Genomic DNA, 72,089 nt, shown 5'->3' with positions numbered 1-72,089 from the left:
TGAGTCTTTTCATAATTAATGAACAAGATGTTCCGTAAAAAGTGTGTAACTATTAAAGAACCTTTTATTTTTCATTGTGAACTATTTTTTTTTACTAAAACAAAAGTTTATTTTTTTAAATTTGATGCTATTGATATGACGAATAATAAATATGGCGACCAAAATTCAAATCCAAAAGTTATCATATTGATCTAAAAATGATTTGTTATGCTAAACATTTGTGTTTATAAGAAATTGGAGAAAAATGTTAAGCTTGACTATTGAACTTAGGCTTTTTTCTTTACCACATATTTCTAAATAATTTACTAAAATGTAATTTCTAAACGCTGCTTGTCCATAAAACTACGTGTAATTTTTTGTATACCTGAATTGATTTATACGCAAAGGATGATTTAACAGTTGTCGAAATATATTTTTAAACAAATTGTAATTTAACGAATTTCATTGAAAGTGAAAGAAAACAAACTTGTGACAACTGTCGATGGCCAGATCATTACTGTTATTGTGTATTTAATGTAAGCTGTTATTGAAATTCGCTAGATATACAATTCACAAATATCCTTTAAAGAATAACGATCATGGATCTGTACACAGTGCAGAAGCTAGTAAACATTATTCGCATGTTAGACAAACGTTGTCAGAAAACAATCGCAAGTAGTTTGTAATGTTTTTAAGAAGAACAAGGAGTAATTAAATCATCTTTAATCTTCAGTTCACGTTCCAATGTGACTTTAGCATACATACAACTAGTATTGGTAAAAGTTTAATTTAATTTGTCGTGCATATTACTGTACATACGTTTTCGTGTTTAGAATAAAATAAATGACATGTATCACAAAATGTATGTACGGTCAAACTGTATTTTGGCTATTTTTAAAGAGACGTACTGTATTATTTAAATAAACTAACTTAGTTTTTATCGTTATTACAACAAATAAAAACCATTTAGTGGAAAAAATATTTTAACAATGAAAAATTCTAAAAATTAAAGTAACGCACAGGAAAATATGGAATTATGTGTATTAAAAACATAGTTACCAAGAAGAACTTACCATGAGTTACCAGGCGCACGGAGAGTTACCTAGTAGGGGCGCAACTGCCCACACGGCTGTCAGCGGACCCTGGACATGCGCCGGGCCTGACCGATTGTTTAGTATCGATATAACCATCGATGGCATTGGCAGTTGTTTGTCAATATCGAGGAAGTTTCGCCCTATAATATGGCAACACTATTGATACAATCTATATTTCTAATGTAATTACTACATAACACTAAATTAATGTATTTATAACTGAACAATATTTCTTCAAAGTGAAATACTCCTTCACGAATAGGCGTACTTCACAAGCATATCTTTCCTCCAAAACGAATCTTTAAAGTAGTCTAATGATACTAGTGGGAAATAGGATGGGGTTTTTTTTAAGTATTCGTCCATAAAAATAAAGGTTACCTAAATTTAAAACGTCGATATTAGAACATAATACAAGAAATACAGAAAACCGAATAAAATATAAAGGTGCCAACGTTTTTTAAACGTACCGATTTTTTAAAGAATACTCAACATTTATACAATCAAATTCTTATTTAGTTAAAAAATAATAAAATTTAAACAGCACCTATTCACTTTTACTTACAACATAATTAAATGTATTTGCCGCCAAGATTAATATTTACACATTTATATGAGCTACACTGATTGAGAGTAACGATTTAGGACATTGCCATTAATTAATTAAAATTTATGTGAACTGTTGGCAGCGATTTTAGAACAGAATACAGTTCGTTCTTTTTTACGTGGTGTTGTAAAACATCCATGGTAACGGTTTTTGAACTTTGAATATCGATAATAAATGAATCGGTTGTTCATATCGATATTTAAAAACATGGGTATTCGATACTAAACTGCACTTGCTGTATCGATATCTTACCATCCGGTCCACACTTCATTGTTGTATCACCGCGTTGGCCGTGACCGCTATGTCTTCGCGAGAGAAAGCGATATAGGACAAGACGCACTCAGACTACCGCCGCCGACCAAACAGGGTGTCGCAACCGTAACCGTACAGCGCAAACACTCGCTTTGAACTGACGATGTCTCACGCATGTAAAGCCTATTTAGAACGAATATACAGACAATTTAAATAACGGCACAAGGTGGTGATATGTTATTTATTTATTATTAATAAATAATGTTATTTATTAATATAAACACACACACACACACACACAATTCTTATTTGTTGTGTTTCTTGTTCTTTTGTTATATTTTTATTTTGCTTCCTGAAGATGTGTGTATAAAATCCCACGAAATATATAGAAGTATTATATATTTATTAATGCAATAATATATATATATATATATATATATATATATATATATTGATCTTAAAATTAATAAATAAGAATATGTTACTAAACGATTTCTATATTTCTGTTTTCTTTAGGAAATTAAACAAAGTTATGTAAATAGGGCTATACAAATATTAAAACATATACATTAGCACAGAAAATCTAAATAAAAAATTAATCAGGTAGAATTTGGTAACATATGACTTGATTTTATAAATTCACTTTGTTGACTGTCATCTTAAATTTAATCCACTTGAAAATTCCGATTGGCTGACGAACTGGTAGGCCACTTCCATGGTCCTTACGTGGTTCGTACATTAATTTTTGTCCATTTTCTTTCACTGAATATGCTTCTTCAAAATTTACATAATGCATCAAGCCATGTTCCACTAGAAATTGCTCTGTCTTTGTATGCATGTTTATATGTTTATGCATACCTGTGCCCTGTCATCCTTGTTCTCAAAGAATTCATTGTTGAGCCCATGTAATCTTTAGGGCATAATTTGCATTGAGTTTGGTAAATGACATTTTTTTATTCACAGGACGAATCTTGAAATATTCTGTACGATTTTTGTGTAGTAATACTTGTACAAGTTTTGGAAGTGGAGCACATGTTGCACACTAAACTTGTATATTCTAACTAAAATACTATGTTTTTTACTATTTGACCTATTTATCTATGTTATAATGATATGAAATGAAAAATGCCTTTATTAAAGAGGCGGAGTCATTAGGGCGGAAAAGCCCTCTCTACCACAACCTCAACTTATATAATAGATGTGAACTATAAATTCGTTTTTAGTTGTTACCTTTTTAGACTTTATATTTAAATTAAGTTCACTAATTTCTTTCTCCAACAGTTATTTTTAGTTTCAATAATATTAACGAAGTTTTACACGGGGCTTTTCCATTTCGTTGCTGCCGACAAATGCTGCTTTTTGAAGTTACTAAATTTCCTCCTTGTTCTAATGGATAAATCCACGGCTAGATAAATAGGTCAGCAGTTATTTGTCGAGTGAGGTCACAGAAAGTTAGTGTTTAGAAAATTAGCCTGAAAACTTCAAAGCCGACTCCGAGTTTATTCCCTCAAGAACAATGTTAAACTTCGAGACGCTCTTTTATTTTTTGTCTTATTATTGTGTGTGTTGTTTTTATTTTTAAAATCTTATTAATACGCTTCTAAAAGTTTTTAATTTGTCTTTTGAAGTTTGTAGATAAACGCTGAAATAAGAAATGGTACTTTTTCTGACTAAGCAATAAACAAATTTTAAAATGAGAAATCGTACGGTTAAAAAATTAAGCCGTAAAGTATATGAGGTCATTATCCTCCAAGGACTAATAACAAAATGGCCGTGAGTACATCCGGCTCTTAAAACCATGTTCAAAATGAACAATCAAAAATAAGGTACTGGGGAGAATAGTTCCAGTAGATCATAGAATACAGCCATATATTTTGAGGTTGAATGGTAGAGAGGGATAAATAGCCCAACTCCGCCTCTTAAATAAAGGCATATTTCATTTCATTTCATATATAATATGTCTGAGAAAATTCAGCTCAGAAAATTAGCTGCTATATCTGAATATGTATGTATGTAACTTCCAAAAATTTATACATATGTGAAGTAAACTAGTAATCAAACATAAATTTTGGAGGCGTTGTAAATCTAACCCAACCATGCACTAAAAATATACGTTACTAAATGCTAACTTGTCGAATCAATCGTGCTGTACATGGTCTGGTGACACAGATCTAGAATTTAATGAGGAATTCCACGCACCTTGAGCTTGTATGGTTAGTAAGAGATCTGAAGACATGTTTTTTTTTTTTTTTTTTTTTTTTTTTTTTTTTTTTTTTTTTTTGACGTGACAACGTCTTACATTAGGTTGCGGCTCGGAGTCGCTCATGAAAAAGTGTAACGCCCGGTAACGTTACGATGCCCGTCCAGTGGGTCCGCCGCACGGGATAAAGCAGATAACTATGTTTATTCGTGAAAATGTGGAGTGCTTAGATTCGTCATTTACAACAACTACCTACAACAATAAAGGTAAATAATTGTACACTGATATTTCATTATCGTAAACTATGATTGATTGATTAATTGTTAGATTGACACAAAAGTTGAGAAACTGAGTTTATAGGTTATGTCATACTATTGACAAATGTTGATAGTGTTAAGTAAATTATTAGTTTAAATCACTCTGCAATCAATCGTAATTCAGTCGATTGAGAAGAAACAGCGCGTATTGCTAGTCAAACATTTAAAATAACAAATTATAACCTCTAACCTGTCATAACAGTGCGACCAAACAAACGAACTAAACCGACCAATCACCACGCGCGGAGTTAGAATTTAACTGTGTTTAGTAAGAATTTCAAATTCCAACTTTAGTAAATGTTTTATTCAACTTTTATTACCATTTACAATAACAAATTTTAATTAATTTCAAATTATGTACAATGTTTTAGTAAACAAAATATATTTCTATAGTTAAAATTTGTGCAATTCTTATTTTAATTCAATTCCTTGTTCCTATTGTGCAATTTAATAATATTCATATCAATAAATATTCTACCGAGAAAAAGACGTTGTCACGTAAAATCTTCGCCCGTAAAACCGACTTTACAGGCAACCATAATTTTTTTTTTTATTTATTTATTTTTTTTTTTAATTCGGTCTACTATAGATGTCCATGAAGTTAATCAAAGATGAAAATAATTATCATCAGCGCCTGATTCAAAAGTACAATTTCGATGCCAGTAAAGTGGTCTCATCGCAAATTATCTTACGGCGGGGAATAAATTTGGGTTCAACATTTAAATTATTAGGGATATTACTACCAGGGGCTTCTGAGATGGGAATAAAAATAACACCAGAGCTGCAAGTGCTGCACGGTTTTCAGGTAGCTTATTCCACAAATTAGTCCACTAGTATAAATCGAGTGAATTTAAAGTTTTTCAACTGTTGCTATATATAATTTCTTTTTAGTTGATGTTCCTCCTTTCGACGTTTAAGTAACTGGTAATGTAACATCAAAACTCCAAATTAGCATATTTATTTATGGCTGTTACTCATCGCTAAAACCTGTTCGAACATTATTGACAGTTTTCCACTCGTTCTCAAACCGTAATATTCCTTTCTCACTATTCATCGATAAATGACGAATAAATGACCTTCAATGGGAAATTTTCTACGTCAGTAGCATTTTAACCAGTATACTAAACATTGTAATAAGAAAATGGCCTAAACCCAATTTCAAATTTGTTTACCTGTTTGGTAATCGAACTTATGAGCTATCGATTAGAAAGAATTATGAAAAACTTATTACAATAGGAATAAACAGTGGTTGGGGGATGGATTGTTGCAATAAAAATACAGCTTTAAAAACGACGTTGGGCTCACCGACCACAAGGTTTAGGTAGATTTCTGTTGCAGTCCATATGACTGGTACCATAAAACTTACGTCACTGAACCATTTGGGGCTAGTTCCTGGCTTTTGGGAGTTCTCAGCCTCTAGGACCTCCCGGCTTCTGGGATCCCCCACCTCTGAGAGTCCCCGTCCTCTGGGAGTCCCCATCATCTGGGAGCCCCCGTCATCTGGGAGCCCCCGTCCATCTGGGAGCCCCCGTCCTCTGGGAGCCCCCGTCATCTGGGAGCCCCCGTCCTCTGGGAGCCCCCGTCCTCTGGGAGCCCCCGTCCTCTGGGAGCCCCCGTCCTCTGGGAGCCCCCGTCCTCTGAGAGTCCCCGTCCTCTGAGAGTCCCCGTCCTCTGGGAGTCCCCGTCATCTGGGAGCCCCCGTCCTCCCGTCCCTCTGGGAGCCCCCGTTCTCTGGGAGCCCCCGTCATCTGGGAGCCCCCGTCATATGGGAGCCTCCTTGTATTAGGAGGATGGCCCTTGGGTAGTGTAACAGAAATTTAGGTAAATATGCTTATAATTTTAAAGGGATTTATTGTTACAAGATAATGCCGTAAACCACACTCCAAAAGCTTTATTCATTATAAAATGGCGGTTATTAAAATAAGACCAATATTGAACCTTCAATGTCCGTTATAAAATTTAAACATTTTCTATCTGCAATTATTTATATTATACGTATGTTATAATACGTAACATACTTTATTTTATATATATATATATATATATACATATAACGTTAAGTTGTGTTATCAATGTTGGTATTGAATAAAAAAATATTTAAACTAGCTTTCTAACTAATATGTTAAAACATAAAATAAAGTATGTTACGTATTATAACATACGTATTATACTTAATAACCTTTGGGATGTCCAAATAATTGAAGATAAAAAATGTTTAAATTTTATAACGGACGTTCAAGGTTCAATATTGGTCTTATTTTAATAGCCGCCATTTTATAATGAATAAAGCTTTTGGAGTGTGGTTTACGGCCATTATCTTGTAACAATAAATACCTTTAAAATTATACGCATATTGACCTAAATTTCTGGTACACTACCCAAGGGCCACCCTCCTAATACAAGCATATGATAGTTATTGCGTAAAAAAGTAACCATATAACATCGAGCAAAGTTTCAAAGAGTCTGCAAAAATATTTCAGCTACAAAAAGATTGTGAATTAAGAAAATTCAACAAATTATTTGTAACATAACGCAATTCATATACTTTATGAAAGAGAAACGCAAGAAAACTTAAATAATATTTGTGAATAACTTAGAAAATTTTCCAATATAAGGGTATAGCTCCTAAAAAGATGGTTAACTAAAAATATGGGGTGAGATTTAGATCAATGTAAGAAAATAAGCAAGTGTTTGTTTTGTATTTAATTTTGAAGCACCTATCAAATGGAAAATATTTAACCTGTGGGTGTTTACAATGTGCCGAAATGCATATTATCTATACGTGCGTAATTTCAAGCGTCAGCTGCATGAGTAGCGTTAGCCGGGCATTCAATATTGATGAACGTAGAACCAATGCAAATAAGATATTATGAGTTTTGAACCGATCCGGACTGTGGAGAAAACAGCTGTTGGTGTTACGAATACTTTCTCTCGGAATATAGATGAGAAGCAGGACCTCCTATACCTGAGCTACTGTCGTTGGCCGGGTCTGGGCTGGGAGGCGTTGGCCGGCCTTGGAAGAGTGTTGGTGGGCGCGTAGCGTGGGTCCTAAGGCATTCCATTGAGTGTTGCGAAGTTGCTGGTCCACTGCTTGTCTGTCCATACCTTAGCTCATTGAGGCAAGGGAATGAATGGATGGCCAAAATGCTTCTCCAGCTAACGAAGAATGTCCACACCTTCGTTAAAAAAAAATACCAAACCTTCTTTGTTTGGCGTTTATTTTGACGATGGATTGTGAAGGAAATAGGATTTTTTTCGGCAACGATGGCAAGTGTCCGGAAAAAATCCTGTTTTCTTCATACCAAACCTGGATGTAAACATTCCTCAACGTTTTATTTTCTAATTAGTTTGTTAGCCATTAAAATTCAACCAACCACAAAGTAATCATTTTATTTTCAAAATTCGTGGTTTTTAAGACCTACTATAGTGTTTAATTTTGGTTTTACTGGGTTTACACGTTCCAGATCTCATTTTCAAAATTTCCTCTGGTTAAATTGATTGGTTTTTTTAATAATTTACGAACATTCTATTCTTGTGTACACTGTGCTGTGTTGTTGTGGTTTAAAACTTGTTACATGTGTTTAAATTACTTTGTCTTCAAAGCATATCAAAGCATATATTTTTATTGTATTTCGTAAATAAAGTCTAATTTACTGTTATTATGTTTATTAGTTATTTTTGATCATTAATAGAAGTAATGTATTGATTATTATATAAACCCTTTCTTAATTATGTTTTAAAATCTGTATTATTAAGATTAATTTATCTAATTAATATCAAAATCAAAACAACCCATTTTTAATTAGTGTTATTTTGATCCCTGATCAGTAAAATTATGTCCTCGATGTATATGTAGGACTTAATGTTTCATGTTCCACAATAAATGTTATAATTAAATTTCACAGCACATATATGGCCTGAACTGATTCAACACTTAGTCGTGAGTAAGTTCAAATATATCGAAACACAGGTTTTATCGTAATTGACAAATACATAGTAAAGCACGAAGGTTACTTTCTTATCTAGTCACGCACGTCTCGAATTTCCTCGGATGATAATAAATCACAGGTTTTTATCTGTAATTGACAAATACATAGTAAAGCACGAAGTATTTTCTTATCTATCACGCACGTCGAATTTCTCGGATGAATAAAAAAATCACAGGTTTTATCTGTAATTGACAAATACATAGTAAAGCACGAAGTACTTTCTGGGGGGGTGGGGGGGGGGGGGGGTGGGGGGGGGGGGGGGTGGGGGGGGGGGGGGGTGGGGGGGGGGGGGGGTGGGGGGGGGGGGGGGTGGGGGGGGGGGAAAAACCGCACAAACTTACCTACAAAAACAGGGATGCCGAAACTCAACATTTAATAACCGTTCAGTATTACATGTAGGGAAAACTATCACAGTAAATTACACAACCAAGGCAAAAACTTGAAAATCTTATAATACAACGTTTAGCTGTAACAACTCCCCCTGATTTTGGGCTAATTTTTTTTCCTCACCGTCCTCTACAAGTGGACATAATGATCCGGTTTTGGCAAGACACATTGTTCAGAGATTTGTCTTTTATAGATTTAAAAATTGCATGAGTCTCTTCATCACACTAACAGACATTATTATCATTAGGTTTAAAGTAAAATGCTTATATTTTCTTGGGATTGTTTGTATATAACAATAAATAGACAACTTTATTATGTTACAGATTGTTGTCCAAATTTATAATTCTAAAGATTGTTCCTACACTATAACTCACTAGGATATCTCAAGAACAAATTTAAATTATTGACTTGATTTTTTGCATGAAACTGGATTTCTACATGGGCACTATTGAGATAATTTCGATGATGATTCCTGTTCCTCTATGGGGTTTGGCAGTGTCATCAAAGCCTTTCATTCAGAGTGTGACACAAACACACACACACACACATCATCTTTCATTCATCTGTATTGTCTGTTTTTTCTGATTGTTTGTTTGCCTATACCTCAAGAAAAAATGTCATTACAGGCTTGAAACTTTACATGAAAATTTATTGTGCATGACCATAAGTGGGATTTGGCTTAGCATCATGGAAGCCTACCACTTACTAGTATCACTTTCTCCTTTCTCTGCCGGGAAAATGTTAAGCTTTCATTTCTGTGTGATTGTACGTTTGTCTGTCGCAGTACACCTCATGCATGACGTGAACTATAAACTTGAAATCTGGCATGCAACCTCAGTGAAGGTACATATTTATACTGTTTGCGAGTTATATATTTGTATCTAAAGCCTCCATATTGGAAATAATATCCATGTTCAGACTGTAAAGTATGTTGACTTTGACCTAAGAATTAAAAACTCCATTAATTACCCTATACAGTACATTGTTCTGTAATTTAAATTAAAAAGTAATTATAAACTGGAAGTCATACAAAAGATAACAACACCAAACAAATTGAATCACACAATTCATAAACACAAACACAAGCACATTTCAATCTACAACCTTAATCTTAATTCAAATATCTCATTTCAGTAACTGGTTTTTAAATTTATAATATAATCGTTTTGCAATCTTTTTCAAGGTATTAAATTTGACGTACCTTTTATTAGCACATTATGGGACTTGATGTCTCCATGCAGTAATTCCTTTTCTTCATGTAGGTATTGTAACCCTTTTGCTATTCCTGCAATTACAGTAAGAATTTTTATCAGGTTGAAACCGAGTTTCTCCATTTTCTGCAGACTCCTCGATTAGATTGCCAAGCGATTCATTGCATACCTCCATCGCCAAAACCTATGATGACAAAAATGGATTATGTTCAGTCAGTTTACCAGACCTGTCCTGACAATATAATTCACAAGTTATATTAATTTTTCCATAAGTTTAAAATAGTTTAAACTTGGTGACAATATATAATATCAGCATTGAATTAACATTTGTTCGAAAGGACATAAAATTTATTCACTTTCTAATTCAATACTATCATACATTTTCCAGAGATGAATTACCATGGAACACTGTACTTGTAGCACTTCATGTCGTGTTCCAATGAGAGGAGAGTGTGATATATTTTAGTCTGGGAGACAAGAGCCAATTTATATTGAACTTTAACACAATCTAGTTTTTTATGAAATTGATAGAGGAATATCTCTTGAGAAAGGAATCGATGGTCAGCTCTACTACAGAAGATGTGTAAAAGCAAAATGTGTGCTCTATACAAACTTATCTTCTTCTAAGGGGCAGCCTATTACCATGCATCTAACCTTCGAGGGACTTTTCCGGAAGTAGACCATGAGACTGACCACTTTATGATTTAAGCAGTTCTATAATTCACAAAAAAATCAACCGATCACATCCTCCTGAGGAAATTACCACCTTTGTCCAGACCACCAAAGAAGGGGTAGCACTCCCTTACTATTGCAGGACAGTCAAAGAGCAGGTGTTCAGAAGTTTCCTCCTACCCATCATGCATTCTACAGAGCTAATCTTTCCGCAGAAATGTTTACTTGTGAAGATGTTTCCTCAGGTGACCTTGTCCCGTAATTAGATACACAACCCGTGAAGACTGATCTATTTAAGGAGAGTAGGTCAGACGTCACCTTGGGGAAACCTCTTCCAGCAGCAGAGCTCGAATGGTTTAACGGATGGCTTTAAGACAAAAAGTGGCACAGGTGCCGGAATTGTGGGAGTGACACCATGAAGGGAGCTGGTGGTCCTATGGGTCCTTATCCAAACAGTCTTTCAAGCAGAAGTCACAGCCATTATGGAATGTGCTTATGAGAATCTTTGTCTGCAGCGTAGGAGTAAGAAGATTAGCATTTTCATACATAGCCAGACAGTATTGAAGGCTTAGAACTCTTGTTTGTTCAACTCCAAATTTGTCTGGGATTGCTATCAAGTCATTTCTTCCCTTGGCAGAATCAACAATGTGACTGTTTTTGTTGGGTTCTTAGTCATGAGGGGATGTCTGGGAACGAAAGAGCTAATGCCCTGGCTGACTTAAACTCAGTGTCCAACACGACAGGACCTCAAAAATTCTGTGGTATCTCTAGGTGTGAATCCTTTGGGGCTGTCGAAATGGGTTCACACTGAACATGAGAGAAGGTGGAGGCTGCATCGGGTCTGAAAATGAGCAGAATGGTAATACAGTCGCCTTCCCCTAGGGTGGCATCTCAACTTTGCTCCTTAAGTAGATCGGTGTATTCTCGGGTCATGTGTCTAGTCTAATTATGGGACATGGTCACCTGAAGAGGCATCTTCACAGAGTTGGCATTCTTCAGGAGGATCCGCTCTGTACAATGTGTCACAAACAGGAAGAAACTACTGAACACCTGTTCCTGAATTGTCCTGCCATCTTGAAACGTGATAAGGTAATACAATATTATTTTTCTCTTAATTTTAGACAGCAAGAAAAAATAATTGTACCACATTTTAGTTCTATATACAGGGTTGTCCCATGAAGAAACGGAGAAACTGTAAGAAACTGTCAGGACTTGTTCTTACGGTGAAAATAACGAAAAAAAGTTCATATACACATAGGTCCCAGAAACGCTTAGTTAGCGAGCTATACAAGGTGAAAGATTTCGCCCAGATTTCAGTGCCACCATTAAAAGGGAGCCCTATTAAAATTATTTTGGGCGTTACCCAGTACGTAAAATTTAATGTATATTATGCAAATTGAACTGAAAAATTGAATAAAATTGGTACCAGACCTCTAGCTGCAGTAATTTTTAAGATATCTGAAAGAAATACGCAAAATTCGGTGTCCAAAAACAAGTTTCATTTAAGTTTCAAGTAGATTAACTTTGTTTAAATGTGTAACAAACACGTAAAATTCTTTAACAAAACTTGTAAAGAATTAATTTCTTAAGATAATGATGTAAAATAAGCCAATAAAAATTATACGTAAACTTTAAGAAAATCAATTTTTAATTAAATAAACAACGTACGAAGAATAGACAAAATCGGTTACACTTTTTTTTCTTACCGAATGTACATCCTAATATTTGGAGAAAACATTGTTAATTATTGAAAATAATCATGTATAGATTTTATTTATAGAAATATTCTTCTATTTTCTCTAATGAATTACATACTAGTAAAAAAACTTTAGTGTCATAAAATCTGAAACTTAACAATAATTGCAAATTAATTTACGTTATTCTACAACTTTTGAAACAAAAAATATTATTTTCATAGGTTGGCAGTACTAACAGCTGTCAACAATCACAATTACGAACTCTTTTTTTGAATATTTTATATTGAAGTGTCCATACAGATAAGTTAATGTGTAAATATTGATACAGTATAAAAGTTAATATGCCGTTTCAATTTTCTAATGAAGAATATGCCGACATAATGTTCTGTTACGGATATGCTAATGGAAATGCGGAATGCTCGACGGTGAATATCAGGAAAGATTTCCTGCAAGGCGGATTCCGAATGCGAAAACCTTTTCTTCAGTGTTTCAGTTTTTAAGAACGAATGGATCATTTCGCCAACAATTTCGTTTTCGGTTGAACGGCAGGCACATCATCGCGTTTAACGATTGAACTTCAAGTGATTCAACATATTCATCGTAGCCCGGGTACTAGTACGAGGCGAATAGCGTATCGCAACTGGTTTATCGAGAAACAAAGTGTGGCGCATCTTGCGTAAAGAGAGACTTCATCCTTTTCACCTACAAAAAGTACAACATTTGCTGCCGACAGATTACCCTTTTACGGTTAAACTTTTCTCATTGGCTCCTAGACAATGCTGATAGGGTGAATTCAATTTTATTTACTGATGAAGCAACTTTCACGAGAAACAGGTCCTTCAATTGTAGAAATAGTAATTTATGGAGCGAAGAAAATCCACATGGTACCGTAGAAAACCTTTTTCCATCACAGATTTCACATTAACGTTTGGTGTGCCGTTATTGATGACAAAATTCTAGGACCATTTGTTTTTGAAGGAAAACATTACAGGAAATATGTAAGAACAAATTCTGAAAAAATGATTTACCCGGCTCTTTTGGAAGATATCCCTTTACAAAAAAGATTAAAAATGATTTTCCAACACGATGGTGCAACTCCTCATTTTTCTTTAGTAGCTAGAAATCATTTGAATGCTTAATTTTCTTGAACTGGATTGGGCGTGGTGGACCAATCAACTGGCCACCACGATCGCCTAACTTATCGCCTCTTGACTATTCTTATGGGGACATATCAAAGCTATGGTGCATAAACGTAAAGTTGATAACCAAGGAAGAATTACTCGTTAGAATTCGCAACGCATTTTGACAGTATAAGAAACAAACCAGACATAATTCGCAGAGCCACCACAAATATTTTACGTCGAGCAGAGTGCTGTGTGCATTATGAAGGAGGGGAATTTCTAACAGTTAATAAACTAAGGTTAGTTTATTTTGTTAGCATTTATTTTTTTTGCAATAGTAAGTGAAAATAAAAGTTTATAAAAACGTACGTTTCAGCAAGAAAAAAAGTGTAACTGATTTTGTCTATTCTTTCGTTACGTTGTTTATTTAATTAAAAATTTATTTTCTTAACGTTAACGTACAATTTTTACTGGCTTATTTTACATCATTATCTTAAGAAATTAATTCTTTACAAGTTTTTGTTAAAGAATTTTACGTGTTTGTTACACATTTAACAAAGTTAATCTACTTGAAACCTAAATGAAACTTGTTTTTGGACACCGAATTTTGCGTATTTCTTCAGATATCTTAAAAAATTACTGCAGCTAGAGGTCTGGTACCAATTTTATTCAATTTTTCAAGTTCAATTTGCATAATATACATTAAATTTTACGTCCTGGGTAACGCCCAAAATAATTTAATAGGGCTCCCTTTTAACGGTGGCACTGAGAATCTGGGCGAAATCTTTCACCCTGTATAGCTCGCTAACTAAGCGTTTCTGGACCTATGTGTATATGAACTTTTTTCATTATTTTCACCGTAAGAACAAGTCTGACAGTTTCTCCGTTTCTTCATGGGACACCCTGTATTTATTGGTTTCTGAAATAAAAAATAAATATTAAAAACACAAACATAGACAGAAAACAAAAAAAGATAGACCATTGGTTGCATTCAGTTTTTACCTCCTCTTAGTCCATGAAACAATATACTAAAGTTTGTGAAGAAAGTTTTGTTACACTTGTACTTACACCCTTACTCGACCAATGTTGTGATACATACAATTTTTTTTCTTAATCCTAGTAATAATAATTTTTTATTACTATTAAAATAGTGATTTTTCTATAATCTTTTTCAATGTACACAAAAGCACTACTTAATGTAAATGAAAAAAGTACTAATGTTCATTGTAAATAAAGAAATAACTTGAATTGCCTCCAAACTTATTTATCTAAAAAATTATAATTAACACACAGATATTTTATGAAAATAATAAACCATAAAAATAACGGGTCTAAAATCGGCTGTCACAAGACTACAAGGACAGAAAGATTGAAACAGACAGACCAGAGCGGTGGGGAGAGCGTGCAAGTAATGATGGCATGTGCGATAGGAGACCCATTAAAAACATAGTCAACAGGTGCCAAGCTGCGTATGTTTATGATACCCAGTGCTATATTTGTTTACAGAAGAAAGATAAAGCCTTCTTATCACTCATAATCGTGAAGGACGATACTGAAAGATACTGGATTTCAATATTAATGCCATAGTTTACCATTATTAAACACTAATGCATTGAACTAATCTAAAATAAATTTCATGGAAAACCGCATCAATGACGTGGAGGTCAAGTTTGGAATGTGAGGAAATTTTAGTCAATGACGTTTTTAAAGCTTAAATTGTTAATAGAGAAAGCAAAACTAATTAATTTCAGATTTTAAATTGGCCAAATTGAGCGTACCTGTCTGCCATCGTCAGTTTTGGAAAATCCTCTGAAGCCAACAATATTGGGATGTTTCAACTCCTGCAGTATCTTTGCCTCACTCACTAGCCTGTCCTGGAATTGTGATGCCTCGTGTTGACGGTTGACTTTCTTTAGAGCCCATGGAGATCGGACTGTGTGATTGTGTGGGGATCGGTCCAGATGATAAACGCTAACACCTGTAGACATGTATTACATACTCTAGTTATATTTATCTTGTTCTCAATAAAAATATTAGAATGAGTTCCTCAGTCTATTTAATACTACAATCTCACTGTAGACATGTATTACATAGTCTAGTTATATTTGTCTTGTTTCTCAATAAAAAATATTAGAATGAGTTCCTCAGTCTATTTAATACTACAATCTCACTGTAGAACATGTATTACATAGTCTAGTTTATATATGTCTTGTTCTCAATAAAAATATTAGAATGAGTTCCTCAGTCTATTTAATACTACAATCTCAGTATATGTACAGAAATTTCTATACAATAAAATTTAATCTGGGTTATCTGGAAGGTTAACGGCCAGAGTAGCCAATCAAAGCTTTAACGTTATTAACATATTTTGCTCGACCTTCAGAACAAAAATATATGTGGTTTTAGGCAATGCAAGTCACAAATAAATATGTTATTTTAATAATTACAATATAAATGTCAATTTGTGATTATATTTGTATACTGGGCTTCTTGTTATCTATGATTTTCAGCATTATTTGCTCCTGATAGTTTATCTGAGTGTTCAATGGTCAGAACAGCTTAGTACAGCATCACCAAATGTATGAGCTACACCAGAGCAAGAAGAGCCAGCAGAAGGCCAAATCACCTTTGATTGCTGATGGAGCAGCAGCAGAAATGGCATCAATTCCACAGCCGAAAGGAAGAAGGGTGGCAAAGGTCCAGAGACCCTCCTGATCAAGCCTCTAGAAGGAAAGACTATCGCTCAGGTGGAGAGATCCGAGCAAAGACTAAACCTGAGATACAGGAACTGAGATGCAATCTGTGAGAAAAATAAGGTCAGGAGATGTCTTTTTTGAGCTAGGCACAAATTCAAAAAGAAAAGCGCAGTTTTGTGATGTGCTGAAGGGTGTGGTCAGTTCAACTACAGATTTTGAGCCTCAAGCTGCTCCTGAAGCAGGTGACATTTATTGTTGCACTGAAGCCGAGGATGTTAAGGCAGCAATTGAAAAGGAGGTTAGCATAAGCGCAGAAGAAGTCAGAGTAAGCTTATCTAGACCGAACTCGTAAAAGGAACAGCTTGCAATAGTTGAGCTTAGTGAGGGCGCTGCCATTCATCTAGTGGACTATTGTCGTTTCAGGATTGCTTGGATGTACTGCTGAGTGCGACGCTGTGTAACCGTTGTTTGCTGCGATCACCAGTATATCACAATCTGCTTGCTGTTCGGGTGAAACAATGATCTCTTGAGGCCTTCTGTAAGCTCATCATCCGCTGATTGGAACATGAAAAAATTAATAAAGAACTGCTTTCAGAAGTACTCAAGACAGGTAAGAATTAGGTACTAGATGAGACAGGCACAGCCGAAGACTTGGAGGAAGCAACCATGGCTTTATTACGGAGGGCCTGTGAAGCTTCCATGCCCAAGAAGTTGATGCCACGAGGGAAATAAGCCGTATACTGGTGGACAGATGAGATCGCAGATCTACGGAGACAATGCTTTTAATTCAGCAAGATGGACTAACATTTCAGGATGCTGGGATGATGAATCCCGTGGATGCTGGAAGAAAAAGTTGATCGGTAACATCACAGAGTGAATGGAGAGACAACATAGGGAGGTGGGCTTCTTCCTTACTCACTTCTTGTTGGGCCACAGTTATTTTGGATGGGGAAACAGGAGTTCTCCGCTTGTGATTTTAGAGATTCACCTCAGGATGACGTGGTACATTCCTTCTTTAGATGCAGGCGCTGGGCAAAAGAGAGCTGATAACGCAGTTCAGGAAGATCTTCAACAACAGACTATCATTTGAGCTATGCTCCGAGGACAGGAATACTAGAATATGGTGGCCAAATACGTGGAGAAAATCCTAACCTTGAGCTAAAAAGGTCACTCTAGATCGTGAACTACTATAGGAAAAAAGAAAATCAGATGAGAGCTTGACTAAGGCTCAAACAAAAAACCTAGCCCGAAGTATTTGGAGGCTGGTCCAAGAAGAGGATGGGGTGATTTTTAGTGGTTATACCTTCAGGAATACACCTGTCAGAGAGCCCCACACTTGTTCGTTTGGTTACAGTTTCCGTAATTCTTCTAAAGGAAGAACAGAAGTTAAAACAGCAAACATGAATAATGATAAATAATAGAGTCATTGTATATTTGCTATCAACTGGGCATAAAACCGCACCTGAAAATTAAAAAGAAAAATCATGAAAAATGGAGTTACCAAGGATTTTTCGGGACTCATATTGGTATTGATTATACGCAAGCCACAATTGTTGGGAGAGTTTTATCACCAGGAACTTAAAAACCTACATTGTTAGAAAGAACTAACTTTATTGGACTTACTGGGAAAATTACACGTCATTATGACGATTGGTTCTTGTCACATACCTCCCAAAAGGAAGCAATGTCAACGAGAAGGAGGTCACTCTGTCACTATCCACAGGTAGACTTTTTAATAAGTGGGCTACTCTCGTTATATACGGTTGTTGGTATAGAACGGTTTGTTTTTATTGGAAGGAATAATTCAATATTACAATTTATTTAACTTACCATATAATTTCAACTTATTAGTTACAGTAATTTTTAATGTAAACAATAAACAGCAATAAGTTATTTTGAAACCCACGGGGAGAATTCTTTCCTCCATTTTACAAAGGCGGTTACTCACTGCTGTTGTTTTCGGCGGTTTGTGGAACTGCTGAAATTGTAGACTGGTGGGCCTCATGGTGTGCTTCCGGGGTGCGCAAAAAGCCCTTGAGGCTTAAGTGCATGGCAGTAGGCTGCCCCAAGGCCCCAAGGGAAAAAAAAGCTTAGATTAGGTTATCACAAATATGTTACTTGTAGTGTACCAATGTTAAAGATAATCTTTAAGAGCTGTCACTTCATCTGGGCTTGAATTTGGGTTCTATTATCTCGTAAGGATTTTTTTTTACACCAGAAGTAATGGGTTGGACAATCTGGCACTTAAACTGAGGTCAAGGAAGTACTGATTAGAAATACCCCTGGCCAATGAATGTAGGCTTCGGTAGCGCCTATAGTACTACTCCTTACTTCTGACAAAAAAAGAAAAAAAAACCTTTTGAGATCTGTTTTTCCCCAGATTTGATCTAAATTCATGCTCAGATCGCATGAGCACTTTTTATAATACTTACGTATTTGCCCACTTCATAGTCTATAACCTAATACGTAACAAATACAGTAGATAGGGACAGAGTAATCGACATTAGTGCCATCCCGCACTTGACGAAAAAAAAACACCCCTGGAGATAATACATAAATTCAAGGGTAGGGTACGATAAGCGGACCCGGTTTTTTATATTGAAATTGGCAAACGATATTACTTAATCATAACCATCGATATAATCAATCGATACTGATTAATTATTTGTAACGTTTAATTAAATAATCGGTACTTTGGGATTATACCGACCACACCAGTATGAAGAACACAAAAATATAAATTTATAGAAATAGACATGATAGAACGAAAAAAACAACTCTTTAATTACAAAATTACAAACTTACAAGCATTTCCAGGTATTGTGATCGGTATTTTTGTAGCTGTTATCTTATCTTTCTCGAGAATCCCGATAATACGGCAGGCCGCGCGGCATCACATGATTTGCACTGTACATAATTGCCTTTCCATTACAATTCAATTTATATTTCTGATCAGCCCCTCTAGAATTTGATATTTTACTGATAGGTACTATCTCGAGGGATGTTTTTTTCTTTCCTTGACATCAGCGCGGGGCACCCGAAGCCCGCGCTGATGGCCGGAGGCACTCGCATTTTGGGTGGCGGAATGTGATCAAGAATAAAAACAAGTGTTGAGTGTTTTTTCAATAAAGAGTTTAGTTTTAGTTTGGTAATGTTTGTTTTTGTTGAATTTTTGTGTTTGGAGAAATGTAGAGGTAAAAACACGGAAGTACAACAAAGCGACGAACCAGCTGAACGGGCAGCGAGACTCTGCAATCACGTTATCTACTAGACCGCTCGACTTTGACCTCTGTCTGAGGATGGGGAGGGGTTTGCGATAAGACAATTCCTGTTTTATATTGACGAAATATTGTTCTACGCTAATCTAGTAATCAGTAGAAGCAAAATGTCAAATAACGATTCATGTCTGGGTGTGGTCGGTTAATCCCAAAGTACCAAAATAATCTATCAATAGCTGTAAACACTTTCAAATAATACTCTTAATGTAATATTTCAATTTTATATAAGTAACTTGATTATTAAAAATGGCAGTCAATTTTAGAAAACTACGCGACATTGCTTTGGAAGATGATAAGACATGTTTTTCATGACTTCAACATATTGGACTCGTGCAGAAAAACCCATTATGTGAAATTTGTGGGAAAGAAACAACTGTAACTGTGAGAGGAGCAAATATGGTTGTCTTCAGTTTTCCTAATTTTGGTTATAATTATTTGTGTGATCACTGTAAATATTAGATTCATATTTTAATGATTTGATGATGACATATTTACATGATTGTTATTGAGAACTATAGATACTTTATATCGATTGATAGTCTAGGATTTGAGATGCGAATATCAGGTATCGATGATTACATTCTTCGATATAAAAAACCGGGTCCGCTTATCGTACCCTAGCCTACCCAAATTCAACCTAAGATCACGTGAGCACTTGTTAATTTTTTACATTTATAATACATACGTATGTACTTATCCATTTGTAACCTATAATCTAATAACAAATGTAGATAGGGACAGAGTGGTCACCTTGTCATTAACACCGCTTTTGGGAGGTATAAAACAAGAACCAATAACTAGTCATAACTACATGTAAATTTCACAGTAAGTCAAATAAAGTCAACTCTTTCTAATAATGTAGTTTTTAAGCCCCCAGATACGAAAAACTGTTTAAAAAAAAAGGGTATCAATTTACAATATCGTGACCATGGAAAGGTATGTTCATTTTTTTTTCCTGAAAACTACAAGTTTTCCTGAAAACAATAGTGAAGAAAAAATTCGTCGGCAATGAAAATTAAAGGAGTTACGATTTTTTGAAATCCTCTGAAAACTCTGTTTTTGATAGTACCTCTGGCAATTTTACTGAAATTATGACGTTAATCCTGTCAACGATGCCTGCCCGCTGCGCAGTGCTGCGCACTGCTTGCTCTTTTAGAAAAAAAATTAACTCGAGCTTGCAAAATTCGAATCCCAGATCACGTGATGCCCCTGACCCTTAACCCTCCAAGTGTTGTTCGACCAAAATTTTGTCGGTTATTTTCCATCTTTAATGCAATAATGCCCGAAAGGCATCAATATAATACAATGATATACTTTCCCCCCAGTTTATATGCACCTGTGATAATAATACTTGGCTATAAATGCCCCAATCCATGAAAAAAAGTCCATTTTTTCATGGTCACGGTATTGTAAATAAATACCAAAAAAAAGAAAGGTCTCCAGAAGACACCAAAGTACCCATATATATTTTGTTTTCATTTAATTCATTCTATAATAATTTTTATAGCCTATCTACTTAGGTCTAACTTTACCTGTGCCATAACCTATCCTCTTCAATAAAGGGGTCGGTGGTGGCACAAAATCACTAGGCAGATTGTTTTCTTTGGTATCTGAAGTCTGGCAATCCATTAGACTAACAAGATTCAGATTGTAAGCTTAGGTTGATCAAGGAAACAGTTACTCAATTTCCTGGTCAATGTATAAAATAGTAACTGCTTTATTTAAAATAGAAATTTGTGGCTAAGCTTTACAGATTAAACTGGACTTATTATAACAAACTAGTTACGAAATAACACTACAAAAATAACACTTTCTGGGTACTTCACCCTCGTTCACACCAACCACCGTGAAGTTAGCGTCACTTTATCGTCCGTCTGTATTCCGTGCAACAAATTTTGCAGTCAACAATCTGAAGGCGCTAACAAACATTCAAAATCTGAAATAATAGTATAAAACTAATTATTAAAAAACGATCTTTCACAAAATCTACACAGTTAATCGTATTTATTACTTACCACAAAGAATTCCCGTTTAATATACTTTAATTATACTTTAATATACCAACGTCAAAAAGGTGGTGTCGGCCGTCAGAGGTTCTATCGTCCTAAAATTAAATGCACCGTTAGACGGGCGTTCTCGTATAAAAGTAACTCCTGAGACTTAACCAAACAAGTGCCCGCAATGAAACTTTGTACACAGATGCTCTATAAGCTGAACTTTAATATACCAACGTCAAAAAGGTGGTGTCGGCCGTCAGAGGTCCTATCGTCTAAATAAAATGCACCGTTAGAAGGGGCGTTCTCGTATAAAAGTCGCTCCTGAGACTAAACCAAACAAGTGCCCGCAATGAAACTTTGTACACAGATGCTCTATAAGCTGAACTTTAATATACCAACGTCAAATAGGTGGTGTCGGCCGTCAGAGGTCCTATCGTCAAAATTAAATGCACGGTTAGACGGCGTTCTCGTATAAAAGTCACTCCTGAGACTTAACCAAACAAGTGCCCGCAATGAAACTTTGTACACAGATGCTCTGTAAGCTGAACTTTAATATACCAACGTCAAAAAGGTGGTGTCGGCCGTCAGAGGTCCCTAACGTCTAAAATTAAATGCACCGTTAGACGGGCGTTCTCGTATAAAAGTCACTCCTGAGACTTAACCAAACAAGTGCCCGCAATGAAACTTTGTACACAGATGCTCTGTAAGCTGAACTTTAATATACCAAACGTCAAAAAGGTGGTGTCGGCCGTCAGAGGTCCTATCGTCGAAATTAAATGCACCGTTAGACGGGGCGTTCTCGTATAAAAGTCGCTCCTGAGACTAAACCAAACAAGTGCCCGCAATGAAACTTTGTACACAGATGCTCTGTAAGCTGAACTTTAATATACCAACGTCAAATAGGTGGTGTCGGCCGTCAGAGGTCCTATCGTCAAAATTAAAATGCACCGTTAGACGGGGGCGTTCTCGTATAAAAGTCACTCCTGAGACTTAACCAAACAAGTGCCCGCAATGAAACTTTGTACACAGATGCTTCTGTAAGCTGAACTTTAATATACCAACGTCAAATAGGTGGTGTCGCGTCAGAGGTCCTATCGTCAAAATTAAATGCACGGTTAGACGGGCGTTCTCGTATAAAAGTCACTCCTGAGACTTAACCAAACAAGTGCCCGCAATGAAACTTTTGTACACAGATGCTCTGTAAGCTGAACTTTAATATACCAACGTCAAAAAAGGTGGTGTCGGCCGTCAGAGGTCCTATCGTCTAAATTAAATGCACCGTTAGAAGGGGCGTTCTCGTATAAAAGTCGCTCCTGAGACTAAACCAAACAAGTGCCCGCAATGAAACTTTGTACACAGATGCTCTATAAGCTGAACTTTAATATACCAACGTCAAATAGGTGGTGTCGGCCGTCAGAGGTCCTATCGTCAAAATTAAATGCACGGTTAGACGGGCGTTTCTCGTATAAAAGTCACTCCTGAGACTTAACCAAACAAGTGCCCGCAATGAAACTTTGTACACAGATGCTCTGTAAGCTGAACTTTAATATACCAACGTCAAAAAGGTGTGTGTCGGCCGTCAGAGGTCCTATCGTCGAAATTAAATGCACCGTTAGACGGGCGTTCTCGTATAAAAGTCACTCCTGAGACTTAACCAAACAAGTGCCCGCAATGAAACTTTGTACACAGATGCTCTATAAGCTGAACTTTAATATACCAACGTCAAATAGGTGGTGTCGACCGTCAGAGGTCCTATCGTCAAAATTAAATGCACGGTTAGACGGGCGTTCTCGTATAAAAGTCAACTCCTGAGACTAAACCAAACAAGTGCCCGCAATGAAACTTTGTACACAGATGCTCTGTAAGCTAAACTTTAATATACCAACGTCAAAAAGGTGGTGTCGGCCGTCAGAGGTCCTATCGTCGAAATTAAATGCACCGTTAGACGGGGCGTTCTCGTATAAAAGTCGCTCCTGAGACTAAACCAAACAAGTGCCCGCAATGAAACTTTGTACACAGATGCTCTGTAAGCTGAACTTTAATATACCAACGTCAAATAGGTGGTGTCGGCCGTCAGAGGTTCCTATCGTCAAAATTAAATGCACGGTTAGACGGGCGTTTCTCGTATAAAAGTCACTCCTGAAACTTAACCAAACAAGTGCCCGCAATGAAACTTTGTACACAGATGCTCTGTAAGCTGAACTTTAATATACCAACGTCAAATAGGTGGTGTCGGCCGTCAGAGGTCCTATCGTCAAAATTAAATGCACGGTTAGACGGGCGTTCTCGTATAAAAGTCACTCCTGAGACTTAACCAAACAAGTGCCCGCAATGAAACTTTGTACACAGATGCTCTGTAAGCTGAACTTTAATGTACCAACGTCAAATAGATGGTGTCGGCCGTCAGAGGTCCTATCGTCAAAATTAAATGCACCGTTAGACGGGGCGTTCTCGTATAAAAGTCACTCCTGAGACTTAACCAAACAAGTGCCCGCAATGAAACTTTGTACACAGATGCTCTGTAAGCTGAACTTTAATATACCAACGTCAAATAGGTGGTGTCGGCCGTCAGAGGTCTATCGTCTAAATTAAATGCACCGTTAGACAGATGTCTCGTATAAAAGTATTAGATTTTCAAGTATCAAGGTTACGCAAAGAAAAGTGCTTAACGGTTTGGTGGAGGATTGAGTAGCTGCCAATATCGTTATGCCCAGTATATTGATAGACAGAAGCCAATGAATTGAAGAGATCCAAATAGAACTTGCAACAACCACTGTTTGAAAAAGTTGTTAGGTCCCACAAAAATAATGAGATGTTTCCTGAAGTTGTTGGTAGTGAAACTAGTAGCTACCATTAGTTTATATATTAATTGTAATTATTATAAAGAACCCTAACCCTACAACTAACTACCTCATGCGCCATACTTAACCCCGAAATATACTATACTCTACTTCCACCACCTCATCTCTTTCGAAAAGAATCCTTCTACAACCAGAACCTGCTTAGACGATGGTAATGACCACACGAAGGACGTGTCGCTGTCGTGAGCAACATGTTCTCCTCTTCCTGACAAGATGATTTACTGAAGTGGTAAAGGGATACAATTGTCCCTCAGATTGATATTTAGATTAAAAAACGTATATTTAGATTGTTTATAAGAATACTCTTTACAGGTGAAGTAAAACATTAATAACAAAAAGTAATTTTTAGAAATTGTAAATGTTTTACAGCCGTATTTTTCTTCATTATTATTGTATGGGAATTGTGTCATAACTGACAGAGCGCAGTGAATACATACATACGGTCCTTCTTATTCCATACATGTGTTAGCGTAAATATTTCCATCCACGAATAATTTAATTGTTTTTGCTTAAATCATGGCCTGTAAATTCATTCCCATAATATATCATACATGTATATAGACATTTCAGTAACAGTTTCTGCTATTGATGTCCGTAAAATAGGTCCATAGTTGCATGGCAGAGTAAATTTTGTTGGTGTTGGGTATTTGTAATATAAATTTAAAAAACTCGTACATAGCATATGCTTTAAGAAATTGTAATAACATATTTGTTGGTATTATCTTTTAAGTTTGTACCCGTTGAGTTCCAGAGTCTAGAGAAGGAAGAAGAAAAAAGAAGAAAGTGGTGTTTTTTTAGTGGGTATGCCATCAGAATACTATCTGGTGGAGAGCCCCACACTTGTTTAATTTTACTTTTTGTTATAGCTCTCATTTTTTTAAAATTTCCTGACTACATGGGAAAGAAGTACGAGTATTGTCTAATAAAAAGGTAATGTATTACTTATATAACTAATAAGTACAAAACACAAACAACTTCAATTTCGTTGGTACACGAACACATTTTTGACGTTGGTATATTAAAGTTCAGCTTACAGAGCATCTGTGTACAAAGTTTCATTGCGGGCACTTGTTTGGTTAAGTCTCAGGAGTGACTTTTATACGAGAACGCCCGTCTAACCGTGCATTTAATTTTGACGATAGGACCTCTGACGGCCGACACCACCTTTTTGACGTTGGTATATTAAAGTTCAGCTTACAGAGCATCTGTGTACAAAGTTTCATTGCGGGCACTTGTTTGGTTTAGTCTCAGGAGCGACTTTTATACGAGAACGCCCGTCTAACGGTGCATTTAATTTTGACGATAGGACCTCTGACGCCGACACCACCTTTTTGACGTTGGTATATTAAAGTTCAGCTTACAGAGCATCTGTGTACAAAGTTTCATTGCGGGCACTTGTTTGGTTTAGTCTCAGGAGTGACTTTTATACGAGAACGCCCGTCTAACCGTGCATTTAATTTTGACGATAGGACCTCTGACGGCCGACACCACCTATTTGACGTTGGTATATTAAAGTTCAGCTTACAGAGCATCTGTGTACAAAGTTTCATTGCGGGCACTTGTTTGGTTAAGTCTCAGGAGTGACTTTTATACGAGAACGCCCCGTCTAACGGTGCATTTAATTTTGACGATAGGACCTCTGACGGCCGACACCATCTATTTGACGTTGGTACATTAAAGTTCAGCTTACAGAGCATCTGTGTACAAAGTTTCATTGCGGGCACTTGTTTGGTTTAGTCTCAGGAGCGACTTTATACGAGAACGCCCCGTCTAACGGTGCATTTAATTTCGACGATAGGACCTCTGACGGCCGACACCACCACCTTTTTGACGTTGGTATATTAAAGTTCAGCTTACAGAGCATCTGTGTACAAAGTTTCATTGCGGGCACTTGTTTGGTTAAGTCTCAGGAGTGACTTTTATACGAGAACGCCCGTCTAACCGTGCATTAATTTTGACGATAGGGACCTCTGACGGCCGACACCACCTATTTGACGTTGGTATATTAAAGTTCAGCTTACAGAGCATCTGTGTACAAAGTTCCATTGCGGGCACTTGTTTGGTTAAGTCTCAGGAGTGACTTTTATACGAGAACGCCCGTCTAACCGTGCATTTAATTTTGACGATAGGACCTCTGACGGCCGACACCACCTATTTGACGTTGGTATATTAAAGTTCAGCTTACAGAGCATCTGTGTACAAAGTTTCATTGCGGGCACTTGTTTGGTTTAGTCTCAGGAGCGACTTTTATACGAGAACGCCCCGTCTAACGGTGCATTTAATTTTGACGATAGGACCTCTGACGGCCGACACCACCTTTTTGACGTTGGTATATTAAAGTTCAGCTTTACAGAGCATCTGTGTACAAAGTTTCATTGCGGGCACTTGTTTGGTTTAGTCTCAGGAGTGACTTTTATACGAGAACGCCCGTCTAACCGTGCATTTAATTTTGACGATAGGACCTCTGACGGCCGACACCACCTATTTGACGTTGGTATATTAAAGTTCAGCTTACAGAGCATCTGTGTACAAAGTTTCATTGCGGGCACTTGTTTGGTTTAAGTCTCAGGAGTGACTTTTATACGAGAACGCCCCGTCTAACGGTGCATTTAATTTTGACGATAGGACCTCTGACGGCCGACACCATCTATTTGACGTTGGTACATTAAAGTTCAGCTTACAGAGCATCTGTGTACAAAGTTTCATTGCGGGCACTTGTTTGGTTTAGTCTCAGGAGCGACTTTTATACGAGAACGCCCCGTCTAACGGTTGCATTTAATTTCGACGATAGGACCTCTGACGGCCAACACCACCTTTTTGACGTTGGTATATTAAAGTTCAGCTTACAGAGCATCTGTGTACAAAGTTTCATTGCGGGCACTTGTTTGGTTAAGTCTCAGGAGTGACTTTTATACGAGAACGCCCGTCTAACCGTGCATTTAATTTTGACGATAGGACCTCTGACGGCCGACACCACCTATTTGACGTTGGTATATTAAAGTTCAGCTTACAGAGCATCTGTGTACAAAGTTTCATTGCGGGCACTTGTTTGGTTTAGTCTCAGGAGCGACATTTATACGAGAACGCCCCGTCTAAACGGTGCATTTAATTTAGACGTTAGGACCTCTGACGGCCGACACCACCTTTTTGACGTTGGTATATTAAAGTTCAGCTTACAGAGCATCTGTGTACAAAGTTTCATTGCGGGCACTTGTTTGGTTAAGTCTCAGGAGTGACTTTTATACGAGAACGCCCGTCTAACCGTGCATTTAATTTTTGACGATAGGACCTCTGACGGCCGACACCACCTATTTGACGTTGGTATATTAAAGTTTCAGCTTATAGAGCATCTGTGTACAAAGTTTCATTGCGGGCACTTGTTTGGTTAAGTCTCAGGAGTGACTTTTATAATACGAGAACGCCCGTCTAACGGTGCATTTAATTTCGACGATAGACCTCTGACGGCCGACACCACCTTTTTGACGTTTGGTATATTAAAGTTCAGCTTACAGAGCATCTGTGTACAAAGTTTCATTGCGGGCACTTGTTTGGTTTAGTCTCAGGAGCGACTTTTATACGAGAACGCCCCGTCTAACGGTGCATTTAATTTCGACGATAGGACCTCTGACGGCCGACACCACCTTTTTTGACGTTGGTATATTAAAGTTCAGCTTACAGAGCATCTGTGTACAAAGTTTCATTGCGGGCACTTGTTTGGTTAAGTCTCAGGAGTGACTTTTATACGAGAACGCCCGTCTAACCGTGAATTTAATTTTGACGATAGGACCTCTGACGGCCGACACCACCTATTTGACGTTGGTATATTAAAGTTCAGCTTACAGAGCATCTGTGTACAAAGTTTCATTGCGGGCACTTGTTTGTTTAGTCTCAGGAGCGACTTTTATACGAGAACGCCCCGTCTAACGGTGCATTTAATTTAGACGTTAGGACCTCTGACGGCCGACACCACCTTTTTGACGTTGGTATATTAAAGTTCAGCTTACAGAGCATCTGTGTACAAAGTTTCATTGCGGGCACTTGTTTGGTTAAGTCTCAGGAGTGACTTTTATACGAGAACGCCCGTCCTAACCGTGCATTTAATTTTGACGATAGGACCTCTGACGGCCGACACCACCTATTTGACGTTGGTATATTAAAGTTCAGCTTATAGAGCATCTGTGTACAAAGTTTCATTGCGGGCACTTGTTTGGTTAAGTCTCAGGAGTGACTTTTATACGAGAACGCCCGTCTAACCGTGCATTTAATTTTGACGATAGGACCTCTGACGGCCGACACCACCTATTTGACGTTGGTATATTAAAGTTCAGCTTTACAGAGCATCTGTGTACAAAGTTTCATTGCGGGCACTTGTTTGGTTAAGTCTCAGGAGTGACTTTTATACGAGAACGCCCGTCTAACCGTGCATGCATTTAATTTTGACGATAGGACCTCTGACGGCCGACACCACCTATTTGACGTTGGTATATTAAAGTTTCAGCTTACAGAGCATCTGTGTACAAAGTTTCATTGCGGGCACTTGTTTGGTGTTAGTCTCAGGAGCGACTTTTTATACGAGAACGCCCCGTCTAACGGTGCATTTAATTTCGACGATAGGACCTCTGACGGCCGACACCACCTTTTTGACGTTGGTATATTAAAGTTCAGCTTACAGAGCATCTGTGTACAAAGTTTCATTGCGGGCACTTGTTTGGTTAAGTCTCAGGAGTGACTTTTTATACGAGAACGCCCCGTCTAACGGTGCATTTTAATTTTGACGATAGGACCTCTGACGGCCGACACCACCTATTTGACGTTGGGTATATTAAAGTTCAGCTTATAGAGCATCTGTGTACAAAGTTTCATTGCGGGCACTTGTTTGGTTAAGTCTCAGGAGTGACTTTTATACGAGAACGCCGCCCGTCTAACCGTGCATTTAATTTTGACGATAGGACCTCTGACGGCCGACACCACCTATTTGACGTTGGTATATTAAAGTTCAGCTTACAGAGCATCTGTGTACAAAGTTTCATTGGCGGGCACTTGTTTGGTTTAGTCTCAGGAGCGACTTTTATACGAGAACGCCCCGTCTAACGGTGCATTTAATTTCGACGATAGGACCTCTGACGGCCGACACCACCTTTTTGACGTTGGTATATTAAAGTTCAGCTTACAGAGCATCTGTGTACAAAGTTTCATTGCGGGCACTTGTTGGTTAAGTCTCAGGAGTGACTTTTATACGAGAACGCCCGTCTAACCGTGCATTTAATTTTGACGATAGGACCTCTGACGGCCGACACCACCTATTTGACGTTGGTATATTAAAGTTCAGCTTACAGAGCATCTGTGTACAAAGTTTCATTGCGGGCACTTGTTTGGTTTAGTCTCAGGAGCGACTTTTATACGAGAACGCCCCGTCTAACGGTGCATTTAATTTAGACGTTAGGACCTCTGACGGCCGACACCACCTTTTTGACGTTGGTATATTAAAGTTCAGCTTACAGAGCATCTGTGTACAAAGTTTCATTGCGGGCACTTGTTTGGTTAAGTCTCAGGAGTGACTTTTATACGAGAACGCCCCGTCTAACCGTGCATTTAATTTTGACGATAGGACCTCTGACGGCCGACACCACCTATTTGACGTTGGTATATTAAAGTTCAGCTTATAGAGCATCTGTGTACAAAGTTTTCATTGCGGGCACTTGTTTGGTTTAGTCTCAGGAGCGACTTTTATACGAGAACGCCCCTTCTAACGGTGCATTTAATTTAGACGATAGGACCTCTGACGGCCGACACACCACCTTTTTGACGTTGGTATATTAAAGTTCAGCTTATAGAGCATCTGTGTACAAAGTTTTCATTGCGGGCACTTGTTTGGTTAAGTCTCAGGAGTTACTTTTATACGAGAACGCCCGTTCTAACGGTGCATTTAATTTAGACGATAGGACCTCTGACGGCCGACACCACCTTTTTTGACGTTGGTATATTAAAGTATAATTAAAGTATATTAACGGGAATTCTTTGGTGGTAAAGTAATAAATACGATTAACTGTGTAGATTTTGTGAAAGATCGTTTTTTAATAATTAGTTTTATACTATTATTTCAGATTTTGAATGTTTGTTAGCGCCTTCAGATTGTTGACTGCAAAATTGTTGCACGGAATACAGACGGACGATAAAGTGACGCTAACTTCACGGTGGGTTCGTTTCACCAGTTGTTTGTTTCAAATTCAAATCTGATCTAGAAAGAAACACATATTCAATTTTTTCTTTTGGTTTGCCTTTTGGCTGAACTAAAATACTTTATGATGCAACCTCAATATACACTTGCTTTACTTTACTTTTGTCTGTATATTTTTATTTTTTAATTTATTTTATTAATTGGATGCCTTGTGGTTACCTTAACTTATATTGTATATTGTTAAAATATTGCCATAATTAAGACACATACAAACTGAGGTACCATGTTGATAATTACACATTACTGGTCACACAAATGTAATCTAAGTGTACTCTATACAAATTTGTATGATTCCTTTTGCTCCAATTCAATTAAAAATGTATCCATTTCTTTATAAATTTGAGTGTTTTTCTCAGTATCATACTTTTCAAAGTCTTTATGTTCACTGAATTTTCTGATTTACTTTCTTGAAGCTAAGTTCTCTGGCATTAAAATACTTAGAGCATTATACTATTCTAGTAAAACATAATACGTTGTTTCTATGTTGGCTATTGTGCAATTCAAACAGAGTAGGGTGAATTAGCCTATCTATTAATAATTAATAGATAAATTATTTATCTGCTAAGTGGTTAGTATATTACTAACCATGGATATTTTGTATAGTGCCACTGTATTTGTTTAAACCACTTATCTTTTGATGAATGTTATAAGATTTTGATAAGTTTCTGACCATGGCATTTTTTCTGATAGACTTTAAAATATTCAATAGGGATTGGAAGACGCTGTGTACTCTATTATTTTACAGCTTCCATCGCAAATTTGTTCTCCCTCTCATTTGACTGAATTAGAGAGGGAGATGGGGGAGAGAGAGGGGGGGATGTCTTTATTTTCAAAATCCTTAAGATTTGAAATTGCGTAAATATTACCAAATTTACAAACATTTGAAGATTAATAGTCATTCAGATTAAAGCTTCTCCAATTCATAAATTCAGCAACTGTGTAGAATGGCCGCGTAAACAACCAAGTTTTCAGAGATTTCTTCAATTTTCCCGGATCCGGCAGCTTCGTGAGCTCCTCGGGCAGTGTATTGAAGAACTTTGCTCCAAGGTTTGACGGCTTTTTAAGAGCTTTGTACGGTAGTAGGGGCGATTGTAATTATGAGCAAATCTTGTGTTGCGGCCGTGTATATTAGCATTTTTAGGCAGTCCCCTTTTTACTGACAGAAAAATAACTTCATACACAAATAGAGACACAGGGGACCAAATTTTCTTCTCCGGAAAACCTCTCCTACAGCTTTCTCTCGCTTCCAGCCCTACCATGAGTCTCAGAGCCCTTTTCTGGAGAATCATCACTCTTTCAAGATTGTTTATTGAAGAGCTACCCCACAACACAACTCCATATCTCATACCGCTCTCAAACAGCGCATAGTAAGCAACCATCACAGCCTCCGGTGTAACTATTGTAGTAGTCCTCCTGATTGCAAAAATGACAGTGTTAAGCCTGTGGCAGTAAGAATCATATATGTTCTTGCCAGGTAAGACCGCCATCAATTACTAAACAAAGATGTAAGGTTGAATTATGTATTTGAAGATTAGACAATCCACCTATATCAAATACATGACGTCCAAACATAAGCTGCTTAGTTTTTTCTTCCTTAAAGACAAGGTCGTTGTTGTGGCAATATTCAAGAGCATTATTCAGTGCTATAAAAGAATCAACTTCCAATCTTTCCAGACATCTACCAGCTGAACCTACGACTGTGTCGTCAGCGTACATGAATGAGCTCCCTTAAGGACTGATGTGGGAAGGAAGATCGTTTGTGAAAAGGATGAAAATCACAGGGCCAAGCACTGAGTATTGGGGAACTCCTCTTGATATTGAACGTTGGCTGGATCTTATGAAGGTCATTTCACTTTTGGCCACATGCTGTACTTCAACGACTTGATACTTGTCTTTCAGATAACTGGAGAACCACTGCAAATCTACTTCCTTTATTCCCAATGACGAGAGCTTCAACAGGATGAGATCGTGGTCCAAGCAATCGAATGCTTTACTTAGATCTAGAAAAAACCAGTTGCATAGCTTCCATCTTCGATCTTGTCCGTCAGATGTTCTACCAAGTCCACCAAAGCTGTATCAGTTCACTTCCCCCGAACGAACCCGTGCTGCCTCTCAGCGAGGAGTCTGTTTTCCTCAAGGTAATGAAGTAACCGCACGAGGACTGCTTTCTCACGCAACTTTGAAAAGGCAGGGAGCGAAGAGATTGGCCTGTAGTTTCGCATGTCATCTTTTTTCACGCTTATGGAGCGGTATTGCCTTTGAAACATTCATTTTCTGAAGAAAAATTCCTTGTCACAGTGAAATGTTGAAGATATGGAGTTAGGGTTTCGTGAGTTCCTCAGAACAGAATTTCACAATCTTTGTAGATATCTCGTCCAGACCTGATGAAGTCTTTATTTTCAGTGATCTAATGATCTTCCTCAATTCATGATCGGTCACTGACGATAATTCTTTGAGCTCAGGGAGATCCACGTGCTCGTTTATCTTTTTACGGTAAAGAAGTCCTCGGTGGATCAAGCTTCAGGGTTTCATCTACAGTAGTTGTGAAGTACTCATTAAAATGATCAGCTACTTTCATTGGGTCTTCTATCTTTACTCCGTCCACTGATAGGATAGCATGACGCATTACTTTCTTTCTTTGTTTTACGTTCGCTGTTTATGACGTCCCAAACGGCTTTACTTTAATTATATGAGGATACTATATGTTGGGAACTATGATCACGTCGAAGGTCTCTCAGTTTCATATCATATAACTGTTTGAAGTTATTTGCCGACTGCTTGTATCTCTCATAATTCGTCAATAGGTAAAGGTTGTGAGCTCGCAAGTATTCCTCCTTCAGCTCTCTGACCTCTGAGTCATAGATGATCTTTCTTAATTTCATATATCTTCTCGTCTTCTTCCTTGGACAGATTGAATCAAGTACCAGACTGACAGAGTATGTAAATATGTAAAAAAATATGTAAAAAAGTATTGTCTTCTCACGATGGAACCGTTACAATATTCGGGTATTGTTATCGATTCGAAACTATCGATACTTACCGAGAACCGCAATCATATTTTTTTACTAGCAGTTAGCCACAGGTTTGCACACAATTTCTGTCAAATAACTGGCATGTATCTTATAACATAGACATATCTTTTCTAAATAGTATAGCGCTAATGGGAACCTAATCGGTGAAAACAAATTAGCTGCTCCCTCAATGCTTTCTCATCCCTAAAAATTGCACTTTGCTCCTGGTGCAGTAATTGCTCTTGTCATTCCATTTGCTATGGTCAGAGGTTCGGTGCTCTCACTGGTTTCCTAAAATTATAGCTATGGAAGGAATTACTCATTAAATAATGTTAGGCTACTGATCGACCCGCTTGTTCTTTCTTCAGCTACTCTAAACCTCTGTGTCACAATGTCAAACAACCCAATAATATAGGATGCGCTACGTACACGTATTAACTAGTTTGATCATAGAATTTTATAGCAATGTTAAAATAACGCTAGTTGAATATATATATAACTATAATATATATATATATATATATATATATATAAAACTATAATATATATATATATAACTATAATATATATATAACTTTTCTGCTAGTCATTATCAAACAAAATACATCAAATCGGTCCATTCGTTCTCAGATAATGTGCAAACACAAACAGTATTTAGTTTTTATGTTTAAAGACGAAACAATGTACATAAAATATTGTCGATTTCAAACGTATTTGAAACTTACTGTTGGATTTATTCATTCATCAAGAATGATAACTCGATATCATTATTGATATAATCTTAAATAGAATTTTAGATTGGTTTAGAGAGAGCATTAAATAGACTACCTGAAGAACCGTCGGCTGTTGTATGAAACCAAAGACGGAAAACGATAGAGGTAACTGCCGGTGCGGCTCAAGGGTCTGTTGTCGGCCCAGACATATGGAATGTTTCATACGATGGTTTGCTTCGCCTCGAGATGCCCCACGACGTCTTCCTCGTGGGTTATGCCGATGACGTAGCTGCAGTCATCACGGCGAGGACTCCGGACTTGGCCCAGTTACGCCTTAATCAGGTAATGATTCGGGTCAATGCCTGGATGACGAACCACGGACTTGAGCTGGAGGCCGCCAAGACCGAGATCGTTATGTTCACTGGACGGAGAATCCCCACTCTGATCTCTATGAATGTGGGGGGTATCGAGGTTTGGACAAGGACTGCGGCGAAGTACCTGGGTGTGTTACTCGACTGCCGTCTTCGGTATTGAGAGCACATCCAGGCGGTGTGCGACAAAGCCTCTAAGCTGGTTTTGTTTCTTGGCAGGCTGATGGCTAACGGAGGAGGTCCTAGGTCAAGTAAGAGACGCCTCCTCATGTCTACTGTAAACTCAACCCTTCTGTATAGTGCAGAGGTTTGGGCGGGTGTCATGAGGATAAGGTGATACAGTCAAAGGCTGTTATCGGTACAGAGAGGAGCAGCACTTAGGGTCGCCTGCACCTACCGCACCGTTTCCGGTCCGGCTGTGATTCTTATTGATCTGCTTGCCATCGAGAGACAGACCGTCTTTCGGGAGGCTGTCGAGCGGGGTAGAGAGGATGCCTTGGCTGCTGCTAGGGTGGAGACTGCAGGTTTGGCAGCGGAGGTGGACGGAAGGATCGGACGGTCGCAGGACCTTCTGTCTCATTCAAGAGCTTCAACCCTGGATAGATCGTGGCCACGGGGAGATAGAGTTCTACGGAGTCAGTTCCTGACGGGGCACGGTTACTTTAGGAAGTACATTTACAGGATGAGAAACGTCAGATCGCCTTGGTGTGCTTACTGCCCGGAGGAGGAATGATGTTCATCACACCTTCTTTGCTTGCGGGCGCTTCACCGAGGCCAGGCACGAACGCTCGCCACCACAGTTGGCGATGTTTCGGCAGACACCATTGTGGAGCTGATGCTGCAGAGTGAGGACGCATGGAATGCAGTCACCACTCATGTACACGCTATCCTTCATCAAAAGCGTGAAGACAGGATGCCTGGCTGACCCCTAGCTTCCGAAAAAAAGTAGGTCTGTCCTGGATGGGACATAAGACACATGGACCAGGCAAGATGTCATCCGAAAGGGTTCCGGCCTGGGTCCTCCGTGGCCCGTAGGGGGTTTAGTGGGTAGTCCGCAAGGGAGTCCCACACTCCATGCGCAAATGCATTGTCCCCTACGTAAAAAAAGCTGATCATATCTAAAGAAATCTTGTGTAACATGTTTGCTGCAATTCGATACATTTCGGGAGAGTGGGACCGGTTTTTATATGGATATTATCAAACGATATGTAATTATTATACCTATCGATATAATCAACCATGCATTAGATATGTTTTTGGCATGTTTTTAAAATATTAGTTTAAGTTATATTAATTTATTTCTAATAATATTTTCTTCACTATCATAGTATGATGTTATGTGAAATAACTCTAAATTTCTTTTTACTTTTTACCCATGCAATTCTTGTTTTTATAGCAATAAATGTTGTGATTCTGATTCTAGTTAACCTTGCAAAACTACATTACAAAGTAACACTAAAATATTATTTACTGTGTATTTCGTGGTTTCAAGATATTTATTTTGTGGCTACGTTTTCTTTATTATTTAAATTATACTTTTCCTATCAACCTAACTTTATCGTTTGATTAAAAGTTATGGTTCCTTTATTTTTTATGACATTACGTAATTGTTTAAACTATTTCTACTAATTTGAAACACAACTTTAATTCAGGCTGTAGCTGCAAAAGGGTTTATAGGCCAAAATGTACATTTGAGAAAACTGACTGTAAAAATGTTCAACTGCTTTAGCTTATTTTTATTGTAAGTATTTCCAAAATTAAAGTAGAATGTTATTACACATTTTATAATAAAGACATACAAAGAAATACTTATACAGAACCTTTTCTTGATCTATATACATCTTTTAATTACTGACATGGCACATGACCCTTTCTTTCATACAACTGGCTTTTGTGCATAGAACAGCCAGTTTTTTAAGTTATTGGGAGCAGTGATCTCATTAGAAGAAAATAGAACCTCGCCAAATTTTATTGTCCTTATTTTATATTGTATTTTCAAAATAAAGAAAAAGTAAAATAAACTACAATCACCCAAATATAAACTATTTGATATTTTTCTAATACAAAAGAGTTGTTAGTTCATTCACATGTTCATCAATAACATCATAAACAGAGTCTTCTCCAGTGTTTCTGCTTGCATCCTCACTATTCCATTCTTAATGTCCTTATCAAATAAGTTTTGATAATACTTACAACTTTCTTCTTGCGCGTATACAAGTGAATACTTAACATCTTCTACTTTTGACTTTTTCATTTGTACTCGAGCTACAGGATATGAAGAGATTTATTTCAGAAGAGTCAACAAATTTTTAAAGTGTTGAGAAACATTGATGTATGAAGAAGAGCAAGCTAGAGTTCCACACTGCTTGAATTTTATTGTCACATATTTTTGGATGGCAAATTTGACTTTGTTTCCAGTAGGTTGTTTGGAAAAATACAATGCTAAACCAGTTGAAGATTTTGTCAGGTCCATCAACTAAAAAAAGGAAGTTGACGCAAAAAGCGCATATTATTAAGATAACGCTCAGGTATAGGATGTTTCTTTATTCAATTTTTCATTTGAATACCACAGAAAGTACTGATATTGATTTTGTTGTTAGTGTTCCACTTTAGTTTGTGATGTGTTCATGCTTTGACTGCCGTGAAAATGCCTGGGTACATTTTCTTCTGTAAGGACTTCAAGTTGTTGTTGGGTATGATACAAAATTTTTGTGGCAGTCCATTGCTGCACATTGTAGGTTATAAATACATGTTTATGTATTGAGTTTTTTGCACCAGATGAAAAGGGTAGATTTCAATCCTCGAATGTAACACATAATGATGGAAAATGACTGAAATCCTAATTTCCTTTCAACCAAACAAACTTTAAACAAAGAACAGATCATGTTATTAAGCAAATCCACTTAAATTTTCTGCATCAACATGTATATTTCCTCAGAAGTCCTGAAGAGGCTATCTTAAAATATGTATTTCAGACATGACAGTGAGAGATACAGTTAACTCCTGATTAACCAGTGATGGATCAACCATGTTGTGAGTTAACTGTGATTACCCATCCAATTGGAAAAGTAAAGAAAATCTAGCTTATCGTGCACTGGAACACAACTGTCAGACAAAGATCAGTCCCTCTGGTTATCCTCCCCTTTAAAATGGTTTACCATAATGTACTATTTACTAATTCATCGAAAAACTGAAAACACAACAATTTTGAAAGAATAACAAGATTTTGGACATTTGCCATCTTTATATGTTAACAAAATTTATAACAGTAGCAAATGTCTGAAATACTGTCATCCTTTCAAATCTTACATTGTCAATAACAAACTTTAAACAACAATTTCGTTCAAGCAATGTGTTGAACAGTTTCTTTGGGCCAATGATTGACATCTCATAATATTGCTAATTTATAACACTGATTTTCCTCAATTGCTCTTTTAAACCAACACAGTCAAGTTGATTATATTGCAAAAAATAGCTAATCATTGAAAAATGTTACTTTCTGACCCCCACGGTGGTCAAGTAAGAATGGAAATATAACTAAAACGTTGTCACTCTTTTCTTCTCACTATCCAGCTGATTTCAGTACACCACTTCTTGCGATCTGTGAAATGCCACAGTATCAGTGTTATTGTTCAACAGTGCTATTTTTATCACCTTCAAAAAAATGTCAGCACATTATGTTTTTAATCAATACTGTACATAAGGGAGAGGGTCTAAGGGTTCAGGACATCTCTCAAGCCCCGAAGAAATTGTAAACATTTGTCTAATCTTAAATTTTACTTACTTGAGCTGAAAAAACCAGGGATTGTTACTAGTTGATAGGAAAATCATCAGGCTTACATTGAAAACTACCTTCTAGGGTCCACTGATTGAAACAACACATAACACTACACATTTTTTCACATAATTAGAAATTTTTCGATTACACTGCAATCTTTATCAACCAATAGAGAGCACTATAGTTATCTGTGAATTTTAATAATGTGAAAAAATGTGTTCTTTCAATTAGTTATCCTTCTAAAGGATCTATAATCAAGGCTTGTAATGTAAATTGTTTAAAAAACTTTTGAATGAATCACCCACTGTTGATAAAATATTTTACTACCTATTTGTTTTCTACTATGCTTTGTTATTAATAAATTCACTATAAAGTCTAGGGTGAGTTAAGATTGGTAGCAGCAACATGTTCGCACCTCACTATCCTTTTCGTTTTTATCGCTTGCACTCAATTGGTTACTGAAGACGGGAATCCCATGTCAAGTCTGTCAACTTCATCTGTTCTGTTTCCTAACCAAATACTTACTACTGTAGCCATTGATAGTACTTTGCCTCACCAACACACTGTATCCAAATGGTTCTGTATCTTACATCCTCTTTCCTTCTTCTCAGGTTCTTGTTCATCTGGTCCCACTAGCTTTGGTAATTCAAGGGGTCTTATACCTTCTGTGATGTTCTCCACAATTGTCTTCGTCCTTATACTGTGCTCTTTCCTTAAGATGTATCTGGCCCACCTGAACCTTCTACTTCGTACCTCAGCTACAATATCTGACTATATAAACAATTGTCGATTGAGCTTGATACTCCATCACCAAAGGCCGGTACGTACATTTTTCTCTATATGGTCTCAAAAACTATTATATTTTTACTGTTTTCTTACTTAATATCTAATTTTCAGGTCTATATAGAAGCACTGGTTTGAAAATTTGAGCACTGAACTGCTTACTTTTTGAAGTTTATAATCATCAACCTCAGTGTAATCCTGATTTTGGTGATTCACTTGAACATCACTTATCCTCCTTTCACACTCCATAAACTTGGTTTTTGCCTCATTTATACCAAAGTAAGCCCTATTTGGCCAAGCTCCAATTTATGTGTGATCAGTGTCAGAATCATTGCTAACTTTTTGAGTTTGTCTATATTTTTGGTTGTTATTATTAATAACCAAATAATCTTATTAAATTCAAATAAACATACGTGCTAGAGGAGTTTCTAGATGATGTATGATGTTTAGTGAATTTAAATCATCGGATCTGCGTATTTGCACCCAGCCTCTAACTAAGCACCATCAACTCAAGTGTGTGCAATTAATATGGAAAGTGGCAATGTTTTAAGACAAAATAACAAGTTTATTATATTTCTTATTTCTGAACAAAACTAAATAAAAAAATATTAAAAATACAGCTATGTCATGTTATTAGAGACTGCCGGACTGGTAAGCACAATAGTTATATTGCCGGCATAAAATATTACCATGAGCAGCAATCTCATTTCTACTCATCTTTATTTTATTACTATTATAAAACATATATTCATAACGTTTATCTGTAAAAGTGAAGTATTTGTGACAACTAATAGGCCTAAAATTTCTCTGAAACGTCACTAGATATTGATGTATTTAACAAAAACCTATTTTTTTTGTAGTATGATTTGCATGAACAAAACACATATTTTGATTTCAACCTACTATTTTAGATTTAGATAAAATTTGTAATGTTTGGTTTTTACTGAAATTAACATCAATTTTTTAAATGTCACAATTTTATTTAAAAAATTCTGAGGACAAAATATAAATTTGTTGTGGCATTGTCACTATAGGTACAGATTATTGCCCAACAAAACTTTTTACTTTTTAGCTTTAACCCTTTAAGGAACCAACCGTCTGATTTATCGCCGGCGGCGTACTATGCGGGAAAGGACCAGTCGTCTGATTTATCGCCGGCGGCCCGTACTATGCCGAAAAGGACCAGCCGTCTGATTTATCGCCGGCGGATTTTTCATATTTTTTAAGAGATATTTTAATCTTCTATATGGAATAAATATACTATTTTTCTATTCCCTGTGTGTTTCTTACTATGATATCAAATTTTAAACGTCTTTGGAATAAAAATATTTTACGGCCTATTGCAAACCCCTCCCCATCCTCAGACAGAGGTCAAAGTCGAGCAGTCTAGTAGATAACGCGATTGCAGAGTCTCGCCGCCCGTTTCAGCTGGTGCGTCGCTTTGTTGTACTTCCGTGTTTTACCCCTACATTTCTACAAACACAAAAATTCAACAAAAACAAACATTACCAAAACAAAAACTCTTTATTGAAAAAACACACAAAACTTGTTTTTATGTACCGTGCAAAAAACTTAAATAATCATGTGATGCCGCGCGGCCTGCCGTAATCGGTATTCTCGAGAAAGATAAGATAACAGCGACAACAATACAGATCACAATACCTGGAAATGCTTGGTGATTGATGGAATGTTAGTTATGTTACTCAACTACATCGTCTTATAACGTTCTCTAAGTTCATTGAAAGTTTAAGCGTTGGGGGCATATAACGGAATCTGACCCCATTAACAATTGATAATCGTTGTAAGTTTGTATTTTGTAATTAAAGAGTTGTTTTTTTTCGTTCTATCATGTTTGTTTTTCTATAAATGTATATTTTTGTGTTCTTCATATGGTGTGTGGTCGGTATAATCCCAAAGTACCGAATAATATTCCTTAGTAGCCTGTAAGGTTTTGTATGTTAGGCTAATGCTGAAAAGTGTGTTTTAACCAGTGTTACAGAAAAATTTAATTCATTTAAAAACTTTTAATTTTTTATTCCAGGGCTTTTAAATTTTGTACAGTTATAGAGAATTATATGTAGAACTAATAAATATCATTTCCCAACGGATAATTTATTCTTATTTTTGGTAGTTATTAAAGATCAAACTCAATATTTTGAATTTTTTTTCTTTTTTTTATTTGATAAACAGATAAATCAAATTGTTTTTTGCTATATAATGACTTAAATCTATTTTTTCACAATGAACAATTTAATTATAAAACATTTTAACCCTTTGGATGCCAAGCAAATTTCAAGATTCGTTTTGAGTAATGCCATGCATGTGAGCTGTGGGTGTTTCCTGAGTGCCAGTGGTAAATGGCCTATAACAGCCAAGTGTGCCAAGCACAAAACAGCTATTTTGTTTATGTTAGACTAAAAATTGTATAAACTCCTATCCTAATACTGATAAATGGACAAATTTTTGTTTTGTTTTTGTAGGTTATGAAATATACTGTTATGTAATAACAAAGTTTTATGATAATATCCAAAAATATAAATAAGTAAACTAAAAAAAAAAATAAATAAATAATTTTTTTTTTTTTTTTTTAATTAGAAAAACTTATATTATTTTACTATTTATGTTAAACATATGTTTACATTTTTCATTAGTATGTATAATTATGAACCAATATAGAAAATTTCAGAAAGAAATATTGAGAAATAAAAGGTTTATAAGATTTTTAATAAAACTTTACATTTGGACTAAAATGCTAAAATATTGACAATGTAATGTAAGGGCATGTTATTGTAAGGACTTTTCTAAACAAAAAACTATATTTATTAAACTAGCATTTGAGATGGTTGAAAAACATTGGTTAAGACCCTAATGCATGTTCACAAAAAATAAATCATGACAAATAGCCTATTTTTTTATATTTATTTGCTTTTTTATCACCCTCAGTTATTGAAAGGCAGAAAAAGTCCAATCTTCAATCACTCACTATTTTTTAGTGCCTATAGTCTATAGCATAGGGCCTATTGAAAAATGTTACTAAGTCTATAAAAAAACTGTGCAAAAGAAATGTCTCTATATAAAATATATAGTACATTGTTACATAAAACGTTCAGTCTATTTACACTCGTGGCGGGGGAGACAGTCAAGGTGGCAAACCCCGGGTGCACTTGACACATACTGTCCTGGACCTTATACTATAACAAATTATATATCAATTTGTTAAGTAACTCTTCCCCTTTCGTTTGATGTATCTGTTATGAAGATTCGCTTACTATATGATTTAAAAAAATAATATAATCGCAAAGCCGAAAATATCGGCCCGCGGCACACTTCGGTTAAACGTAATGGGCCGAAAACATCGGCTCTCGGCACACTTCGGTTTTTTTTAAACGTGAAGGGCCGAAAATATCGGCTCTCGGCACGCTTTGGTTAAATATAGTGAGCCGATAATATCGGCCCTTGGCACCCAAAAGGGTTAAGCCTAAAAAACAAATCTGTACAGTAATTAGTTCTGAAGATATGATTTTTCTCTCAAACGCTTGAAAAATCGCACATTTGTAATATGCACAGTTCTTGGAGCATGACCAGAAAAAAACGCAAACATTTTCATTGCACATGTCAAATTTTTGTCTGGTCCCTAAAAGGGTTAATGGTTATAAAAATACAATGATTAAAGCCAAACAGATGGCAGACAGAAAACAAAATGTTTCAGGCTACCTATGTTATTTAAATTGTTTTTTCTCATTCTAATGTGCTGAGCTGTTTCATGTATCTGTTTCATAAAAACAAGCGGTGCAGATTGAATATTTGTTTGGGAAGATCTGAGGGTGTGGAATATTACTCAGCATATAGGGATATCCACAGATACTCTTTGGGAAATATTTTTAAGAGTACATTAATTTACATATTTTGTTTAAATGAAAATAAATTAGCTTATTAAATTTTTATAGTAAATTTTCTAAAAAAAAAAAAAACAATAGTTACAAATTTTACGAGGTATGGTCAATAAAATAACATGTACATGATATGTAACGGCTGTAAGTTTTCTCAAATCTTTGATAGTTTGAAAATACTTTTAATGAATTTCTTTATGAATGTTGTCATTTATTTTAAGACCTCTGATAAATTAAGATTCAAATTTAGAAGATGTACCAAATATCAGCACTCTATGATTTTAAATTAATTTCAACTTGAACAAAAATATGATACTAGGTTATTGTAATAAATTTTAATCTGCATGAAAAAATTTTGAATTTTACAACTACACTTTTTTAAATTTACTATTTTCCATTAATAATCTCTCAATGTACAACGAAGCATCATCAATGTTGGCTGGAATTGCTATCAAGTCATTTCTTCCCTTGGCAGAACCAACAATGTGACTGTTTGTTAAGTTCCTGGTCATGAGGGGATCTCTGGGAACGAAAGAGCTGATGCCCTGGCCAACTTGGGCTCAGTGTCCAACACGATGGGACCTCAACCGCTCTGTGATATTTCTGAGTGTGAATCCTTTGGGGCTGTCTCAAAATGGGTTCACGCTGGAACATGCGAGAAGGTGGAGGCTGCATTGGGGTCTGAGAACAGCAGAATGTTTCTACAATCACCTTCCCCTAGAGTGGCATCTAACCTTCTCTCACTAAGTAGATCAGTGTCTTCTCGGGTTATGGGTCTGATTACGGGACATGGTCACCTGAGAAAGTATCTTCATAGAGCCAGCATTCTTCAGGAGGATACGCTCTGTGGAATGTGTGAGGAGTGAGAGAAAATGCTGAACATCTGCTCTTTGACTGTCCTACAAATCGAGCACTACGCCATCTTTGGTAGTCTGAACAAGGTCTCCTGATCGGTTAGTTTTGGCAGTTTGTAGAACTGCTGAAATCATTGACTGGTTGGCATCATGGTATACTTCCGAGGTGCACAAAAGGCTCTTGAGGCTTAATTGCATAGGCTACCTCTCAGAAGAAGAAGTACAACGATATAATGCTTTATATAATGCTAATGATAATTGGTGTGCATTAACCACATTTTATACTTCTCAAAATAGAAATCTCATTATACCTTTAGGAGAGGAAGGGCGCAGTTGAACACTTTGATTTTAAACAAATAAACAAATTTATTTCAATTCAAAAGTTAGTTACATAGTATAAAATTAGCCATTTTTCACGGACAGGAACTAATCATAGAAGTTTTGATATTCTACCAGACCAAAGCAATTGAACACTGAAATTTGACTATTTTCAAATTGCATATTGAAAATAAATCTTTGTTGAGAATATTGTTTTCCAATTGTATAACAAAAACTTTTAAAAGATACACAATCGAAATAAATGTAATATGATGATTAAATAAACTCAGTTTTCGGTAAGCTATGGCAAAATGATACAATTTTGTATTAGACGATAATGCATATACAAATTGTAAGCTTTGGTAGGTGCCTTACCTTACTAAAAACAGAAAAAATTAAGTCTAAAAATCTACAAAGAGTTTACATATTCATATTATAAGAACTTAGAACTGACTCTTTATAACACATAATCAAAGTTGTGAGTCTTACAAAATTAGTGTTCCTGGACATTTAATTGGATTAAAGTATCCAGACAGACACCTGAACGTGCCTCATCAGTCTCAGTCAGTGCCCAAAACGCACACTTACTTATAAAATATATATATAACTGTATCAAATATATAAAACTCAACAAGAACAAGATTTGTTCACAGGCAGATAAAAGTGTAAATATTCCTATGGAGGGACTGTGATGGTTGCGGTACTCTTGTGCTACCGCTCGGGCTGGCTGACTGCAAATATTCTGGAAGTGGCGTCATCACTGGCACTGATCAAAGTGTTGCCATCCCTACACAACACAAAATACAATTATAAAGAATGCTACCAAAATTGTTAAAATATGTAAGGTCAATTATAAAGTTCAAAAGTTGTTTAAAATATGTATCAATTTACTTAGCACCTTGTTCAATACTAAAACTTGAGGAGGAGTTCTCTATCCTCATAGAGAACTCCTCCTTCCCTATGTTACTCCTCCTCAGGAGTAACATAGGGAAGCTGTGTGGAGTTATGTGTTTGTACGGTTAGTTCTTTATATTCTACAAGGTAGGTGTACACAACACCATGTGTCCCTTAAGAGGAAGTATGTAGCACATTTCATTATCGAAATGTCATGCAGACAGATAGACAGACAATCATACAGAATAGAAAACTTCACATCCTCCCAGTGCACTAAAGAGAATTTCTGTCAGCCTCCTGAGTGAAAGGCTTCAATGATGCTCAGCCCAAATTCCATGGATGGACATCATATAGCACCATCACAAACCTCATTCATGTATATGTAGAAATGAAGTTTCATCAGAAAATTCGATGTTTACAGATGAATCTTTCTCGAGATATTGGTATACATTCCAATTTTTGTTCATTAGGTTTGGTTTTTTTAACCCTCTCCCGCTCGCAAGGCATGAATCGGCACGGCCACCACATAGCCACTGCAGCTTAAACGGCACAGATCGGCACGCACTGCTTTACCCAACAGAGCCGATAAGTGCTGCTCTCGAGTAGTAATAGTTTGTACTACTACGGGTTGTTTGCTATCAGGAGACCATTTACTTTACTTTTACAGTAGATTTATTCCATTATTTTGCTATTTATATTAGTTGTGCGGAAACAATGGCGGGTTGTAGTCGTACACTTCGTGACAGTAAAATCGATCTCGGTATTAGTAATGATTGCGACGATTCAAGTGAGTGTAGTGATGTACCAGAGCTTTGTGAAGTGGTTGGTGGCATTGAGGATGTAGTTCGGAGTGATCACAGTGGCAGGGGCAGTGACGGCGAGCCAGACAATGACCTTCACCAAGTAACTGCGCGACAAACAACCCGGCGCCCAGCTGTCCGTGTGCCCCCCCCCCTGGTCTCGTATAATCAACTTCATTGAACCAATATATAGTAAAATAATTAATATATATATATATAATTATAGTTAATTACAATGACAGAACATCTGTAAGTTGAGGCGTATTTTGACCAAACGCGACCGGCAGAGCGAATTAATTGAGGTTAGAAGCACCGTGAGCACCTGGAAACAATGCGAGCGGGAAAGGGTTAAATAATAAAAGTCTACAAACCAGAAGAAGATGGTAAATGTTTACGTGGAATTACACTACACTATTAACCCTTTTAACCCCAGCCATTTTTCCATGGACTTGCCAGAAAGCCCATGGCGATCCGTGGTGCAGAATTGAGGGAAAATTCATCTAGTTTTCTTATTTTTGAAGATAATTTTTAGGTTTTTGTTTTAAATTGTTCACAAATAAGTGTACTCTTAGATGTAATAGTTAAAAAGTACTTTTACAGAATGATTTGTTTTTTTTTAGCGTATTTATACATAAAATTTTTTTTATTTTTTTTTATTTTTTATAGTTTGAACATACATAAACGGTAGAAAAAAAAAATTGTAGCCCCTGAAAAATGAAGCAATTTTGTTGTACACATATTTCTTACTACACACACAAAATTTTAAGAACTTTCCTTGATAAATGCAGGAGATATATCCAATTAATTGTATTGCTGCATAAGCACTTCTTCATATATTTCCACATACACGTCAGTAGAAGTATACAGATATGTTTACTTGTTTTTGCACTTTTGAAAATAATAACAATTGTAAAAATAACACAAACTAATTGTAATGGTTTGTAAGACTAAAACTTGTTTAATTTTTCAAAAAAGTAAAAGAAATAATATTTACAATATATACATTTTATGGTACTTTGGGAATGGGGTCAGATTCCGTTATATGCCCCCAACGCTTAAACCTTTTTCAATGAACTTAGAACGTTATAAAACGTTATATGTAGTTGAGTAATAGAACTAACATTCCATTAATCAACAAGCATTTCCAGGTATTGTGATCGGTATTTTTGTCGCTGTTATCTTATCTTTCTCGAGAATTCCCGATTACGGCAGGCCGCGCGGCGGGACTTTGCAATCACTTATCTACTAGACCGCACGACTTTGACCTCTGTCTGAGGATGGGGAGGGGTTTGCGATAAGACAATTCCTGTTTTATATTGACGAAATATTGTTCTACGCTAATCTAGTAATCAGTAGAAGCAAAATGTCAAATAACGATTCATGTATGGGTGTGGACGGTATAATCCCAAAGTACCAGTGTTTATCAAAGTGTTTTCACTCACTGGTAACTTTTTCTCTACGACGTTTACTCATGTTTTTTTACTAATAATACAATAAATCACACGAAAAACAACCGCTTTCAATCACGCAAACTAATTGTGGTTATAAGTCAGCATACAACAACAATGCAACTGAAGTCGTCTGACAACTGACATCGACAAATAAACTACGCTCAATGACGACGAAATACGATGCCAATTGGAAGGTTTATTGTTTTTGCATGTAGCCCGTTTCTTCACCGACTACTATACCGAAACTGATGGCATTTGGACATATTATTAGCCAGCTACATTAAATTCTCGAGACGTCCGGTACATCGGACGTTGGGCATTTTAGCTAGACCACCTCTGTCCGATATATCGGACGCCGGGGCTAAAAGGGTTAATATGTAACATGTTAAAATCTCATATGATTGTTTTCAGCCAAATCATACAGATTGACATTCACCACGATCGCACTCAGTGTTGTTTATATAGAAATGAAGGTTCATGCAAAGTTTCAAGTTTATAAGTCAGTTGATTTGAGAGATATTGTGTGGACAGAGAGAAATGAAATATTTGCAACCCCCCGAGTTCACTAACGCTCAGCCAATAGCAGTGTTATTTATGTGTTATAATAATTTTAATGTGTTACTTGTATTGTTTAACATAATTAAAACTGTTTATTTATTACACCATTTATTGTACTGTAATGACTAATGAATTCAGAAATTGATTCTGGGTGCTTAAAACATACTCTTATTCACTATAGGACCTAAAACTTTTTGATTTCATTCAAATCGTAAATCAACTATTTTATCACTATTCTTCTAATTATTTATGGTATTAAACTGTATTGCCTTAGATAAATTAAAACTGACTTGAATATATTGATTCATTCAAAAATTCTAATGAAATACATCAAAACTTCAATTATCTTTTTCATAATATTATTGCTATCACTAGATGCTAGCCGTTTTAGTTTTTAGGAAATTAATGGTTTAGTTCTAATGTATAACACATGAATCTATTGTACATTGACAAGCATATGTAGATTATGCCTTTTTATAGCTTGTAGTAATTTAAGCTAAAAATACTAAATTTAAACAAATGCTTGTAACAAAATAAACAGAGTAATCAAATTTTAGTTACTTATCTTTGGGTAAAGAGGAGATGGTTATAAAAATGTATAACTTAGTTATATGAAGTAGATAGATTTGGGGGCATTTCACTGGTCTGAGTTTGAAAATGAAATGAAATGAAAATGCCTTTATTTACAGAGGCGAAGTTAGGACTTAAAAGTCCTCTCTACCACTTAACATCCAAAAATTTGAAATGTCCAAGTCAATAGAAATGGTCTAAAATTACTCAAAATTGCTGGTATGAAAATCATCACATGAAATGGGATGACACCAACATAATACAACCGTGAGAACTTTTTAAACACAAACTTATTGAGGCTTCATACATTAAACTAGCAGACCAACCGCTAAGTCAACCTTCAGTTGAGTCTTTAGTTGAGACCACTTTGGGTATCAACATTACAAAAAGAACTAACTAGGAAACCTAATAGTAGTGGAATCCTCAAAACATATAAACATGGCAAATGTCCAAAATCCTGTTATCCTTTCAAACCTTCCACTGTCAATAACAAACTTTAAATGAAGAAGATGTTTCAATTTGCCTTTTTGGCGAATTTGAGTTGAACCATGAACTTCAGTAAAATTATATAAAACATTTAGTCTATATAGCCTAAAACTCTGAAAACATTTTTTACAAATAAATATTAAATTTAAATCTTTTTTCGGGGGTGGGGATCTAAAAGTATAATCTTTGTTAACAGTGCTGATGGGCAGAAAATTGTAGGAGAGGACTGTAAAACAGCAGAGAACAATATTTGTTAGTTTTTCATTGAGGGAGATATATATTTTGAAAAATGAAACTCTAATGAAATGGAAAGAAGCAATAATTTTGTGAATCCAATAGAGAACGCACAATGTGGGTTCCAAATCTCAGGCCGTTAAGAGTTTTATGCTATAAAAGTTTGTGAATCAGTTCAAGTTATGGGACAATTCGTGAACATCACATAGTGCTGCCAGGTCACTCACTAGTATACTTGTATCAATTTACATACTCAGCCTTATGTGTAACTACTGTTTAGAGTAAGCTACACTACAGTTATATACTCACTTGGAGAGAAACAAGTCCAGGATGGTTTCTTTGTGTCCACGCAGCTGGGACTGCTGTTTGCCATTTCGTGCATCATACAGTCGGATTATGCCGTCCAGGGATCCCACAAACACCACGGAACTGTTGCGGTCCCAGACAACCCGACATATGCCAGCCTCCTGTCTGCACCTGTGTCTAACTACCTAGCCAATCAAACAACACCAATTAAGGCACTCAACCGTTACTTATTTTATGCATAAATCATAACATATCACATGAGAGTGAGGGAATACCCATTGCATGTGTCAACATTTTACTATTTATAAGAGTATAATGGAGTATTAAACATAATTATACAACAACCAAACTCTGGTAAATAAAAGTTCAATGGTAATGAAAGCAAAAATTGTATTTTTAAAATGTTTACACAACATACAATTGGCTGACGGATGATAGGCAGTAGTTCTTAAACGGTCAGTGCCCAATAGGGTGCCTAGATGGACTGAACTGCTTGCCCTGGTCCAAGCTGTAAATCCACAGGGAGGTAGAGAGAGTGAAGGGCATGGGCAATAATGTCTGCTTTGATACTTTCAAGAGGCATAGCTTCCGACCAGCTAGAAAAGGGTGAGGTAATAGTTGAAACACTGTTAGTCAGGTAATGGTCCGACCAGATCAATATGAACGTGTTTAAACCGTAAGGATGATGGAGCAAAAGTTCCCACAGGTATCCAAGTGTGCCGGATTATCTTTTATTTCTAGCAATATAAACATGAGTGAGCCTACAGTCAGATTTTATCAAAGGCCAGGAAAGATGCTGAGTCACTAATCAAACTCTTACATTTCTCCCAGGTTGGGCAGTCCGTGGAAAGTTTGAAATACAAACTTATTGAAACCTCTTGGTACTGAAGGGTCTGAAAATAGAGGTAGAAAAGTCGCAAAACAGGTAAACCTGCTCTTCCTATCCTTCAAAATGCCTCTTTTCCAATTTATTAAATTAAACCTATCTTAAATAAATTTTTCACTTTAATATAGAGTTTTTTCTCAAAGCATAAACAACAAAAACCATATTTGAGATCAATAAATTATGGTACAAGGAATGAAAAAGGAAAACATATTCATAAAAATACTATTTAAAAATACGGTGTGAGACAATAAATGATAAGAACACATGTATTTCTAAACACGTTTAAATCATTGCACGTTGGAATACTGTCACAAACCTGTCTGGTGAAGTCCAAGATGTGCAGTTTACCAATTAGAGTTCCTACGGCTAGTAAAGGCAAGTTGGGGTCTTTGCTAAACACAATAGCTTCAACAAAAGCATTTACGTCATCCTCTTCACAACAATCAAAACTCCAAAGTACCTGTTGGCAAAAATTGACAAGGAGTATTAGTTTCCTTTTTCAATATATGTTGATAGCATGCAAACAACTAATATTTAAATACAATACTGCATTGTTGGTATTTACTTTACGGCTCGTGTTAACATTTAGGAACTACCATATCCTCCCACTTGTGTGTTTTATAGTAGGAAATTGTGCTAAATGTTATACATATCCAGCTCAATTCTAAGTATCAATCTGCAACTCTCCCAATGTGAAAAGTACACTTGACAAAAGGTGAAGATGACTAACGATCAAGAGAAAACCCACAAATGAACATTAATAACGGATTTGTCTCATATTTATAATCACAAAATTATTGAGACCAAAAAGAAAACTGAAAGGAAAGTCTACATTAGATAATTACTGTACCTTGAGAGGCTGAGTCTTAAACAGTGTGACTTTACCGTCACCTCCTCCTGTGGCAATGATGTTGTTGTCTGAGTGAGTGTCTACACCGGAGATGGCGGCAGAATGAGCCTGCCCAGCAGCCATATTGCCCAGCACCTGAGCTGACTTCAAGTCAAAAACCTTCAGACCTCCATCAGAGTAGCCAACAGCCATTCGGCGACCTGGAAATCATAACTCACTATAGTTCAATCAACAATATGTTACAGATTATTGAATTTACACTCATGACCTCTAATAAAAATTGCCTTATTGACAAAACAAGGGTGAGTATTTTACTACCTTATTCTGTTAACCCATTACGGATCACTGACGACCTGGGCTGGTCTCGCAGCGGCCGGGCCTAACGCTGACGAGTTCAGGTCGCAAAAGCGGTCTGCGTTTAGGTTTCCCTCCAAATAGTTCTATTAATGTCTGATAGATCGGGCGATCGTCTTCACTTGTCAACTAGGAGTGTTTAACAACGGTCTACGTTTAGAGTTTTAAAAAGTTTTATAAATATCCTACAGATCGCAGTTGTATGTCGAAGTTGGAAAATCGTTCATACGAGTTTACTCTGTGCTTTATAGCGCTTCTGATTGGGTGTTTTCCTCAGCTGTTATTATAATACTTTTGAGGTTTTTTTTTTTTTTTTTCCGTGGGGCGGCCTACTGCCATGCACTTAAGCCTCAAGGGCCTTTTACCTTTTGCGCACCCCGGAAACACCATGAGGACTACCAGTCTACAACTTCAGCAGTTCAACAAACCGCCGAAAAACAACCTATCAAGTCCTCCTGGGAAAACTCGCCACCCCTGTTCAAGCTACTAAAGATGGCATACCGCTCTCTTGCTATTGCAGGGCAATCAAAGAGCAGGTGCTCAGCAGTCTCCTCCTGCTCATTACACCTTCCACAGAGCGGATCCTCCTGAAGAATGCCAACTCTGTGTAGATGCTTCTTCAGGTGACCATGCCCCGTAATGAGACCAATGACCTTAGAAGACATTGATCTGTTTAATGAGAGAAGGTCCGAGGCCACCTTGGAGGAAAGTGACTGTAATACCATTCTACTCACTCTCAAACCCGGATGCAACCTCCACCTTCTCCCATGCTCCGTGCGAATCCATTTCGAGACAACCCTGGAGGATTCACACCTTGGAACACCGCAGAATGGTTGAGGGCCCGTCATAATTGTTGCTGAGCCCTGGTTGGCCAGGGCATCAGCTCTTTCGTTCCCAGGAATCCCCTCATGACCAGGAACCCAACAAACGGTTACATTGTTGATTCTGGCAAGGGAGGAAACGGTCTGATAGCAATCCCAAACCAGTTTGGATTTGATTGCGCAAGAATCCAGCGCCATCTCCGTGAAAATGTTAATCGTCTTGCCCCTATATCGCAGACGAAGATTCTCACGAGCACATTCCATAATGGCTGCGACCTCCGCTTGAAAGACTGTCGGATACGGACCCATAGGAACTACCAGCTCCCTACATGGTCTCACTCCCAGAATTCCAGCGCCTGTGCCGCTTTTTGTTTTAGAGCCGTCTGTGTACCATTCGAGCTCCGCTGGTGGAAGAGGTTGCTTCCCCTCTGACCAATCATCCCTTGAGGGCAAAATAATCCTAAAGGGTTTGTCAAAGGAAAACTTTTGTGGCATCTGATCAGAGATCATGTGCAAAACATCCTCCTGTATCAGAGTGCCAATTCTGCAGTGCCCACCGCTGCAGCCCGACCAGAATCCCGTCTGCTAAAGACAGTAGGCACTTTTGAGGTTAGTGACACAGAACTAAACGACGCAGACGTACATGTTGGCGGGTTTAGTCTTGACAATGGCCCGGATGTTGTAATCGGTTTGCCCGAGCCGCTTTATTTAGACTATGATTCAGACATCATCCCTGCCACCCCGGAACCTTGCTCGCGTGTTATCGTTCCTACATCACGGATACCCCAGCAGGCCCATGTTCCATCTGAACGAATACCTTCACAGCTGAATTTTCTAGTATACAATAGCGAGCAATATAATGTGGCGCACCATTGCTGTTCGTGCGGCCGCTGACCGTAAATTAATTCGTGCCCGCTGGTGCCCGCACGCCAAAACAATAGGATCCGCAATGGGTTAACACATGTGCTAGTACTGTGTGAAAGGGAGCAGTAGTCAGCTGTTCATAACATATGATGATAGTGCACGGTTTCCTGTATAAAACTATTGGCAAATTCTAATCTTCAACGATCAAGGGTCTTCATTTACTAGTGCTGGAACCAGTAACTTTGTGTGGTTTTCACATTCAATAGTTTTATTATTATTTTTGATATTTTTCAAATAATTTTCATACATAAAAAAAATTATGTTGCTATATGGATTATTGTTTTGTTCCACTATATTTATACAGTACTTTTATGAACAAATGAAGTAATTATGTTTCAGAACGACAATACTACGTAAGTAGAATGAAAATTGAATGAAGTATAACAACAATTTAGGCTAATTTAGTGATGAATGGACCTACCATCAGGCATGACAACTGCACAGTCTGTACCAACGTTGTATCCGACAAACAGCTTGAATCGTGAATCATTTTCTTCTTGGCTAGAACCCACCTTCCACATGAACACGTCCCCATTACACTGACCATACAACAGTGCCCTCGTCCCGTGGTGCCACTGCATCCACTGTAATACAACCATAACTCATCATTACAAATCTTGAATTTTGGAATATCAAACATAATTGCATACATTAAATAAATAATTAATTTAAATTTATTTCAGATTTCCAATTTCTCAAGGCTATATTTACTTACTAGCTGTAACACACTGCTTCGAACAAAAATTTCAAAATCAAACTCCTTAGCCTATTTAGTTAAAGCACTATAATGTAATAAAATGGAGCCCTATGACATTGTTCAAGTGCAAGTAGGCATATATCATGTACATACTATTTCAGTACTCATGGTTAAGCGAATCAAAGTTTAAGTGATTGACTTATATCAGGTTTTGCATGAGTATGACCATTTCCGGTTCATATTAATTATATTTCTGACGCTAGAGCTGAGTCTGCCTTCTTGCCCCGATCAAGAAAAAAAATTCAAAGGTCACAAGAACCTACATCAATCAAATAGTGTTTACTTCCTCCTTGTTGTGTTGTGCTTCTGGCCCAAGATATTTGAAGGGTCATAGTTTGTATATACATACTACTGACAGTTTAAATTCACATACATTTCCGCAGTTGAATTTATGTTTATACGAGGGCTGTTCAGAAAGTAACCTCCGGTCGATTGAAAAAAATACACCAAGTTAAGTAAAAATATTTTAATATATACATCTTACAACTACATCTTTGCACTATTTTTCGACATAGTCTCCATCACGATTGAGGCACTTATCGTATCTCTTCACAAGCTTTGAAATTCCTTCTGCATAAAAATCACCCGCCTGTGCCTTGAGCCAGCCTGTGACCGCATCTTTGAGCTCTTCGTCGTCATCAAACCGCTGGGACCCGAGCCATTTCTTCATATGCATGAAGAGGTGATAGTCGCTTGGCGCCAGATCTGGGCTGTAAGGTGGATGGTTGAAAACGTCCCACTTGAAGGACTTAAGAAGGGCTGTTGTTCTGCAAGCAGAGTGAGGACGGGCGTTATCGTGCAAAAAAACGATACCGGAAGTCAGCATACCACGGCGTTTGTTCTGTATAGCCCGTCGTAATGTTTTTAGTGTTTCACAGTACACGTCTTGATTAATGGTCGTCCCACGTTCCATGAATTCAACCAACAACACCCCTTTGGCATCCCAAAACACCGTTGCCATCAGTTTTCTGGCAGAAAAATCTTGCCGGGCTTTTTTTGGTTTGGTAGGCGAATCTGAATGTGCCCACATCTTTGATTGTTCTTTTGTCTCAGGGTTTACGTACTTAATCCAGGTTTCGTCACCGGTCACGATTCTGTTTAACAATGGTTCTCCTTCGTCCGCATAACGTGACAGAAAGTCTAATGCAGAGGCCATTCTTTGAGTTTTGTGGTGGTCGGTAAGAATTTTGGGCACCCATCGTGCACATAACTTACGGTAACCCAATCTTGCTGTCACTATCTCGTACAAAAGAGTCTTAGAAATCTGTGGAAAATCAGTAGACAACTCCGCCATTGTGAAACGTCGATTTTCACGAACTTTTGCATCAACTGTCTGAACGAGTTCGTCAGTCACCAAGGATGGTCTACCACTCCTCTCTTCATCATGAACGTTTTCTCGTCCACTTTTAAATAAACGTACCCATTCACGGACAACTCCTTCACTCATAACTTGTGGTCCGTACACGGCACAAAGCTCACGATGAATAGCTGCTGCAGAGTATCCTTTGGCTGTAAAAAAACCGTATAACAGCACGCACTTCACATTTGGCGGTATTTTCTATTGCAGCACACACATTTCAAACTGCCACAAAAACTAAACTAGCGCAGGTACGATGTTCACTCGACTACAGCTTGATGCCGACTGACCTGCTTAGTGCGTGAATGCACAGATGGCGCGCTACTCCCCTCCACTACCCGCACTGTGACCAACCGGAGGTTACTTTCTGAACAGCCCTCGTACTTCGATCAGGAAAAAAGTATACAAATAGGTATCTGAGACCTACCCATGGAAAAAGCATTGACTTCCAGACAAACATATTTCCAGTATGTAGGGTTTTCCTGGTTGGTCACAATGAAGGAAAGATATAAACATATTTACAGGATATTTATATACCCTGTTTTGTACTATTTTGTTGTGATGTACTGTGTTTTCTTAAGTAAACTTTAAGGTACAAAGATAAAATTTTGACCACAATACTATAATAATGCGTACTATCACTGGAAAAAATAAAACAAATTTATTTCTCAACTGTGTCATATATGACGGCTTGTTAAAATTTTTAATACTGAATTTCACTAAAACCTCAACCTATGTACAATATTTTTAAAAAATTATCAAATTCATACATTTTATATTGAAATGTATAGGCTAGTATTTGACTAATTAAAAATCACACTATAAAATAAACGGTTGTGATAATTTTCTTGAAAACATTATCTGAAATTATCAGTAATAAAACTTAAATAAGTTAATAATTTCCTAAAATTGGCTGTCATTATTATCAACATGTGTACCCATTGGTGTACATTTCCAATAATAAAGTATATCCCAGTTGGAAATTTTCGATTTTGTAGTCCATTTAAAATACTGTATCTAACTCATACACCAATTGCTACTATTATAGTTTCCTGTATATAGTACTTGCAGGAAATGCCATGGTGCTGCAATGGCAAAATTCCATTTTTAAACAAATTAGCTTAGCTTTCGAAACAGACTTTATTCAAACTGATTGATCAGATGTGATAAACTTGAAATATAGAACAAGTGCATACACTAACATTTTTAAAGTTGTGAAAAAACTCACCGCCATAATCTGATCCTACTTGAACCATGATACGAGTTTTGGTGGCCACTTTCCAAACTTGAATGTAGCCAGAAATATCTCCTGTAGCCAGATACTTGCCATCGTGACTGAACGCTACAAAGGTCACGCTGTCCTACACAGGAGAACAATTTAACTTATGAGCAGATCAACAACAAAATTAATTACACAATATACTTGATCACTCCATGGAAATGTTGCTTGGCATCTCATACCATTTGCTTCTTAGATTTAAATTTCATAGAGTATGATTTTTACAACTATGAACAATTTGTGCTAACAAATCAACCATACTCAAAAATGAACTTTAAACAAAATTAGAATGGTAATGTTTAGAATAATTCCAGATTGTATGTGTTATTGCCAAGAAATTAGAGAAACACCTGTCATATCCATCACTGCATCATTCGGCTTTGTTGTTTCCTTATGATATACATATACATTAAATTGTATAAATGGCAATAGCCTTATTTAATTTCAATAAACATTGAATCACAAAAAGTACTTGCTCTGCCGGGAGTCGAACCCAGATCTCTCACATGCCGGGTGAATGTGCCACCATTACACTACAGAGCGCTTACTTTTTCCGATTCAATTATTATGTATTTGGCCGTATCTGTCACATATGCGTTTAAATAAGCAAATTAACATATGATCGGAAGACCAAATACCCGTCAAACGACTTTTATTTACATTAAATTTTATAAATGGCAATAGCCTTATTTAATTTCAATAAACATTGAATCACAAAAAGAACTTGCTCTCCGCCGGGAGTCGAAATTAATATATATATATATATATAAATATGTATATGTATACACACACACACACATATCAGTGCTCTTGTGTCAGCTTTTGAATGTGTTTTAGGATGAGTTGTACTGGTGGAATAGTTATTTATTACTTTTCCTATAAGTTAAAATCTGAATTTGTACTTTTTTTTCCCCTTGGGGCGGCCTACTGCCATGCACTTAAGCCTCAAGGGCTTTTTGCGCACCCCGGAAACACACCACACGATGAGGCCCACCAGTCTACAACTTCAGCAGTTCAACAAACCGCCGAAAAACAACCTATCAAGTCCTCCTGGGAAAATTCACCACCCCTGTCCAAACTACCAAAGATGGCATACCGCTCTCTTGCTATTGCAGGGCAATCAAAGAGCAGGTGCTCAGCAGTCTCCTGTGTCTTAAAAATAAACCATATCATCGAATTTGTTATAAAATGATTCAATATCTGGCCTACCCTGTTGCCATATTACGCCAGATATGACAGGTTTTTTCTGTATGATGCATATCAACCCCAAAAGAAACATTACAATGTTATAATTTCTTTAAGAGATAAGAATATTTAATACTAGATTCAATAAAATACTAACAAAAACACAATAGTCTTATGTATTATTGAGAAAATTATGCATATTTTAAAATATCTATTTAATAAACTATGAACAAGCCCAGCAAACAATTTCATAGCCTACTTCATTAAAAATTTAAATAAACAGTTCATATAGTCTACAGAGTGTATCAAAAAGAATCATCCGATTCTGGCACGTCTATATATCGAACAGTAGTAAACATATACGATTACAATTTTTTTGGCTGAAAGGGAAAATCAAAAGGTTTTTTATCATACCTTTACAAAGAAGTTCAATATGTCCACCTTTAGATACACGGCCTATGTATGCCATATTCAAATTCATCCACACTGCAGCAAGCATGTCCTGAGTTACTGATTCCACTGCTGTTGTAATGCGATTCATTTGATGAAACCCCACAAGAAAAAATCACATACAGATTGTGCTGTTCGCTCACCGCTCGAACTGCAAAACCGACCTTACTTTCCAGATGACCCTCATGTAAAAAAATTAAGTATATACATTTTTGTAATATTTAGGATGTTTTATTTTTTTAACCTCAGTTAAAAATCAAATACATATTTCCAATTCCAATTAACTTCTCAGAAAATCTGCTCATTTATTACAAGGCATGTTTTTTAAGTAAGGCTCATTTTGTTGTAGACACTAGTAGTTTGCGCACATATCGTAATGAGCGTGTGCGTCGTGTACCGGCATCCTTCGGGAACAACTGTGCTCAGAGTCAGCTCTCTAGCTAACCTGTACGGTTCATTCTGTTCTGTGCTTTAACATTTTTAAGACTACCAACTTGCCTGCCGTGTATGAGGTTCGCTCAGTGATACGGTTTTAGTCAACAAGGAGCCTGCCTGCTGCAATAATTAATTGAAAGATTTGCAAAATGTACGGTGATACTGTTATTAAGTGAAAGCAAAGTGCATAAGTGGGTACGACAATTCAAAGATGTCCGTGATGAGGAGCACTCCGGTTACCCTTCTTTGGTTACAGATGATTTGGTAGCTTCAGTTAAAGTGAGGATTTGTGAGAACAGGCGCTTTACTAAAACAGGTCTCTCAAACAAATGTTGTGACGTGTCGAGATCAGTGCTTTACACAACATTGTTTAGGAAACTGTGCTCCCATCATGCCCCGAAACTCTTGATTGAGTATGCGATGAAGTTCTTGACTCATCATGAAGAAAGTGACGACTTCTTGAGTCAGATCGTAACTGGAAACGAAACATTGGCTGTAAAGGTAAAGGCCAAACAAAACCTGTCCCAGCGCAAAATCGTCTGTGTTTTGGGATAAGCATAGTGTTTTTTGGTCTACATCATACAACAAGGAACCACTATCAATGCATAAGCATACTGCAAAAACCCTAAGAAAGCTACGTAGAGCGATTCAAAACAAGACACAGCATGCTGACAAAGGGAATTGTTCTTCATGACAATGCAAGACCTCACAATTCACATCACGCACTCTGATTTATTGGATAATTTGTCTGGGAAGTTTTTGACCACCTAGTGTACAGTCCTGATTGATTATCATCTGTTCCTCATTAAACGAACAATGATAACGATGATGTGGAAACAGCAGTTAACGAATTCTTGATTATCAGAGAAAGTGGTAAGTTTTATGATGAGAGTATTTTTAAATTTAAGTTTATTTTTTAATAAGTGTTTAAACAAACTTGGCAACTATGTAAAAATAGTTAGAATGAGGTCTGTATTTTCTGAAAATAAATTTACTTTTTTTTGAAATATTAATAACAATTTGTTGTGTACTAATGTTCAAATGGACCTTAATTCAAAAAACATGCCTCGTATCTTCAATCACTGTAGTATATGTACAGTGTTTTTCGAGAAGTATAACTTCGAAGATAAGTATAACTTCGGGATAACTTCCGGAAATTGTAGTAGACACAAAAAATCATAAAGGTTCATCAAAATACATGCCATATCTCGCTTCAATCAGTGTCTGCCTGTCCATTGTGATTTTTTAAATAAAAACCACATCTCCTGAATGGTTAGTGCAAATCAATTGAAACTTGGTATTTAGGGTTATCTAAACCAATAGTGATATTAAAAAAAGTAATATCACTTTCCATTTCAAAATGGCAGCATTTAAAAGTTTACAAAATTAAATTGTGATTTAAAGAAGAGCAAAGAAGCTCTTTACATTTTGTTTCATGAACAAATAGATTGTCATGAACACTGTATATGTGGAGACATTTTTACAGACAAGGCTAATAGGCTAATTATTTTAATAAGGAAATCAAGAAAAAACCAAATTTACCAGGTAATGATGGATGGGTCAACACTTTTTTAAAAATTAAACATTAGTTTTCTTAAAATATCTGGCAAAAAATTGTCAGCTTCAGAGATCGTGGGATTCACTTCAACTCCATTCTTTTGTATAAAAAGATAGTTTGCTGTTTATAACGCATTTGAATACGTTTTACCTTGCTTTATTCGTACTTAAGAGGTTATTTAGAAACGTTATAGTTCTATCTCCAATAATCAATAATCTTCCATAATCCGACAAGCTTCTGACAAAACCCTTCCTACTTAGTTGGTATTGCATTTCCCGTCAACTCTGTGTGGATTTATCTTCAGCGAAAAACACTTGGATACAGTCAGATCATAACCATGTTTCAACAGAACAACAAACCTAGAACTAGTACCTGTTTGAAATTAGAAAAATATTACAGTGTAAATGAGCAAATTGTAAAATGAAATCTTACTTTATGGCCTTCACATTCAAAGACAACCTCCCCGGTTTGAGTCACCCACACATACGCCTTCTCATCCTCACCTCCAGTCACAGCCAAATTTCCATTAATGGGATCCAAGGCACAACAAAATACTGGTCCTGGAAAAAAATACTTAGTAGAAGTAAGGTAATTTTTAAACATAGGGGAGACATCTAACCTATTACAATTACACTTAGAACAGCGTCTGACACTGTTATAGATTTAACTCCTGGATTCTGGATTCACATCCATCTGAAGAGATCCAATAGAACCAATAACAAAGACGTTCAAAAACAAAGATTTTGCAACGCTTCAATATTATAGACACCTAGACTGCAAAAGAGATCAGTCTGGTTTACCCAATACAGTGTAATCTAGACGAATCAGCCCTTCCCATCATATCTATGAAACACCATTGCCATGAAGCAGCTCAAGCTAATATGAGTGTGGTTGTTAATAATGTTACTAGCATGATGAAAGAAATTTACTCTAATTAACTAATAAGCTACACTAGGATTTTTAATCAACCAGATTTAACACAGTGAGTGTCCATCATCAATATATTTGATAACTTGGAAATTTTACCAAGTCAAGTGCAATCGGAAAATTTTTGGATAATCTTTACTTTAGCCGCGTGGTTCATTACAAAAAGAATTACACACAACATTTTATATACTACTTACTATTAATATTGTTTTATACATTTTACAAGGATAGCCTACAAAACCTCACAGGTGTGCATTTCACAAAATATGATGGATGCCAGGAGGGTTAAATATAGCTTATATGTTTATGAATGTTGGAATTGATTACTTTTAACGTTTTAAGATGGTTCATCATATGCTATCTATTAGCCAAAAATATCAACAATGACAAGTTCATCCGTCACACACGAACATTCTGTCATGTACTGAAATCTACTGGCATTTTGATCAACTATTTAATACTGGAACTATATGGAATATGTCGTCTATCAGTTGGTTGCCCTTTTGTAGCTGTTTGTCATTGAAAGTGTGCGCAACTAAAAAAAAGATAGTTTATACAATTTAATGTCTGTCACCTTGACTCAGCACACATCACTCCTGTTGTAAAGCAATTAGTTTTACTATTGTTTATTGTTGTAACAGTGTTTAAATGTTGTAACACTGTAGTGTTTAGTTTATAAAAACATGTATAACATATGTTGCGATTGTTACAGTTACACTGGATGTTGAGTTTCTTAATTGTAGTCTTTTTTCCAACAATTTAGTACAATAATTATGTTGATGGAGTGCCTAGAGCTGAAGAAAAAAAGAGTTTGCATTAAAATATCCAGCATAGGAGAGTTAATTATAACCAGTTAATTTGAACGAAATCAAATTATATCTCACATAAAAATGAAATTAAATTAAAAATAATTTTACTAAAGAGGCGGAGTTAGGCTATCAATGTCTTTCTACACGTCATACGTAACACAGTTTGGAATTGAAAACACTATTATTAATATTTTACGTTAGGGCTTTAGGGATTTTGCTTTTAGTAATTTAAAAAAGCCAGACATTTGTCTTTATAAAAACAACACATTACCTGTATGTTTTTTAAATATGAATTCAGAGTCATCTTTTACAGGTGAACTTGGAGAGGCGATCTCTTCTTGTATATCTTGATCGTCATCCGAGTCATTTTGTTCAAGTCCATCCAAATTTTGAGGTAAAACAATAATCTCTTCAACGTCTTCCTCAAACAACTCTTCTGATTCATCATCACTCAAAACTGGCATTAAGTCTTCCCCCATATTACCATCGTTATCATCCATTCTCCAAGCTGAAAATGCCAGATATTTGAAAAGAAGTGAAAAGTACTTGATTCAATTTTAATTACTAGACATATTTTATTTGCTGAATTAAGGTGTTAGCCTTCTTGGAATAAAACCATATCCTGCTCCACTCTTACAAGCTAGGACAATTTATATTTTGGTCTAACTTAATCAAGTGGATAGAATATTAATAATGATACATCAAACAATCAAACATGTAAAACAAGCACTCTTTCATGTAGGATAATGAGGGATACTGGATAATCTTCTACAACATTTTACAAATGTTTAGGTCTACAATGTGTTGATTTACATTTCCGACTAGACACATGCAAAATAGAGAAAGAAACATCAAGCACAGTGTAATGTATTAAATATTATAATTATTATTATTTTATATAGTAACACATGATTGTTTATTGGCTCTGTAATGATTTGCCAAAGGTCGCTGGATACATCTATGTATGGGATCGTATGATGTGATGCTGTGACGTCATGTGGGGTGATAAATAAACCGCATTGGCTGCTTCCATCACGCCACTGTCCTCATTCCACCACCACGTCCTGGCCTCGCTCACTTACCTCCTTAACCCCTAACCGTGAACCATGCACAGTCAATGATGTGACCAAAAACAGCCTTTCATTTAAATTACCGATCCCCTGTGTCCCGTACACAACACTAATTAATCGGGCTATACTCATTTTCACGGAACCAACTCTGTCAGAAATGAAAATGTTGGTGCTTCTTTATTAATGTAACCTAAGCAATAAGTTACAAACATATCTAATTCAAATGACTGATATAGATCAATTAATTTTCATTATAGCAAAACAGTACTGTAATATGATAAACAACATAATTTGCAAATTTGAAAATAAATATCTATTAAAAACTTAAATGAAGACAGCAAAAAAAGTATACATGACAGCTGGAACAAAACAAGAGTAAATAAAAAACTTTGGATTTTTACTTTGAACTGGGAAACAATATGTAATAAATTGCACTTAGGCAGTGCATGAAAGGGTCTAATGTTTCACAACTTAAAAAAAATATATTTACACATGAGATTGGCCTATTTGTATTAGGTAATGGTGTTTCAAATACTTATATTTGTAACTCTTTGTAACAATTGTAAAGTATTAAAGCTATTTATTCAAATTTAATTCAAAATGCATTAAAGATAACTTAAATAAGCACTCACGTAATCTGAGCTTGAATTTGACTACGATCTTGAGGGACGTTTTTCTTGTTTCGTCAGAAGTACGGAGTGGAGGTGCCACCAAAGCCTGCACTGACGGCCAAGGGTATTTCCGATCGATATTTTCTTGACTCCTGATTCGTCTAAAATCGTCCAACTTGTCCGACCTCAGATCATGTTGTAAGATTTAGGACGTTATCTAAGATTGGGAAAGTATTGATTGGAAATGCTTCTGGCCATCAGTGTGGGCTTCGGTGGTGCCTGATGCCACCCCGTACTTCTGACAAAAAAGGGAAAACATCCCTGGAGAGAGTACCCAAATTCAATCTCAGATCACGCAATCACTTGTAAAGGTTATATGTTAACTTTGGTAGTACTAGCAACATATTTACAATAACCTAATCTAAACCTACTTATATCGCATAATAACATTGCATAGTGTAGTAATATTTCCATTGCTAATATATGCCTTATTGCTTACTGGCCTGGACTGTTACTGCCTACTGAGTAACCCAAAACCAAATAATTGAGAGCAAATCATTCAGCCCAGCTGTTACTGAAACAACAGTATCCCGATAATAGCTTACCTCTGAATTACCTGTTACTGACCTAATACTGCAGATCTGTAATGGCAGCAAGTGCAGTTTTATTTACGTCAGACAAGTTTATCCTTCGAAATAGTTCAAAGTAAGTAAATATTTTAAATACATATCTTAGATTATATATTTTCACCATAACAATATTAAAGTTATACTGTAATTTGAAATACAGTGCAATTAAAATATTACATAATTTGGTACTTTGGGATTATACCGACCACAAAAAGATGAAGAACACAAAAATAAAAATTTATAGAAACAAACATGATAGAACGAAAAAAACAACTCTTTAATTACAAAATTACAACGATTATCAATTGTTAATGGGGTCAGATTCCGTTATATGCCCCCAATTAAACTTTTTTCAATGGACTTAAAATGTTATAAATTGATGTAGTTGAGTAACAGAACTAACATTCCATCAGTCAACAAGCATTTCCAGGTATTGTGATCGGTATTGTTGTCGCTGTTATCTTATCTTTCTCATCTAATCTTTCTCGAGAATCCCGATTACGGCAGGCCGCGCACCATCACATGATTATTTAAGTTTTTTTCACGGTACATAATTGCCTTTCCATTACAATTCAATTTATATTTCTGATCAGCCCCTCTAGAATTTGATATTTTACTGATAGGTACTATCTCGAGGGATGTTTTTCTTTCGTTGAGATCAGCGCGGCTGCCGAAGCCCAAGCTGATGGCCGGAGGTGGCACTCGCATTTTGGGTGGCAGAATGTGATCAAGAATAAAAACAAGTTTTGTTTTTTTCAATAAAGAGTTTAGTTTTTGTTTGGTAATGGTTGTTTTTGTTAAATGTTTGTGTTTGGAGAAATGTAGGGGTAAAACACAGAAGTAAAACAAAGCGACGCACCAGCTGAATGGGCGGTGAGACTCTGCAATCACGTTATCTACTAGACCGCTCGACTTTGACCTCTGTCTGAGGATGGGGAGGGGTTTGCGATAAGACAATTCCTGTTTTTATATAGACGAAATATTGTTCTACGCTAATCTAGTAATCAGTAGAAGCAAAATGTCAAATACCGATTCATGTCTGGGTGTGGTCGGTATAATCCCAAAGTACCACGGTATAAGTAGTTGTATTGATGATTCAATATCATCGATCACTCGAGTGTTATACTGACGCATTATAGGCCTACTGCAGCCTTTCTTGATTCAAATATAACACATGATTACACAACGAACTTGTACTCTTACTCTGATACCACACAATGACCAATTAAAAAGGAATAATTTAATTTCCTAATACTTTAACTGCTCAGGTAATCCGCAGTCAAATACATAAAAACTAATTAACTGTATTTGAGTTAACACGCCGCAATTGAGTAATACGTGTAGACACCATTGTTGAAGAGACTGCACGGACCAGTAGATGGTTTACACAAATTTACATTTACATTTCAATTATTGAAAAGCAAAGTTAATTTTGATTTCCACCCCCTAAAATTGAAATATTAACCGTTTATTATTTGAAAGTATTTACAGCTGTTGATATCGATTATTTAAGTTAATTGTTCAAAATAATTAATCAGTGTCGACTGATTATATCAATGGTTATGATTAAGTAATATCGTTTGCCAATTTCGATATAAAAAAAACCGGAGAAATAATAAGATTAAAGGTCGAGGTGGCAAATCACGAATTTGACGTTATCAAAGTATTCTGCTCATCCTCCTGAACAAAAAATATATATGGTTTTAGGGGGTGCAAATGACAAATAACATGATTTTAGAGGGTATATACATAAATAGTCAAGTTCTTAATGTTTTAATGTTCTGTTTGTGTGCTGTGTCTGGAGAGCTGTAAATATTATCTGCGGGTGGGACTGATAGTGTATCTGTTATTTGAGCGCTCTGGGGCAGAAGTCAGAGATAACGTGTACTGTAGGTTGGATCAAGTGAGTGTGTGACAATCATGGATCAACCATCCACTAGTTCGACCAATCGTAGTGAACTGGTGTGTCGTAAATATTATCTGCGGCTGGGATCTGTTATCTGAACGCTCGGGGCAGAAGTCAGTGCTTCACTAGATATCGTGTACTGTAGTTTGAATCGAGTGAGTGCGTGACGATCATGGATCAACCATCCACTAGCTTTCGACCGAGTAGCATATCAATCCATGGAGACTGCGATGGAACGTTTTGGAGTTTCCCCAGATGTAGTCAAATGGATAGTAGCCCTCCTAAAAAGCAGACAGGTGAAAGCCAAGTACGGAGACGAATCTGCCGCGATCACGGCCCAAAGAGGCTGCCCCCAGGGGGGAGTCTTGTCTCCTCTCCCGTGGGCGATGGTAGTGGATGATCTCCTAAGCAAAGCAGAGAAGAGAGGAATAAGGCTACTATGTTATGCGGGCGACCTAGTGCTTATGATTAAAGGGAAAAACAAAGGCAGGCTGGAACGCCTCATACAAACAGAACTTAACTTCATAAGTAACTGGTGTCATGGGGAAGGTCTGCGGATCAACCCATCAAAAACAAATATGATTACCTTTACCAGGAAAAGAAAATTCCAGCTAGCACAACCTGTCCTGGAGGGAATCAGCATTAACCAAACAAAGGAAGTGAAGTACCTGGGTTTAATCCTGGATGAAAAAGCTCACTTGGAACTCCCATATTAGAAACAGGATATCCAAAGCAATAATGGCCCTTGGGGCCTGTAAGAGACTTTTTGGATTTAAATGGGGAATTAAACCCAAAATGATATATTGGATTTACGTAACCATAATAAAACCAATGGTCACATATGCTGCCTTAGTGTGGTGGCTGAAGGTAGAACAAAACAACAGCTGCAAAAAGGCTACAGAGTCTTCAAAGGTTAGCTTGCTTAAGCATCACGGGAGCGATGAGCTCCTGCCCAACACTAGCAATGGAAGCGGTGCTGGGGTACACTCCTCTTGGCCAGGAGGTGATGAGAACAGCTGTGATGAGTGCAATGAAGCTTCTAGAAACAAAGGTAATAAATGTTACCTCCTTAGAAGGCCACATGAAGATATTGGAAAAATTTCCTGAGGCTGAAATGCTAACCAAAGTATCAGATGCTATGGTTAAGAAATACTCCTTTGAAAAACCATATGCGGTCTCTATCGGAAGTAGGGAGAAATGGATTAAAAGGGAGGCCTACCCTACAAAAGGAGTCCTGAAGTTTTTCACTGATGGTTCACTCCTAGACTCTAGGGCGAGATACGGAATACATGGACCTGGAGTCGACATGGCTGTGCCCCTAGGAAGACATGCCACGGTTTTTCAGGCGGAGGTCATGGCAATAGACTCATGTTCCAGAAGACTCACACAGTTGAGGACAAAAGGATTATCATACCTAATACTTTCTGATAGTCAGGCTGCACTGAAGGCACTGGATACCTGTTCGATTGATTCGAAAGCGGTCTGGGAATGCAGGAATGCTCTAGTAGAGCTGGCAACAAATAACAGAGTAACACTCGAATGGGTACCGGGTCATGAAGGTATTCTTGGGAATGAAAAAAGCGGACATCCTCACCAAAAAGGGAGCAGAATCCACATTGGTGGGGCCTGAGCCTTCTCTAACATTAAAGCTCTGGTCAAAAATTGGGAAAAGAGGACAAGACACAAGAATTGGAGTAGAGTCTCAGGTATGAGACTATCCAAAATGTTTATCTTTCCTTACGCAAAAGGGTGGACAGGTCTCCTAGACCAGAATAAGGAGGATATAAGACTGATATTAGGATTGTTGACAGGACATGGCCCTCTGAGGAAGCACCTTATGAAGGTAGGCCTCAGTCAGAGCAGCGAATGTAGACTCTGTGGAGAAGAGGAGGAGTCAGCGGAGCACATTTGGTTGGATTGTCCTGCCATCATAGAGACTCGGAAAAGATACTTGGGAGCATATCTCCTCAGCCCCAAGGACATTAGAGAACTGAGCCCTTAAATCTGATTGGTTTTTGCAAAAGCCTCGGTCTTTGAGGGCACAAATTAAAGTAAGGGAGGCGCAAAGGTCCTTTTTAGGACTAAGTGCGGGGACAAACTGTCCTCTTCCCTAAGGATAAAAAAAAAAAAAAATCCACTAGTTCGACCAATCGTAGTGAATTGGTATGTCGGAGTGTATTGTCGGGCATGTTAAGAGGTTACGTTTCGACGTTTCTGTACATTCTATGGAACACACTAATGGTAAGTGTTCTCTATTAATGTCCATTTATATACATATTCATATTAGGTGTATTCATGATTTATTAAGTTTTTTACACAATACATAAATGCCTTTCCATTACAATTGTATTTATATTTCTGATCAGCCCCTCTAGAATTTGATATTTTACTGATAGGTACTATCTCGAGGGATGTTTTTCTTTTGTTGTTATCAGTGCGAGGCACTTGTCTCAACTGGTAACAACTAATTAATTTGTAGCTCGAAATTTAAGAAACACATTGTTCATTTGGATCAAAATTCTGCTCATTTCAGTATTATTTTTCATTTAAGTTTGCAAAGATGGCGCTGCATCCGATGACGTCATCACGAGGTTGAATCATGGTCAAAAAAGATCACGTGATGCCCGATGTGGATGTAAAACATGGATATCAATTTACATTAACGTGACCATGGAAAAGTATGTTCATTTTTTTTCCTGAAAACTACAATTATTCCTGAAAACAATATTGAAGAAAAAATTCGTCTGCAACGAAAATCGAAGGAGATACAATTTTTTTAAATCCTCTGAAAAGTTTCCTATAACTCCGCATCTATAACACCGCATCTGCTCAAACTCAGTATAGCCAGATTTTAAAAGCCGATTATCATACCAACAACAAGAAATTATCATACTTTCATATAAAATAATCGTACCAAACACATTTAATGAAAAAGTATGTTATGTTCGTATAATAAATTATGTTATAATTAACATTTGGTTTGTTACTTGTATAAATTTGTCAAAAATCTTTTATGGTACCATAATAACTACCCATTGTGTATCTTACCGGCGCATAAAATCAATGAAATTATTGTATCTTTACGATATCGTACCTCTGGCAACACTATCCATATTTGACAGTTTGGTATTACTCCGCGCCTTCTCAAATAAAGAAGGAACACCATTTTGAACTACTGTTGTTCCTCCGCGTCTATTCTTAACCTCCTAGTTCAGTAGTGGTAATGGCACACCTTTGTGGTTAATGGCACACCTTTTGATGCTGACTAATACATTAATCCTGTCAACGATGCCTGCCCGCTGCGCACTGCTTGCTCTTTTGGAAAAAAATTAACTCGAGCTTGCAAAAGTCGGAATCCCAGATCACGTGATGCCCCTGCTCCTTAACGAAATAATGTCCGAAAGACATCAATATAATACAATAATATACTTTCTCCCCAGTTCATATGCACCTGTGATAATAATACTTGGCTATAAATGCCTAACCCATGAAAATAAAGTCCATTTTCCATGGTCACGCTAATGTAAATTTACATTAACGTGACCATGGAAAGGTATGTTCATTTTTTTCCCTGAAAACTACAATTTTTCCTGAAAACAATATTGAAGAAAAAATTCGTCGGCAACGAAAATCAAAGGAGCTACGATTTTTGTAAATCCTCTGAAAACTCCGTTTTTGACAGTTTCCTATAACTCCGCGTCTGCTCAAACTCAGTATAGCCAGATTTTAAAAACCGATTATCATACCAACAACGAGAAATTATCGTACTTTCATATAAAATAATCGTACCAAACACATTTAACTTAAAATGAAAAAGTATGTTATGCTCGTATAATAAATCATGTTATAACTAACTTTTGGTTTGTTACTTGTATAAATTTGTCAAAAATCTTTCATGGTACGATAATAACTACTCACCGTGTATCTTACCGGCACATAAAATCAATGAAATTATCGTACCTTTACGATAATTATCGTACCTCTGGCAACACTATCCATATTTGACAGTTTGGTATTACTCCGCGCCTTCTCAAATAAAGAAGGAACACCATTTTGAACTACTGTTGTTCCTCCGCGTCTATTCTTAACCTCCTAGTTCAGTAGTGGTAATGGCACACCTTTGTGGTTAATGGCACACCTTTTGATGCTGACTAATACATTAATCCTGTCAACGATGCCTGCCCGCTGCGCACTGCTTGCTCTTTTGGAAAAAAAATTAACTCGAGCTTGCAAAAGTCGAATCCCAGATCACGTGATGCCCCTAATCCTTAATGCAATAATGTCTGAAAGGCATCAATATAATACAATAATATGCACCTGTGATAATAATACTTGGCTATAAATGTCCAATCCATGAAAAAAAAGTCCATTTTCCATGGTCACACTAATTTAAATAAATACCAAATACCAAAACATGGAAATATTGCTCCGCGCTGGAACTGTTCTTCCATTTTTTATGTTCTAGAACTTCGTTATTCTCATTTCCACCCTGTCAAAACTTACATTGTTTTGTTCTGTAGGACAATTCCAAAAAGTTAATAACGCGAAACTCGTATTTTGCCGCTCCGGCCGTTAATGTGACAATTACCAAAACCGAGTCCGCTTATCGTACCCTACCCGAAGGGTTTTCTCCATAAGTTAGGCTAATGCAGTAATAATTCTTATTATTTATTTCCTCACTTTATTCATTTAATAGCCTCTTCCTAACCTTGACCCTTTATAAGTATTTTGCACTAAAAAACTCAGGTGAGTTCATAGGACTGGATTTCCTAAATATTTGCAAAGGCTAGTTGTATACCCTATTGCCTAGGCTACTTTTAACTAACCTCAAAACTAAATAGCTAAAAAACCCTCGTTTAAAATAAAGCCAAAAGCTACTGGGAGAGGTAACAACACACAGCCCGGTAAAATAAATCCTCAACTACCTAGGTATAATACGCTATTTTTATTAACAAATATAATCATAACTTACTGAATTCCCAATACAGCCAAACTTGGCTGGAATAAGTAGGTTAACACAAGAGATAACTACGAGTAGATTTTGAAATAAGATGCGCGTTTGAATTACTTTTGAACGAAAGTGTTTATCAATTCTACAAGTTAACCGTATGCTTTATTACATTACATTACATCACAAAATAACACAAACACCAACTACACACTGGACTATGATCATGACTCATAGTCAGAAAATAGAAACCACGTGCTTGAAGCTGTTTTGGTTTGAAGTTTGATAGAACATATGGCATTAGCAATGGAATAACTTAAAAAAAAAATGTAAAACAACTCAGAAAATACAAGTTTCTTCTTCACAGATTATAAGTGTTGCAATTTATTCCCTTATTTTTCAAGAGGTTTCCTTATTGGCTTTTAGGAGGGCAGGTCTAAAAATTACAACATTAAGGTGAAATAGAAATGATGTTTCATATGACTCAAAAATTAGCAATCCATAAGAGAACCAGCTTTTATGATCTACGGAAAAATCATCGAACCTCTCATTTGTATATACTTACTGCAGAACCAACCTATTGACACGCTGACTGGGGCAGACTCCTTAGAGTGCAGAATAAGATTGAAAGCTGCTGGTTTACCTCTGTATAGAGCTGCAATGAAGGTTAACAAGTGTTGTAGCTTGATAGTTATTTGTACATTAGTTCAATATGCTGATTGC

General features: G+C 36.7%; 2 protein-coding genes across 2 annotated transcripts; both read right to left on the bottom strand.

The window, feature by feature from the left end:
* Positions 1 to 10,076: 10,076 nt before the first annotated feature.
* Positions 10,077 to 21,329, bottom strand: LOC124365614 (lymphokine-activated killer T-cell-originated protein kinase homolog). Its single transcript, XM_046821604.1, has 3 exons — positions 21,030 to 21,329; positions 15,302 to 15,501; positions 10,077 to 10,217 (listed from the first exon to the last, which is right to left on the bottom strand). The coding sequence occupies exons 1-3, from the start codon at positions 21,124 to 21,126 to the stop codon at positions 10,077 to 10,079; spliced, it is 438 nt and encodes a 145-aa protein (XP_046677560.1). The 5' UTR covers positions 21,127 to 21,329.
* Positions 21,330 to 44,339: 23,010 nt separating this feature from the next.
* On the bottom strand, positions 44,340 to 71,628 carry LOC124365613 (angio-associated migratory cell protein-like). The gene is made up of 9 exons (XM_046821603.1): positions 71,391 to 71,628; positions 62,474 to 62,710; positions 60,899 to 61,026; positions 56,762 to 56,920; positions 53,867 to 54,029; positions 51,347 to 51,546; positions 50,813 to 50,956; positions 49,614 to 49,795; positions 44,340 to 45,098 (listed from the first exon to the last, which is right to left on the bottom strand). The coding sequence occupies exons 2-9, from the start codon at positions 62,700 to 62,702 to the stop codon at positions 45,023 to 45,025; spliced, it is 1,281 nt and encodes a 426-aa protein (XP_046677559.1). The 5' UTR covers positions 62,703 to 62,710; positions 71,391 to 71,628; the 3' UTR covers positions 44,340 to 45,022.
* Between the last annotated feature and the right edge of the window lie 461 nt (positions 71,629 to 72,089).

This window comes from Homalodisca vitripennis, chromosome 6 (genome assembly GCF_021130785.1).
Source record: "Homalodisca vitripennis isolate AUS2020 chromosome 6, UT_GWSS_2.1, whole genome shotgun sequence".
Taxonomy (NCBI): Eukaryota; Metazoa; Arthropoda; class Insecta; order Hemiptera; family Cicadellidae; genus Homalodisca; species Homalodisca vitripennis.
Note: the sequence above shows the minus strand (reverse complement) of the source record. Positions and strands in the feature narration are given on the sequence as shown.

Coding starts and splice junctions, on each gene's coding strand:
- LOC124365613 (XM_046821603.1), bottom strand. CDS start 62,702: ATGGATGATAACGATGGTAATATGGGGGAAGACTTAATGCCAGTTTTG. Junction 56,921..60,898: donor TTGAATGTGAAGGCCATAAA/GTAAGATTTCAT, acceptor TCTCCTGTGTAG/GACAGCGTGACCTTTGTAGC. Junction 49,796..50,812: donor TCTTGGACTTCACCAGACAG/GTTTGTGACAGT, acceptor TTGATTGGCTAG/GTAGTTAGACACAGGTGCAG.
- LOC124365614 (XM_046821604.1), bottom strand. CDS start 21,126: ATGGATTGCCAGACTTCAGATACCAAAGAAAACAATCTGCCTAGTGAT. Junction 15,502..21,029: donor GAGGATAGGTTATGGCACAG/GTAAAGTTAGAC, acceptor ACATGTCTACAG/GTGTTAGCGTTTATCATCTG. Junction 10,218..15,301: donor AAACTGACGATGGCAGACAG/GTACGCTCAATT, acceptor TTGTCATCATAG/GTTTTGGCGATGGAGGTATG.